Source organism: Macadamia integrifolia, chromosome 8 (assembly GCF_013358625.1).
Source record: "Macadamia integrifolia cultivar HAES 741 chromosome 8, SCU_Mint_v3, whole genome shotgun sequence".
Taxonomy (NCBI): Eukaryota; Viridiplantae; Streptophyta; class Magnoliopsida; order Proteales; family Proteaceae; genus Macadamia; species Macadamia integrifolia.
This window is the reverse complement of record NC_056564.1, coordinates 31180781-31252869: the sequence shown is the minus strand read 5'-3', so window position 1 is coordinate 31252869 and position 72089 is coordinate 31180781. Positions and strand designations below refer to the sequence as shown.

Here is a 72089-nt window from a genome sequence, read left to right as displayed (position 1 = left end):
GAGTAAAACTAGTATATATCCCTTTGAGACAGAATTAGGAATTTTACACCTACCCTAGTTGAAAAGGAATCATTCTTATTTAGGAGACAAATACATAAAATCTTGATGGGGCCATCTACTCAAAGGAATTCTTAATGTAGCATTCTCAACAAGAGGAGGAAAAAAAATAATAATAATAATAATAATAATAATAATATTATTAAATTATAATTCCATTCACCATTATGGATGAGTTCAGATACCTTCGGTTATAATGCATTAGAAGTTAACAACATGATAACACAAAAGCCATCAAGTATGAAATCCATGAGTCATGCTAAATAGAAATATTAATTTTATCTTCTATATCCTCTAACACACAACTTGCTTTAAAATAGGCAAAATCGTAACCAAATGAGTCAAGTAAAACATTTTTTGTTGGAAATATTGAGCTTTTAAAACTTTTTTCCCATGGAGCAAAAGAATTAGTGAGAAGGTGTCAAGTGAACTTTAACAAAGCCTCATTATAAATAATAGTGCTATAAAAACACATATTTCCTAAGGATTTAAGACGGCAAAAATATGTCCAAGATACTAAAGATCAACATTTGTTTGGTCTTATCAACACCTTTAATTCCGCAACACCAGGTTAATTGTTAGAATCTAATAGATTACATACTTTATTGGGAAATAAAAAAGCAAGACATGCATGCACAATAGGTATGAATGGAGTACAAATTAGACTTAATTAAAACTAATCTATCAGAACAAAAGAAGACTTCCACCTACCTAGGTTAGCTTTAACTATCTGAACAACCTTATTCCAAGTATTAGATTTATTTCATTAAAAAATTTAAATGTACTTAAATAAACAACTCCTTCACTAATGGCCTTAACCCCTAAGTTGTGATGCACCATACTTCTAACTTCCATGGGTGCAGATTTATTAAACAAGACACCATGTACACTTATTAAAATTAATTTACTAACCTAACAAATCTTGGAACAAGTTAAAAATAGTATACAAAGCAGATATATCATTCTTGATGGCTCTACAAAATATAAAAATATCATCAGCAAAGAGAAGGAAATGGGCATTATTTCCCATTTTAAGCCCTTTATAGAAATTTATATCACTAAAAACATTTAACTATAGAGATAAAAATCCTTCATATATAGGAATAATAAATAAATAAAGACTAAAGGGACAGCCCTACCTACTATCTCCAGATGGTTCAATGAAATCAAAACAGCTACCTTTTAATATTATCGAAGTTATACACAAAGACATATGATATCATACCATTTATTTTTGTACTAAAAAAAAAAAAAGGCTCTTAAAACATCGCCATTCAATTTTTTCATAAGTTGTAGAATTGTCAAACTACCAATGGGGTTGGTAGCCTAGTGGTGAAAATGCCATCAATCATCATCGCTCGAGTTAGTTGGTTGTGGGTTCGAGTTTTGGCATGTTTACTATCGTCCATTGGAACATCATCGCTCGAGTTTGACTTGGGGGCTATGATCGTTACCATGGAACACCCTTTTTTCTTTACCCAAAAAAAAAAGAATTGTCAAGCTACAAACCTAATCAGCTACGTTCACCCTCATAATGATTTAAGTAATGAAAAAATTTTATGTGCTAATAATAACATTATCAGTAATTTATCTATCCTTAATAAAAGTTGCTTGAAAATGAAAGATAATTCTATTGAGACGAGGTTTAAGCCCATCAATTAACAATTTTGCATTCATTTTATAAATCAGAATACAAAGACTAATGGGTTAATAATTATCAATATTTATGGACTTCTCTTTCTTAGGGACTAGTGCTAACAAAGTATGATTAAAAAGATAAACTTGTCTATGGAAAATATTCATTCATCTAGAAGGCAGCGAATATCTGAAGTATTGGGAGTCCATACATATACATTTTCTGCTCGTAATTTAGGGTTGCAAATTTTTAAAAGTGAAGATTTAAAAAGGATCATTTACTTCCTCTTATGGATAAAATTGAAAAAAAGGATGACTGGTTGGAAAGGAAAACTTTTGTCTGTGATAGATAGGGTACAACTGGTGTAGTCTATGATTTATAATATTCTATTTAAGAATTTCTTGGAGTACTAGGGACTATTTTCTTTTATTAAAATGATAGAGAGATGGATAAGAAACTTTATACAGATAGGTAATATGGATACAACCAAAGCTATTATAGTTAACTAGCATCTTGTCTGCAAGCTTGAAGCTAGAGGTAGCATTGGGATTAGGAATCTTCGCAATGTGAAAAAGGTGCATCTCTATAAGCTGACTTGGCAGCTAAAGCATCAATAGTCAAGAATGAGTAATTTATTTAAAACCATGTTTATTGGAAGGGATGGCTCGTGCAAGAAGGGCTATAGATGTTCTTTTATCTGCCTTGTGTAAGAAGGATGCGAGACTTTATCTCCAAGAAGGAAAAATGGGTAGTGAGAAATGGCAAGAATATAAATTTTTTGAAGGACTGATAATTGGTTTTTTTTTTTTTTTTTTGGGAGGGGGGGGTGTGGGGGGTTGGGGGAGTTTCAATTGAAGAAAAGATAATTAGAGTTTTTTCTTTGATTGTTCTAACCATGATTCTGATTTTGTCACAGATTTCAAGTGAAATTCAGGATAAAATCTATCTTCATATATGTAATGCAGTGGGGTCCATTAATATCTCATATTCTAAGCAGAAGATAAATGTGCTTGAAAATTAAATCCATCAAGTTTTCTTGGCCTCAGGTCTCTTGAAATGACATCAAAACTTGCAATCCTAACCTTCCCTGTGCATCTGTTATTTGGGAGAAATTTTTTTCACCAAGGCAGTCAATTTTTGGATAGAGATGGATTCTTGCAAGTAACCTCTTGCATGTAAACCTTTCAACCATAACCATGCACGCATAAGAACCATGCCAGCTTATCTAGATAAATATCAATTTGACAGTTGAGCCTCGAGAATCACGCCTTCCTCTCCATTGATGTGTTTGGTAGGTTTATTTATTTATTATTTGTGGTTACCCTGAATGGTTGGTAGGTATTCAAACTATAGAATTTGAAGCACAGTTAGCTTATCACGTTCAAAAAAAAAAAATTTCTAACTCTTGCCCAGAAAAGATTGGGAAAATGTTAGAAATTTTTTCTAGACAAATTGGTAAGCTGTCGAATCCTCAATCCAACCCATTTCACCCTGTTTGGATACATTTTTAAGTTGACTTTAGTTGAGAGTTAAAATCATGAATCAGTGCTTCAAAGGCATATTTTTCTGGAATTTTTAGTTAATTTTGGTGATTCTTGGCACAATAATTGAATTGGAGATTCTTGAATTTGAGATCATAATTTTGCAATGTTTAGAATTCTATGACGGGAAAAGGACATTACACATTTGTATTCATATATTCTCTCTCTTTTGTACACTTTTCTCCATCTTTAACATGATATTTATTAAGTTGATGTGGGTGATGCAATTGCATGTGGGTCGCTTGTAAATCCCCTGCTAAAATTCCGGAAGTTGGGTCCCATTTGAAATGGAGTGTGAAATCACTTGATGGTGACTTAAAAACTCTAGTACACGCATTCTAGGAGTCAGGGTCAAAAGATATCATATATGGGTGTTTTTTTTACTCTATTGACTAAAATGTTCATGCAAGGTTTATATATCTCTCGTATGCATGTTCTAGAGGATTCATTGTCTATTGCTCAATGGACACCTCACATTGGGCCAGCGGATTAGGCGTTCCGACATGGCATTATGAGCCCCTTAACCAAGATTTATTTATAATAAAGATAGGGAAAAGAATGCTATTCCTGTTCTCTACGCCCTTTTCTTAGCAAGGGTCCCTTGAAATGACCCCCTGCACCGCCTGTGCCTGTGTGTGCTTTTTGATGGATATCCATCTGCTATTTCTCCATTGGAAAGCATAAGGAACATGATCAACTACCATTCTTTCTCCCATTAAAGATGCAGAGTGGCATAAATTTCAATGGTGTAAGAAAGAACTCTACTTGATACCTCAACTTTAGTATAGCCTATTAATTAAGGTAGTTGCCACAATTGACGTGATTACTCCTACATGTTGGCTGATTAATCATCCTTAACTCACCTTGATGAGTATCGTAACAATTCTGATACTAATCCCAATCCACTGATACCCAACAACTTAAACCATGATTTATATCATTACACCACATTTATTCTCGCCTCTTTTGTTTTGAATCATATCGGATCATTGAAAAGGCATGTAACTAGTAAAACCAATACCAACCTATGGTAAGAAATCGTCCCAAGCTTTCTGTGCAACTTGCAAAATGGAATGGACAAAACAAAGTGAGCACTCTCTTTGGAAACAGTAATTCAAGAACAATAAAAAAGTATTGATCCCTTTAAGGGCTTTACCTGAGTATTTATAGTTGTAGCAAGACGATCATGGAGAGTCCCAACTTGGTAGCAGTCCTAGAGCTGGTGGGAGTCCAGATATGGTAGGAGCCCAAGTGTGGTAAGAGTTATATTTGGAATTTGTGTAGATAAGGAGTATCCTGATCTGTGAGGGATTTTCCTTCCTTTAGGGATGATTGAGAGTCCTTTTTTATGATCTTTCCTGTTTAAGAACAGGAAAGATCCACACCTTGCCTAGCGATTACATATTTGACTAGGAGTGAATCTGCTTGCTGTGAATGAATTGTCACACTTATGCAGGATTCTCCGAGCCCCTACGATTAGCTCCGGAGCTCAATCAGGGCTCTCCGAGCATCCATGAACAACCTAGTAGCTCGGTAAGGGCACCTCGAGCGTCCAAGAGTAGCTCGACTATTCCGTTGTGCAAATGAGTAGCTTGGTTACTCAGTTGTTGCTGAGCTATGAAGGTAATCTGATGAGGGCCATTCTTTGGGCGGGCCCTGGTTCATCTGCCTGTCTCCTGGGACTGGTTTGATCCTGATCTACCTCGTCTACCCTGATTCCATGTGTCATGCTAGTATTGGCAAACATACTTTTACCCTCACACAACCCAAATTACAAAGTACAAAGAACGTAGATGTAGCATTTAATTAGAAAGACTGTTAGTTGTTCACGAGTTATGATTCCATGATTCTATTAGTGTACTAAACCTAATCGGTTTGCAATAGAGAAAGCTATTTATTAAAGATCTAATCTTCAGATGTGGAGTTGGATTGTATTAATTTCTTGAGAATTGAATGTCTATTATTGCAAATCCACGTTGGCGTTTTTATGTTCACACTTCAAGAACATGAGGTTGTGTTGCTTAAGAGCTTACCATAATGTGATCACAAAGAGCCATTAAGGAAATAATCTTTGAAATGGAAGTTGATATACAAAGTACAAAGAATGTCTATTATTGCAAATCCATGTTGGCGTTTTTATGTTCACACTTTCAAGAACGGTTGCCCTAGTTGTTCACTTTTTTTGAATTTGGAACGAAACCAAAATGGTGGAACAAGGTTTTTTTCGTTCCATCATTTTACGTATTGAGCTTCTTTTTTTTTTTTTTCACTCCAAAAAACCAAAAAATACCAAGTTGACACCAAACTAACTAATTTGGAACCTGACCAAATCCCACATGTAGACACCCAATCTTATCACCTGCCCCCGGCAATGATGATTCATAGGATATGAATGAGATCTATGCTATCTTTCAGAAGAGGACTTGGCATTCCCGAAAATGGCCTAGATCCAAACCCCAATCCAAAACCCTTGCTTAGTCCAAAACCCTAATCTGTCCCGAAACCTTAATTTAGCTGGATCTTTGCATGTTCTTGTGGCACCCAATATTAGCATGCTATATATTAATGAATTGATCCAAGTACTATTTAATGATGTGAGAATGACACGAAAATAGCTATCGAAAAATTCCCCAATTTTTGAAAGGACAAGAGCCCTTTCTCACAAACCTAATTTTTTCATGAGCTGAAAATGAGCTCAACACCCACACCATTGGATAGTATTCAGAAAAACGATTCTATGGATATATGGTGCGCCAAATCAAACTACCAGATCTCCAATAACTAATCCCAAAATGGAAATCCCAATTACGACAACCTAAACCAAGAAATAACCAAATTGTCCCTAGATCTAGCGGGCCTGCCAAGTGCAAAATTACCATTTTGCCCTTCCATTGGTGAGGGGCAGCCAAATGGGAATATTCCCTATTGGCAGTGTCACACCCCGTTCACACAGAACCGGACAGGTGACATGGTTAACTCCGGTTAACCCAAACCTGCCAGGATCATCTGATACAGTATCCAACAACAGCATACACGCAACTAAGAAAATGTTCAACAGTTCAACGGAAGACTTAATTTACCTGTAAATATCCCCATTATACTTGATACCCAAATTGTAGTACATAGTTAAGTACATGTGGGCCCGCAGGCATGATATTTACACAAAAAGATTAAAATTTACATATCAAGTACACAAAAAGGATCATCAAAAAAATCAAAGAGTAAAGCTTAGCTCGGTGTCAAAACTGCGGTCCCGCAGCACAACCCTCGCACGAGCAATCCGTGCCGTGCTTTAATTCCTCGGGGACCCACCAATCCTCCTCGGGGAATTCCACTGTGGGCCCTGACCCATGATCCTCAGGCTGGGGACCTGCAAAATCGTCTAAAAGAGGTACACACGTGGGATGAGCTCACTAGCTCAGTAAGTGAAAAGGAGGACCACACAACAGTCCACACAATAATCACAACCATATGCACTATATGCTATGCAATTCATTTTTAATCACATCCACCTAAACAACATTACTAAGTCTTAGGTTTAGTGCTACTATAACCATAGTACCCGTATACTCCGGGTACGAGCCGCGAACTCCATCCCGCGATACGCCTATAGGCCCGTCGGAGAAGGCCCACCGTGAGTACTCAGAAAAGTAAAACATGTCGACCACCGGCTCTCAGCAAAAAAGTAAATGACAAAAAATAAAGGTGCTGACTCTAGCAATTTAAAAGCAGTACAATTGGCCCTCTTGAATATACCACCGGGGTTGTCGACTATCCTAATGACCAGCCGGGTGTATATCTAACCGCCACAGTGACCCGACAACCGCGACCACTGCTTCCCCCCAAATGGTAACCCAACACCTCAACCCCTGTTAGGAAGGGTCATAGCACGGGAAGATGATAATCCTACACCGCATGCTCCTATATGACATAGTACAATTGCATAGTGCCTCCGCGTCCCATTCCACGGGCCACCAATGCACTCGTTTCCAAGCCGACGATGGCATCTAATCTATTAATGCATTATGCACAATGATGTCATCATTCATCATATAATCACATCATCATTTGACATTGAGAAAATAAACACAACAAATAAGTCATAATAATATGAGGATGGCTAAGTTACACAAAGTTTGCATAATGACATGACTAGTCTAAATACAATTAAATGAATACCAAACAAGCCTTAAAATAAGGTCAAACGTCCTCTCTCCACTTACCTGTAGTATACAAAGACTCACGCCCGGTACGGGTGAGATCCGGTGCGAGAAACGTAAGTTTTGGTGAACCTATCATAAGTGAATGGGATTAATATTTCACCACTTTGGGGTCAAACTAACAAGATTTGATGACAAAATCATGTTTAGAATCCTAAAAGAAGGTCGCACGTCCGTTTTGGGTCCATTCGGACATAGAAATCACGTTGGGAGTCAACCCACCGGTTATGATCGGCGGGTAGGTCGGCCCACCGATAGGGCCCGTCGATTGGCCCCGAGGCCCTGTCCTCTCAGGTGGGTACCCTCAGGCAGGCCATTTGGCCCACCGGTCTTAGCCCACTGGTCTTGGCGGGAAAATGCCATTTTTCCCCAAAACCTTCCCCAACCTTTAGGGAATCAAATGGGGCTTTTCTAAGCCATTCTCCACACATTCAAGGTCTCATAAAATGGTTCTAACTTAGATCTAGGTTAGATTTAGGGAATAGAAGCCATCTTCAACACATAAATCATCTAATAAACCTTAAATTCATCATCTCAAGGGGGATTTACAAGACCTCAAGAAACACTATCCAAATCAAGGGTTTTACTTGGGTATGGTGAAAGTTTAGGGAATATAGCCTTCGCTCACCTCTAAACGTAGATCTCACGTTGGGGATCACTCTTCCGGCGTCAGAATGGGAAGATCAAGCCTTGGCGTCGCTTAAATCCATTCCTTCTTCCTCTTCCTCCCCTTTCTTCTTCTCCGTTCTCTTTTCTCCCTCCTTTTTCTCTCTCCTCTTTACTCTTTTCACCAACCACCTGAATGGCATAAATAAGAAAATGGAAAACTCATAAATGCTATTTATACTTTCTAAACCAACTAAGGAACCACATGGGTGGGTCACTCAGGTGGGCGGATGCGCCCACCTGTGACCGCCCACCTGAGGGCCAAAAATTGGCCAACAAGTGGGATTTTTATGGAATTCGACTCTCGACACGAATCTCACTCTCAGCATAAGGTATATTATACGTATGCGCTTTAGGATATGGCTACATACCTGCTTTATCCGTACATGACTTTATGATATGTGCATGTACACGGCTTGGGTACACCTGTCTCCTTTGGCACTGACTCGGACTTGTCCAGCCAACCGGTGTTCAAAGTTACCCTTGTCATCATGGTCCATAAGGAACCCGCTTTAACCCTCTCCGGTTCGGATCCTGCATGGTTAAACCGGGTCAACCCTGTAATTAGACCGGGTTTAAAAAGTAGCGTATTACATTTACCCCCCTTTTTGAAAATTTTGTCCTCAAAATTGGCATACCTGGTTGTTCGAAAAGATGAGGGTACTTGGTTTGGATTTCATCCTCTTTCTCTCAAGATGCTTCTTCAAGTGAATGATTAGCCCATTGCACCTTTACGAAGGAAATGGAGCGGTTGCGAAGGGTTTTCACCTTTCAGTCCAAGATTTCAGCTGGCTGCTCGGTATAGGTCATATCCGCTTCTAGATATTCTAGTTCCACGGGTAAAACATGAGATGGATCATGAACGTATCGCTTCAGTATGGATACATGAAATACGTTATGAACATTCCCGAGTGAAGGTGGCAGAGCAAGCATGTAGGCTACTGAGCCAACCCGAGCTAAGATCTTAAATGGGCCAATGTATCTCGGGCTCAACTTCCCTTTTCTATGAAATCTTTGCAACCCTTTAGTAGGAGAGATCTTGAGAAATACCTTTTCTCCTGCTTGAAACTCAATGTCTTTCCTGTGGTTGTCTGCATAGCTCTTTTGACGTGACTGAGTTGCTTTAATCCTTTCTCGAATAACATCAACCTTGTCACAAGTCATCTTTATCATTTCAGATCCTAACATTCGGCGTTCACCTACCTCATTCCAATACAGAGGAGTCCTGCACTTCTTACCATATAATGCCTCATACGGAGCCATCCCAATTGTAGCTTAGTAACTGTTGTTATAGGCAAACTCCATAAGGGGTATATATTCTTCCCAACTACCACACATTTCCATTGCACATGCCCTAAGCATGTCTTCTAATATTTGTATGGTTTGCTCCGACTGACCATCAGTCTGTGGGTGGAAAGCAGTACTCAAATTCAATTGTGATCTCAAGGTATGTTGGAAGCTTTTCCAAAATCTGGAAGTGAACCTTGGGTCCTTATATGATACAATGCTCACTGGCACTCCATGCAAGCGCACTATGTTATCCATATAAAGTTGTGCTAATTTGGCCATAGAGAACTTGGTCTTGATGGGAATGAAATGACCAGTCTTAGTAAGCCGATCAATGATCACCCATATCGCATCCATTCCCTTAGGTGTGCATGGTAATCCAGTGAAAAAGTCCATTGTAATCCTGTCCCACTTCCAGTCTGGTACTGGGAGTGGCTGAAGAGTACTATAAGGTCGATGCCTCTCAGCTTTTACTTTTCGGCATGTAAGACAAGTCGCCACATACAGGGCTATCGTGATTCTTATGCTTGGCCACCAGTAATTTTATTTAAGGTCTTTATACATCTTTGTACTTCCCGGGTGGAGTGAGTACTCAGAGCTGTGTGCTTCCCGCACTATCTTTTCTTGTATATCCAAATCATTGGGCACACACAATCTGCCTCGAAACAGTAATGCCCCATCGCTAGCTAAAACAAAATCGAGGTTGTTCATTGTTTGATCTTGAACCTTAACTCTGATCTGTTGCAATTCAGGATCCAAAGGTTGTTTCATTATCACCTCTTGCCTAATAGATGGATGCACCTGTAGAGCCGCCAGGGATACAGTCAACCATTTAAGGTTTTCTAGTTGATGTTCAAACTCTAAAGTTACTCCTTCATATAAGAGGGTTTCATCAATTAGTGTCGCCTCTTGTACGAGGGGTGGGCTGACTGCTAAGTGTGAGAGTGATACAGTCTGTGCCTTCTGACTCAACGCATCTGCCACTATATTAGCCTTGCCAGGATGATATTGAATGTCGTAGTCATAATCCTTCATGAGCTCAAGCCATCTCCTCTGCCTCATGTTCAAATCTTTCTGGGTGAAAAAGTACTTAAGGCTTTTGTGATCACTGTATATCTCGCACTTCTCCCCATGCAAAAATGACTGCGGCTAATTCCAAGTCATGAGTGGGGTAGTTCTTCTCATATTCCTTCAGTTATCGGGATGCATACGCTATCACCTTGCCGCGTTGCATGAGGACACAACCCAGACCAACCTTAGAAGCGTCAGTGTAGACTGTCATTCCACTTGTGCCTTCAGGAATGGTCAACACAGAGGCCGACACCAAACTCTCCTTCAATTCCTGGAAACTCTTCTCACACTCCTCTACCCATTCAAATTTCACACCTTTTTTTGTTAACTTGGTCATTGGTGCTGAGATCCGAGCAAAATTCTCAATGAAGTGCCTGTAGTATCCAGCCAAACCCAAGAAACTTCTAATTTCAGTAACGTTCTTAGGGCTTTCCCACTCTACTACTGCTTTCACCTTGTCAGGATCCACCTCGATTCTAGCCTTAGACTCTACGTGTCCCAAAATTCCAACTTGCTCAAGCCAAAATTCACATTTACTGTATTTGGCAAATAATTGTTGTTCCCTCAACCTCTGTAACACCATCCTCAAGTGTTGAGTGTGCTCCTTTTCTGTCTTAGAGTAGACCAAGATGTCATCAATAAAAATAATCACCCATTTATCGAGGAGATCATGGAATACTCAATTCATTAAATCCATGAATGCTGCCGGTGCATTGGTCAACCCAAAAGATAACACCAGGAACTCATAGTGACCATACCGAGTCCTGAATGTTGTCTTGGGTATGTCGCTGCTCTTTATCTTGAGCTGATAATAGCCTGATCTAAGGTCTATCTTTGAAAATACCCTTGCACCCTGCAGTTGGTTAAACAAATCATCAATGCGTGGCAATGGGCACCGATTCTTAATGGTTAGCTTATTTAATTCCCAGTAATCAATGCACATACGCAAGCTGCCATCCTTCTTCTTGACAAACAATACTGGGGCACCCCAAGGTGAAACACTTGGGCGAATAAACCCCTTCTCCAACAATTCTTGCAACTGCATCTGCAACTCCTTCAGTTCGGCTGGTGCCATCTGGTATGGGGTTTTAGACACTGGAGCTGCTCCAGGAACCAAGTCTATGGCAAACTCCAACTCTCTATCAGGCGATAAATGCATCAGATCATCTGGAAAGACGTCGGAAAACTCTTTAACCACCTTTACCTCTTCTAGAGGTGTAACCCTTACATCAACATCAAATATCAATGCTAAGTAGCCCTGACATCCACTCTCCAACAACTATACTGCTTGAAGGACGGAGACGAGGACCTTTCTCGCTTGTTTCATTTTATCTGCTCGGTAAACCAATTCTTTTCCTTCATCATCTGTCACCCTGATTAATTTTTCAGCACACATCACATTAGCCCGATGGGTCGATAACCAATCCATGCCCAGTATAACGTCAAAATTCTGCATATTGAACTTATGAGTTGTGCATCCAATTTCTTCCCACTGATTTCCACTGGGCACAGTCCATACACCTCCTTCAACTGTGTAACTTTACCAGTAGGCATACTAACAATCATCCCATGATTTAGGGTCCTGGGTGGCATACCAAGTTTCTCAACAAATCTCTTAGATACGAATGAATGTGTAGCTCCTGAATCGAATAAGACATAGGCTAGTATGCCCGATATAGATAGGACACCTAGTGTAACAATGCATATAATTTCAGCAGGTCATCAATAGATAACATAAGGAATTTCTTAAATTTAGAATGTACCTGCTACCACCTTCGTGCTGGCCTCAGCTTCCTCAGCTGATAGGGCATACATCCTTCCCTGTCGTTGATTCCCCCAAGTTAAGGGAGGTCGGTACGCAGAGGGCTGACTGGAGGGCAAGGCTGGTCTGACCCGATAGTCCTTAGCATAGTGCCCATAGGAATGACAGTTAAAGCAACGAATCTGTGATGTCGAAACTGGGGTGGGGCCCCTCTGCACTTGACCCGCTCTAGATGGAGGTCGGGGCAGCCTTGGGCCTGTAGGCACCATACTAGTGTTTGGGCAAAAAGATGTAGAGCCTGAACCACCAGCTGGTCGAGGAGGGTATGTAGGCCCAGAACTATAAGACCCACGGTACGCCTTGGAGGAGTTGCCCATGTCTGAAAATGGATTTGACCTCTTCCATAACCCTGGTGTGAGGGGCTATTCTCCCTTCTGCTTATCTTCCATGGTCTTGGCCTTCTGCACAATCTGGCCATAGTCTGTCAAATCTAAGACCTCAAGTACAGACCCAATGGACGCCTTTAGGCCCTTCAAAAATCTCGCAGCCTTTTCTTCAGCTGTCCGCATATGCCTAGGGGCAAAATGGAACAAGCTCTCAAACTGCTACTGATACTCAAGGATAGTCTTACTCCCTTGAGTTAAGGCCATAAATTCCATCTCCTTACGGTCCCTAAAGCTATGTGGGTAATGATTGGCCAAGAACAATTCCATGAACTGTTCCTAGGTGGGTTCCGGATGTGCGACCAACAATATGGGCTTGAAGGCTTGCCACCAAGAGTTGGCCTCCTTCTTGAGTTGCAACCCCGCACAAATAAGTTTCTGTGCTTCAGTGCACTCAATCACCTCAAATATCTTCTCCAGCTCTTGGATCCACTAGTCCGGCTCCAGAGGATCACTCCCCACCTTAGAGAATACAGGTGGCAAGTTCCTCTTGAATGACTCCACTACCTTTGACGTATTATTCGTCGGTGGGTAATTGGGAAGATTCAACTCCTCTACTTACAAATAAGTCTATTCCTCATTTTCTTCTCAGAGCGTGTACTTTGGGGGTAGAACTCATGTGTAGTCTTCAATCTCGATTCTTTTCTGTGTTTCTTTCCATAGAACAGTGATTTCATATGAATGTGATGTTTTCTTCGTGATTTATTTCTAGTTTTAGGATTTACTTCTCAATTTTTGAGAGAAAACCCCAACCGTGCCCTAGTTTTCTCAAATTTGGGGCTTTCTTCAATCTCTACTCTTTTCTTCCCAACTAACAACTCAAATGCAATGCCTTATGTTTGATTTGTACTTGGCAGGTTGTAGAGATCATGGAAAGTCAGGTATGCTTGAAATCCCATCCCTTCCCATGAAAATCCATCTCTTTGTGTTGGGTTTCTTTGATTCTCTTTCTATCCCTTCATTACTTGTGGATTCCATTCACCTTAATATCATAATAGTAGATGTTTTTGCATATTCTAGATTGTAGAATGATGGCATTTCATCCATGAACAAGTAAGACCTTGCACATTGAGAATTGGGGTTTTTCTATCATTCCTTACTTGCCATGCTTAATATGCCTTCTGTCACATTTCTGTTTTGCCATGCTTTCTGTTTTGTCACTTACCATGCATTCCATCCATAGACTTTCTATCATTCCTCGCTTGTCACATTTTTTATTTGCAAGACTTGGGTTTTGGGGCTTCCTTTTATTGCTCACCCATCTATTTATTCCCTTTGTTATTCCTTTTTCCTTACTCACCGTTCTTTCCTCTTTTCTTGCCAGGATGTCTTCTCTCAAGGGCAAGGAACCCGCATCCTCTTCTACTCGGCTTAAGACCACCGCTTCCAAACAGAAGAATGCGGGGAATAGTTCTCCAGCCCCTGGCACAGGGCGACTCGGACCTGCCCCTATTGATCCTTCTGACTATGATGAGGAACTCTTCCGCTGTTCAGAGGCAGCAACCAACTGGCAGTCCTTCCTGAAAAGGTCTGTGATGGTGGAGAAGACCGTGGTAGTCGGCGATTTCCACAAGGTTCAGCTTTAGGAGAGGTTCGCCGCACTGGGTTGGCAGTCTATCCTCCACATAGACCGTCCGTGCTACGAGCAGCTGGTTTATAGATTCTACTGCAACTTGGAGGTGTCTTACCAATATGGAGAGTATGCGATAACCAGCATGGTGAAGGAGGTGGACATTCAGTTGCCTGTGGATACCCTGGCTAGCATCTTAGACATCTCCTCAGCTGGGCAGCATTTCTATAGTCCTCCCAGGAGTAAGCCCATGGGCCCATTCTTGAGTTTGGAGACACAGGACCACATCTATGAGACCATCTATGACAGCAGGGAGCATCCGGATTCCGAGACATCATTTTACCCAGAGGTTTGTGTGTTTGCCCATTTAGTCCAGTTCAACTTGCTCCCCAGAGGAGGTCACCGGAACCAGGTGGGCTTCATGGCAGCCTTCTTAGCCTTCTGCATTTATACGACCTTAAAGGGAGGTTCCGAGCACTTGTGCTTGCCTTACGTCATCCTCAAGACGATGGAGCACCATACCTCACACCCCGAGGACGGAGGGTTCCCATATGGTAGGATCTTCACTAGGATCTTTGAGTTTTTTGGGGTGGACTTGAGTGGTGAGGAGGGGAAGACTCCAGCAGACAAGTTCGACAGGGGAAACCTACTGAGGATGGGTCTCCACACACTCATGGATGTACCTTAGAGAGCAGGGGCTCAGAGAGGCAGGGATAGGAGGACTGCCTATAGGGAGGATGTTCCCATGGAGGAGGAGACTAGTGAGGAGGATGAGGACTACGTTCCTCCGTGTGAGGAGGATTTTATGGACGAGGATATCCTCGAGGAGGAGCCTCTTGAGTCGAGAGGTGCTGACCCTGGCTTCACAAGGGCTGTAGGCCCACAGCATAGGGCCCCACCACCTGAGAGCGATACCTTTGATTTTGAGGGCATGATGACTACCATGAGGGCCCTGAAGGAAGGGCAAGATCAGCAGCTAAGAAGACTAGATGAGAGTGCTTCCAAAGAGGAAAGCATCCTAGAGAGGCAGGCTACCTTAGACAGTTCCTTCCTCAGATTGGGCCAGGACTTGGATACAACGGCCAATGCCATTTCAGTAGATTTTTCCCAACTTCGGAGGGATGTACAGCTGGTGAACTCGAGATTTGACTACTATGACCATCGATTCAACATTAACTCTAGACCTCAGGTGAACGGAGTAGTAGTATTGGACGATGACGATGATCTTTGAGGACTTAGCTCGCCCGTTGTCACCAGCTTCTCATTTGTTTCTATATTGTTGATTATGTATTTCTTTCTTTTCTCATTCCTTGTACTTTATCTGTAATTGGACTTATTTGTGGGGTGTTATATTTTGTTGGTGGTTTGTGGCGAATTTGTATGTTTGATAACTTGTGTAGTTTAGTTGTGGTGTCATTTTTTAAGTATGATCATTGATATATATATATATATGTTGTTTATCAAATGTTTGTGTGAAAAATTTTTGGAAATCTCGTTTTGTGCCGTTATGCTGCCGAAATTTCGTTAAATTTGTACTCGATGGGTTATGACATCAATTAAATAATCCTTCATTTTCTCTCATGCATGTCATGAATGCAATAACTAACTACAACCATTATTACTCATTTCTTTCTTTAGCTTTTAACTCTTTAAAGTTTTTACATTTACCCAATCCCATTTCTTATTATAGATTCTATGGGGTCTAAATGGTATGCTATGAGTGAATAGAGCATCACGCTCTGATACCACCATTGTCACACCCCGTTCACACAAAACTGGACCGGTGATAGGGTTAACTCCAGCTAACCCAAACCTGCGAGGATCATCTGATATAGCATCCAACCACAGCATACACACAACTAAGAAAATATTCAACAGTTCACCAGAAGACTTAATTTACCTGTAAATATTCCCATTATACTTGATACCCAAATTATAGTACATAGTTAAGTACATGTAGGCCCCACAGGCATGATATGTACACAAAAAGATTAAAATTTACATATCAAGTACACAAAAGGGATCATCAAAAAAATCAAAGAGTAAAGCTTAGCTCGGTGTCAAAACTACGGTCCCGCAGCACAGCCCTCACACGAGCAATCCGTGCCATGCTCTAATTCCTCGGGGACCCACCAATCCTCCTCGGGGAATTCCACTGTGGGGCTCGACCCATGATCCTCACGCTAATGACCTACAAAATCGTCTAAAAGAGGTGCACACGTGAGATGAGCTCACTAGCTCAGTAAGTGAAAAGGAGGACCACACAACAGTCCACACAACAATTACAACCATATGCACTATATGCTATGTAATTCATTTTTAATCACATCCACCTAAACAACATTACTAAGTCTTGGGTTTAGTGCTACCATAACCATAGTTCCCGTATACTCCGGGTACGAGCCGTGAACTCCATCCCACGATACGCCCATAGGGCCGTCGGAGAAGGCCCACTGTGAGTACTCGAAAAAGTAAAGTATGCTGACCACCGACTCTCAACATAAAAGTAAATGACAGAAAATAAAGGTGCTGACTCCAGCAATGTGAAAGCAATACGATTGGCCCTCTTAAATAAACCACCGGGGTTACCGACTGTCCTAATGACCAGCCGGGTGTATGTCTAACCGCCATAGTGACCCGACAACCGCGACCACTGCTTCCCCCCAAATGGTAACCCAACACCTCAACCCTTGTTAGGAAGGGTCGTAGCACGGGAAGATGATAATCCTACACCGCATGCTCCTATATGACATAGTACGATTGCATAGTGCCTCCGCGTCCCATTCCATGGGCCACCAATGCACTCGTTTCCAAGCCGACTATGGCATCTAATCTATTAATGCATTATGCACAATGATGTAATCATTCATCATATAATCACATCATCATTTGACATTGAGAAAATAAACACAACACACAAGTCATAATAATATGAGGATGGCTAAGTTACACAAAGGTTGCATGATGACATGACTAGTCTAAATACAATTAAATGAATACCAAACAAGCCTTAAAATAAGGTCAAACGTCCTCTCTCCACTTACCTATAGTGTACAAAGACTCACGCCCGGTAAGGGTGAGATCCGGTGCGAGAAGCGTAAGTTTTGGTGAACCTATCATAAGTGAATGGGGTTAGTATTTCACCACTTTTGGGTCAAACTAACAAGATTTGATGACAAAATCATGTTTAGAATCCTAAAAGAAGATCGCACGTCCGTTTTGGGTCCATTCGGACGTAGAAATCACGTTGGGAGTCTCTCGGGTGGGTCGGACAGCCCACCTGTCATGACCCACCAGTCATGACCGGTGGGTAGGTCAACCCACCGGTCATGACAGGCGAGCAGGTCGGCCCACCGATAGGGCCCGACGATTGGCCCCGAGGCCCTGTCCTCTCAAGTGGGTACCCTCAGGTAGGCCATTTGGTCCACCGGTCTTGGCGGGAAAATGTCATTTTTCCCCAAAACCTTCCCCAACTTTGGGGAATCAAATGGGGCTTTTCTAAACCATTCTCCACACATTCAAGGTCTCATAAGATGGTTCTAACCTAGATCTAGGTTAAATTTAGGGAATGGAAGCCATCTTACCTCCTTTGCTCAAGAACTCTTTCAAAAACTCTAAAATCACTTCAAATCACCAATGCTCCTCCAACCGTGGAAACACTTCTTCAAATCCTTCAAAAATCAACACATAAACCATCTAATAAACCTTAAATTCATCATCTCAAGGGGGATTTACAAGACCTCAAGAAACACTATCCAAATCAAGGGTTTTACTTGGGTATGGTGAAAGTTTAGGGAATATAGCCTTCGCTCACCTCTAAACGCAGATCTCGCGTTGGGGATCACTCTTCTGGCGTCGGAATGGGAAGATCAAGCCTTGGCGTCGCTTAAATCCATTCCTTCTTTCTCTTCCTCCCCTTTCTTCTTCTCCGTTCTCTTTTCTCCCTCCTTTTCTCTCTCCTCTTTACTCTTTTCACCAACCACCCGAATGGCATAAATAAGAAAATGGAAAACTCATAAATGCTATTTATACTTTCTAAACCAACTAAGGAACCACATGGGTGGGTCACTTAGGTGGGCGGATGCGCCCACCTGTGACCGCCCACCTGAGGGCCAAAAATTGGCCAACAAGTGGGATTTTGATGGAATTTGACTCTCGACACGAATCTCACTTTCAGCATAAGGTATATTATACGTATGCGCTTTAGGATACGGCTATATACCTGCTTTATCCGTACATGGCTTTATGATATGTGCATATACACGGCTTGGGTACACCTGTCTCCTCTGGCACTGACTCTGACTTGTCCGGCCAACCGGTGTTCAAAGTTACCCTTGCCATCATGGTCCATAAGGAACCCGCCTTAACCCTCTCCGATTCGGATCCTGCATGGTTAAACCGGGTCAACCATGTAATTAGATTGGGTTTAAAAAGTAGGGTATCACAGGCAGGCCTACCAAAAGAATATGTTTTTTGGCGGACCTACCAGATTTCACATTTTTAGGCTGGAATCCCTATAAATAGGGGCACTATTCCTCATCCCAAGGCATATCAGATTCCCTTACACATACTAGTCCACTCTTTGGCTACACACCTTCTATACACCCCTATTTTTATGTGGAGTTCCCTCTAAAGATTTTGGAGATTCTTAGCTCAAATCAAAAGGAAACATCCTTGCTTCCCTTGACTCGAAGTTCTGTCAAAATTACCGAAATTCTTGTTGCCACGATTTTGCATACTGAAATCCCAAAAATCTTAAAAACTCTAAAAAAATTTCAAAACCCTTAGAAAGTATAAGGAACCCTCAAAATGCTTCTTTAAAGACCCGGATTCTTTAGATTCTTTAACATTCTACTGCTTTGATATGCGTCTCAAAGATCTACCAAAACTCTAAAATTTTGAAAAATTAGAAAATATATATATATATATGTATATATATATCCTAGCCTCTAGGAAACCCTAAGAAGCCTTTCCTTGGCATTGAGATTTTAGGAAAATCTAACAAAGGGGGTCGTCCCCCCATTAACCTGAAACAAGGGTTAAGCTAAGGTATAATCTCTCAACTCAAGTAGGCATAATGTATATCTTTATGTATATGCAATAGTATAAATCATAGAGTTGAAATAATTTAGCCATGCATGCGGTATAAGATTAATCTAGTAGAATGTTCATTTTTTAAGCATCAAATAGGAATATTAGTTAAATTAGGTGGAGAAGGTTGTCTAACACCTTCCCATCTCCATAACCTGACACTTACCCTTATCTCTGGAGTAGACCAATTTTTGAGCTATTTCTTTATGAATCGGGTTCACCTATCGAGTCCTAAGCCCTAACCCTAGGTGGCGACTCCAAATGTCATATTTCCCAACCATAATTTTTACTACTGTGAATATATCTTTTCGAAACCACCAACAAAAAAAAGCCTCCGTGAAATAGACACCCACATATCTCCGAGCAGGGATGCGGTGGTGCGGAGCCCGTGGATGAGAAAAGGGCCATTCGATACATCAACCTATAGAATCCCGAGAGTTATCCTTACTCCACCTTGGTTTTAAAAATTGGTACTTGTACCAAACCTTTTCGGTATTAGTTCAATTCCGGTTCCTATCTAGTTTTGAAATTCGGTTCTTACACGGTTCAGTTCTAGTTCATATATTCCATTTATACTATATATCTAGTATAATATAATATTATACTATAATATAGTACTATTATATAAGAAAATCTGTAGGCCCACCCCCTGAGGTATGCCACTATTATAAAACCATCTCTTGCATTATTGAAATTACACTTACCTCCAATGTCTTCAATCTCTATTAACTGTGAATTAGCTAAATTGGCATTCTTACCCTTTTACCTAAAACATATATTACCCAACCCAAACTACCCTAACCCTTCTACCATGGAGACCAAAGGACCACCGAGCGTTCTTCTTCCCTGCTATCGAGCTCCTTATCTACTAGCGAGCTACTGCCCTCCGGCCATCTGAGGATGCATCAAAATCTAGCTAAGGTAAAATTTATGGTTAAATTTTCTTCCCATTAACACTGAGCTTCTTCCCATTTTCAGCTAAGGTAAGATTTATAAAGAAATTTTCTTCCCATTGACACCAAGCTACTTACCATTCTGACAAAGGTAGGATTTTTGGTTATTCCCATTGACTCCAAGCTTCTTCCTATCCCTGAACCTACAAGCTTCTTCCCTTTTTTCACATATGGTTCTTCCTTTAGTCTTTTGGAGCCTCAGGTGCCATTTCCTTCACCTATACTTCACCGGTTGTTCGAGATTTGTGATTTAATAGCTCAATATGTATTGCACACCTTCAGTTTTTTGTGATGTAATATATTCATTTGATTAAAACTTCCAATTGCTATAATTGTTGGTTTGAGTGGTAGTAGAAGGATGGTACTCTATCCTCTTTGCTCTATTAGGGTCTCTGTCCTCTTGGCTCTATTAGGGTGTTTTTTACATTGTGGTATGTGAGTGTTCATATGTGTATGATATGTACTTGGGGTGTAAACTCTACTGTTTTTAGTATCCCCAGGGTGGATCAATTACTTTCAACCTTTACTTTGATTTAGAAAATATTTTTTGGTATTTATAATGAGAGGTTGAATCCACTTATTTGTTGAATCTTACAAAGTTTAGATTTCAAACATAAATGTACATATGACTTCTAGTGTGTTTGATTGTGCCAATGTGAAGGGCATGGTCACAATTGTTCAATTTTCACATTAAAGTCAGGATCACACATAGAAGATAGTTTTTCAAATATCTAAGGAACTATCCATTCTTCATGTGAATTGATCAACATAGGATTTGTGACTGTTGAAAAGGATACTGTATGATCAAAACCATGAAGTTAGATAGGCACAAACTATGGTCGGCTTTTTGGTGTTGCCCACACTCAACTGATATCACTCTATCACTTTTTGTATATACCTTTTTTCCCTTAAATTCTTATTCAAATGTGACAATTATCCTTATTTTCCTACAGGTTGACAACCATACTTATTGAATGTTTAAATGGATACTAGAGGCAAGCACAAGTTATATTAGCCATCGAACTCCACCTCCATCACGATGTTTAGAAACCTTAATATTTAGTCCTCATTCCCCATCATCAGACTATATCAAAGGATATTTGAACAGAACAATTAAAGAATTGGAGGAGTATATGAGGATATTGAGAGATGTTTTTTATGCAGTCAAAAGCTAAACTTAAACAAAAGAATATATTGAACTTTACTAGGAAAGTGGGTCATTTTGTAATAGTTATTGGGGTTTTGGAATACTTTATAATGATATTATATGAATTTTTCTACCTATATGATAGTACCTGAACTATATGGAAATTATTTTTTTACAGCATACAGTGTTCCTAATTTTGACGACATATATTTGGACAACATGATCAATAGCACAACGTGTGACACCCAAGAATACGGTAAGTACCTAACCCACTTGGGAGATCGGTGAGATGTCCCCACCAAAAATACAACAAATACCAGGAGGTTTGGGAGATCAGTGAGGGTGTGCAAACTTTAGTCCCACATCGCTTAAGGAGAGATTAATGAGTTAATTAGTAACCTCTAGCCTCCTTAACAAAGCACAACACGTTTTACAGCATTGAGGCACATAGGCCAAAGAATACAATATTATGCAAGGTTAATGGGGCTAAGGCGTTACACAACGTATCTTAAACATCATCCATACCAAATAAAATTGAAAGCCAAATCAACCACAACAAACTTAATCCATAGTCAAACCATCCATAATACCATAACACTAAACTCATCAAGTGACATTGTTCTCCAAATACATTACGACACAAAAACTCTCATAAAAAAGAAATTTTTAATAAGAAAAATCCATTGCCTTTTTTTTTAACTTCATAGCCTCTCTTTTATGTCGCTTGTGTTGTTGTCATCTTTGCTTTTCTCTTGGTTTGTAAACTATCAACTAGAGCTACTAATACACTATGTGATTTAGTCCTCTGAAAGATACTGATACCACACTGGATGCCGACTTCACTTTGTTTTCCCCACACAAGCAATAAGAACAAAATATAAATAAATTGATTGATATAAAATAAAGTGAATGGCAGATGAAAATATAAAGGGTTTGGAGAGTAAAAGCAATGTTGCTAACCTTCACATCAGCTATTTTCTTTGATGATGTTGTCCTTTCCATTTTAAATGGACCTCTCTAGCAAGTTCTCCTGTTATGACTAATCTTCTTGCGTATCTTACATTTTACAATCAAATCTTTCTAAAAAAATTTCTAGATCTACCACACTAACCTCCCTTCTCTTGTTCTTGTTGGGTCTGTCTAGTTATCTTTTCAAAGGTGGAGGTTCCACTACACCTATATGATTAGTTTCTATCTACTCTGACAGATTAGGCAACAAATATATCAAGTTCTCATATGTCCCCAAATATTTATTTGGATTGTAAAAATTATCACAATTTCAAGTCTTCCCCTTTTATATGCAATACAACATACTAAATGCTTACGTGGTATCACAGTTGCCTCCCACACTTGACATCCACAAATTCTTATATTCATATTCCCTATAAACCTTGATATACCATAATTAATTTCAAACTCATTTTCGTAGGTAAAGATGGACACACATGATTTCAAATTCTTATATTTTATTTATAAGAACAACCTAGCCCAAACCTTTTCTACAATCTCTATATTAAGCTTACCTCAGTTGATCATCAAGTGTAAGTGACCCTACTCTTTTCATTTTGTAATCTTTGAGGCTAAAATTTGGATTGTAAATTCTTTTATTTCCTTCCTAAAATGATCCTCATCATTATAAAAATCATACCATCTGTCGACTTCACCTTACCTTTATCATCAACCATCATTTTTATCCTATATGCTTGTAGTATATGATACTCATTAGAATGGTAATACGAAGTCATCATCTTATATATCATCTTCATCTTCTTTGTCTTATCTTGACTCATCCCTATCTCCTTCATTAACACCTCTTTTACTATCACTCCTATCATTTTCTTGAAACCCATTATCACTATCCATTTTTCAATCCTCATCATCACGATTCAGATCAAATGTTAATACTACTAGAATATATAGCCATCACATCATTAGTACTGCCACCAAGTGCATTGGCATTGTTCCTATAGTTAGCCTTAACAAACAAATTGTACCACTATCATCCCACTTAAACTTGTACTGCACCTAGTCAAAGTGGGCGCGCACCTAGTCAAAGTGGATGCACACCTACTACTAGCATTTGCATTTTCAAAACCTCTAAAATTTTCATCGACATTACTTTGTATTTGCATTCTAACTATATTAATACCTGAAGCACCGCTCCTCCCTAATTGTCTTTTTTGACAGCCTACTTATGCCACTATCAAGTACAATAATGGATGCATTAAAAATAGTAGGAACTATATTTTATTTCTCTTCCTTCTACTTGGAATGTCTCTACCAATCACTCTAATTGGGTAATCATTAATAGTGTAGTTGGGAGTACAATACTCTGATGATCTTCACTTGTTCAAAAATACAGAACACTTGCATCAGAGATTCATCTTTCATATGTCCATCAAATCATTATCATTAGGCAGTATAGCTTAACAAGAAAATTTTAGAGACTTCACATCTGGAATATGGCTCAGTATTATACTGTATATGTCACATAATATGTCAAAATATTTATACATGTCCTTATCAATAATCTTATGAACTACCTTCCCATCATAATGGTAATACATGGTATATAGATCCATCCTACAATTGTTAACACATAGGGAAAGAAAAAGTAACAAAAGCAACATGTTTATTCTCAAACAAACAGTTGTTAAGGTGTCATAATACTAATCAGTCGCGATAAGTCTACTAAAGACATTTATCCTTAAACCCAACATGATCAGTTTTGATAAGCCTATACTAACGATATGATCCATTTGGATAAGTCTCTACTAAAGACTTGTTTGTGGTCAAGAATGCCAATGGTCTAGAACTTTAGTAGAGCATTCCATATATAAAACCATTTAGTCCTACTTGGAAGCATTATGAACTAATCGAGCTTGTTACTGTAGATTGATGTACTCTTAATATCTTTAGATTTTTTTATTATAAAATTTTTTCTCTTGACCACTTTCATTGTAATAGTACCACCTTGTTTATATGAAAATTTTAGAATAGCAATACAAGAATTGTCAATGTTTTTACCAAATATCTGTGTTATTCTCTGTTGACTATCATGTTTCTTCTACATTAAGAATTGATGTGAATGCTCAATGTAATTAAGTTAAAACAAATAATGGTTAATCGGGTAAGTTATCTCATGCTCAGAAGAAAAGGCTTTATAATCTTAAATGATGTATCTACTACTTTTATCCTTTGATTCTTTCCTTTTCATGCTCATACCAAAAGATGAAATTGGAATGGATAAGAAGATGATATATGGGATTGTTTACAATTTATATCAACTTTGTCACCAATGGTTTGGTTGAGGTTCTTCTGAGCAAAGGTTTAAGATGGACCAATAGATCAAATCTATTCGAAATGTGTAACACTATAAAATGGTCTACGAGAGACTTTTAGCAAACATAGGTGCACCTAATGAAGACTTAAATCTTCGTCGATAGTTGTTGGAGAGAGGTATAGTTGTATTACAGCTCGAAGAAGTTAGGGTTGTGGCATTGGTTTTTCGATTTGGGGAAGCAAAAGGAAAAAGAAAGAGAAAAGAGTGATAATATCTAGTTGAACTAAGGGCATACTTGATAGTTTACGTTTTATGAGGGTATTTTGGTATTTAATAAAATATTAGTCAGTTAACGTCATACCTTATTAGATATTCCCTAAAGAACACATACGACAATAGAAATAAGCGTAATTGCCAGTAATACAGGGATGAATTTGTTATAGTAGCATACTTCAGAGGGTAGGCCTGTAAATTTGTTTATTATAAAATTTATTATTAATATTAATAATATATTTAAAAGACTAAATAATTAGAATCGTGTAGACAAATTGACATAAGACCAATGATACTTAGGAATGGACATAAGGGAAACAATTGGATGAGATGAGGAAGAACTCCAAGGGTGAAAGCCATTGTAATTGAAGAGAAAAATGTTTGAGAAGAAAGAAATAACGGCAGAAGATCACTGAAAACGTAAAAAACTGATACCATAAATTTATTTTGGGTAAGAAAACTGACACCATAAATAATATAGAAATTATGTAGGTAAATTCCCCTTAATGTGTGATTCATTATTTTATTATATATAAAATATTTAAAAATGATTCTAAGATAGCTATCCAGATTTGACACAGGTAAAAAGAAATGCACACAAAGAAAAATTAATAAAAATTTAGACTTTTGACTTGGTTGAATTTTTTGGATCAGAATTTTCTTATGGGAATCAAGCGACTTAAGTCTAAGGTTTATCAAAAATAGATATTATTTGTAGGGAAAAACAAGTATGAAAAGCAATTTGACCCCTACACCCAAGCATAAAGGCAATGAAATGATCCTTCACTCCTCAAAAAATATTGAAATCTTATTTCTGTCGTCACACACTATCATAGGCTCTCGCATGACCACATTGCCTTTTAGGAATCCTCTCCCTTATTTTTATTGAGGGAGAGAGATCACTATGGTGTCAAAGTGCAGTTTCCACACATTGATGGGGGAAACTAATCATCCACTAAGAGAGTAGTTTAATGAAGAGATAGGGTGTGAGATCCATAGGTGGGATGTGATAGGCATATATATATAGGAATCTACAGATTGACATCCTAGCGATCTTTTCCTTTTTTTTTTTTTAATATATTATTTGTAATAAAAGTTTGAAGGATTCATGTGGTATTCAAAAATTTCTTCCTCAAATATTCTTTTTATAAAAAGAGATTGATCAATAAAAAAATGCTTCATTTATTTTAAAGGACACTGGTTATTTGGCTGAAAACAGTTAAGCCGGATTGAGTGAATCTATTTACTAACACATGGCTATAGCTTGATGACATGCAATTTTTTTGTGGAAATTTTAAAATATGTCACCCTAAATTGTTTAATAAGTTTCGGCCAAAAGAAAAAATAGTTGATGTGAAACTTAAAGTTTTCAAAAAATGGTTAAAAAATTTGTTCTGAAAATAAATTGCTTAAGTAGGCTGCGTTTGGTAACGTTCTAAAAAAACGCTTTTGGATTTTTTTCGATTTATAGAAATGAAAAAAATGGAATAAAAAGTTTTATGCATTTATGGTGTGTTTCGTTTTTTTTTTTTTTTTTTTCCTTTTCATTTTAACAAAAAGTGAAAAAAAAAATGAAAAAACAAGAATTTACGGAACGACAAAAGGTAGTTCTGTTGTTCCAGTTTCGTTCAAAAAAAAAAATGACATTTTGACACAGAAACTGAAATTTCCATTTTTGACACGAATTGTTGTACCAAACGCAGCCTAAGCATCATGAAAATTTCATGTGATTTGTCTAGAGGGCAATCTATGCATACAATAGTTGGAAATCTGCCAAACCATGTTTTGTTACATGGATCACTTAAGGGTGTCAAATGGCCGGATTGGTTTAGTTTTTGTTGGTTTTTATTGATTTCATCATATATCGGTTCAGTCCTCTTTTGGACTTATAAAGAATTCGATTTACCGAAGTTCAAACCGAAATCGAAATTTTGTCGGTTTGGTTGGTTTTGGTCTACTGCTATAGATTTCTTTTAATGATCCCTTATCGGTCTAGTGATTCTAGTCTCAGCTTTTCATATATGATAAGTAAAAAAATTGAAAAAAAAAATAATAAATAAATAACATGAAATTAATTATTTTTATCCTCGTCTCCCCCTCTCCCTCTCCCAATGAAAATAAATTTAGAGGAAAAGAGTGTTCCTTGGTTGAACGGCCACTGTGCCAGCATGGGAGTCAATGAGGGGTGCACATGGACATCAATAGGGCTTGGTTTTGTGTGTTTCATAGGGGTGAGGGCATTATTTTGCATCCTCTATCTCTAAACACAGGGGCCATGCGACTAGGGAGCGCTCTTTTCCCTTAAACTAATAAGGGAAAAAGAACGCTACTCATTTAACATTCCCCACGCTTAGACACACTTACTATTTTGAGGAGCTGTGAAAAGATGCTCTCGCCCCCGTCCACTGAAAATAGGGGTTGTATCTGGGCATGGGAAAGAAATAATATCTGTTATTTCATGACTAGACTTATGGGTTACAAACAACTCCCAACAAACTAACTTCCAAATAGACTCTTCCTTGGAGTTTCAAAACACTAGTTCAATTTGCTATACCAATGACTGAAATTTTCCTGTTTGCAAACCCTTAAGTCATATGAAAATTGCAAGTCTCTACCATCCAAGTCTTTCATTTTGAATAGCATTACATGCATTTTTTTTTTTTAAACCATTATGCACATGTTTGGGGTTGTTTTTTTATGCTTCGATTATTTTTCATACTGAACTTCTCCACCACATGTGAAGATCTTAGCTAGAAATGGATTGAATAAGCTTCTTGTGCTTGAAATGAGTTATGTATTTGCTTCTGGTGGCACTATAAGTATTGTGCAAGAAGCTATTCCAAATTTGCCTTGCATGGAAAAAGTTTTGCTTACTAAACCTCATTAAAGGCCTTGTTTGGCTGCCTTGTCGATTTTTATATATAGATTGAAGGTGTGGTTATTCTTATACTTAACACAAATGAGGAACACCAAGTTATGCCACTTGTCTAATTTGATTCCCTATCTCAACTATGAGCTACCATCTTCGGCTAAAAGTTTTTTGTTGGCACAATGTATACACGTCACCTAATCAGAATATATATTTTTAACAACAACAATAACTCAACCTTGTCCCAACTATATTGGTCGGCGACATGGATTTGTGTAAAGCCAAAAAGAGAAGTAAAAGTGAGAGTAAAAAAAAAAAAGGTAAAAATTGAGGGACACAATATGTAACGCCCTGGCCCCATTAATTTTGTACAATATTGCCCTCTTTGGCCCATAGACCTCAAAGCTTTAAAACACATTGTACCATATTAAGAAGATTATTAACTAGTTCAGTAATCTCTCATTAGGTGATGTGGGACTAAAGTTTGTACACCCTCACCAATCTCCTAAACCCCTTAGTACTTGTCATTTTTTTAGTGGGGACACATCACCGATTTCCCAAGCGGATTTGGTACTTACCGTATTCTTAGGTGTCAACTTTCTCCCTTTCGAAATAGTGCCCCTGCTGTGGCTTCACACACTATCGGGGTCTGCTCGGATACCATTTATAATGCCCTAGTCCTAATAACCTTGCACAATATTGTCCTCTTTGGCTCATGAGTTTCAAGGCTTTAAAATGCATTGTAACATGTTAAGGAGGCTAGAGGTTATTAACTAGCTCAATAATCTCTCCTTAGGCGATATGGGACTAAGTTTGCACACCCTCATTGATCTCTCAAACCCCCTAATACTTGTGATATTCTTAGTGGGGACACCTCACCAATCTCTCAGGTAGGTTTGGTACTTGCCGTATTCTTGAGTGTCACACAATAATAACAATTCAAAAAAATCTCACTCATATGTGGTCGGCTACATGGGTCCTTGCTCTCCAATAAGCTCTATTTGAGATGAGACCGAAGACAAGTGATGAGCACATTTATGTGTGAACTTTTATGTAGTAAAACATGTATTTTACATATTTAGAATTGAGTTATCTTGGGTTTTACTCTCTTTTTACAGATTTTGTATTTTAAAGGCCTTAAGTGTTATCGGGCGTTATGTCTCTCCAATAACAACTACCTAATGTAGTTGGTGAGCTATGGTGTACAAAATTCCCTTACTTACCAGAAGGTCTCAAGGTTTGTGCGCAAGATTTGAAGAGAGGGAGAAAAAGAAGAGAAAAATAAATAAATAAAAGAAAAGAAAACAAGCAAAAAAAATTATAGAAAAATTCTCCAATTTTATTTCTCTCTTCTCTCTCCTCCACCTTAGCACTTTAGGTCTTAAAAGATCTCACCTACCAATTGTGGATTTTCCTCTTTTAGGAAAGATAAAGTTGTTACCCTACCTCCCCATTTCTTATAAATACAACTCATGTAAGAGGAGGGGAGACACTTCATTCTTCTTCTAGGCTTTTTTTTAGTTGCTCTCTCTCTCTCCCTCTCACTCTCTTTAGTTTTAGTTTTTCTTTGTTTTTGCTTTAATCACTTTTGTAATAGTTTTTTATTTCAATTAATGCAAGCATTTTTTTATTTTTATTCAGCCTTTTATGTTTATGATTTATGCAATTGACTTGTAATTTTTAAGTTATAGTTCTAGGCTTAGATCTAGGTGACAGGATCACGAGCCGTGGAGCATCTCTTTTTCAAGTTCAATTTTTTTTTTCAAGATTTGTTTTCTCCAGGCCTAGAAATTTCAGATTTGGTTCATTCTAAATCTGGTTTTTAAGGTTGATAGTATCTCAAATCACCCAAGCTTTCAAGTTCAAGCATTGATTCAGGTAGGTAGGTTTATTCAATAGTCTTCTCTCCCCCCTCTCATTCCCTCTTCTGACTACCATTTCTTTTTTAATTTAGGATTTTAATTTCAGTCGTTACATTATTGCTTTCTCTTTCCCCCAAGGTTCATGGCTAGTGTATGTGTTGGCTTTGCCCCTCCTATATGTGTTGGCTTTTCCCCTCCTAGTCATAGAATCATCATTTTATTATTTTTATTTTAATTGCCTTCATTTCTCTAAAGCCAAGTAGAGTAATCCTCGTAAGAGTGACTCTCTAGTTAAGTAGGGAAGCTCATATTATGATACATCCCTCGAGTTAAGTAAATAAACCTACTTGTGAGCTTCTCTCTAGTTTTATCCCATTTCTTTTACTTTATTTTTATTTCAATATTTTTTTCCTTTATTGCTTTTTAATTGAGTGGATTATTTATTTTCAGTTATTTATTTATTTAATTTTAATTGCGTGGCTTGCGTATTTAAATTCATAGATGACGAATGGTTAGGACGTTATTTTAGATATATATATTTAGGACGGTAATTAGAATTAGATCACAATCATTTATTGGTTTACTTTCGCATTATTGAAAGAAGCCAAAAATAAAGTGGTTGTTCTCCCTATATTCGACCCGTAACCACACTGATCTGTACGTTTGCGGTTAACAAGTCCTAAATTATGTATGCCCTTCCTCACCACTTCTTCCATGGTCATTTTAGGTTTACCCTTAGATCTTTTAGTTCCTTCAATTTGAATGAAATCATTCATCTGCGTACTGGAGCATCTAAAGGCATCTGTCAAATATAGCCATGCCACCTCAAATGAATTTTCGTAACTTATCATGTATCAGAACTACTCCAAAATAAACTCTAATATGATCATTCCTTAATTTACCTTTTCTAGCTTTACTACTCATCTATCCCAACATCCTCTTCTTTATTATACTGATGTTATTTACATGATACTTCTTAATTGCCTAACATTCTACACAATATATCAAAGCCAATCATATGATTGTCTAATAAAAGAGTACATCGATCACACACCTCTTTAATTCATCCATCCTATTTTAATTATTTGTGAAACACCATTCTCTATATCACCTTCTTTATTTATAATTGAACATAGATATTTGAAATAACCATTTTGCATAACATCTCTCTCATCAATTTTTACCACCTCATTATTCATCATCATTTAACTAAAGCTATACACCATATACTCTGTCTTCATTCTAATTATCTTAAAAAAAATTATTTCAAGGTTGATCTACATAACTCCAACTTGACGTTGATATCTGCTTTTGTCTCATCCACCAAAATAGTTTCATCAGTAAAAAATATATACCAAAAACCTCATTTTGAATGTTTTTGGTTAATTCATTAATAATAGGCGTAAACAAATTGAAGTTTAATGTAACGCCCTAGCCTCATTAACTTTGCACAATATTGTCCTCTTTGACCAATTGATTTCAAGGTTTTAAAATACGTTGTGCCATGTTAAGGAGGCTAGAGGTTATTAACTAGCCTAATAATCTCTCCCTAGGCGATGTGGGACTAAAGTTTGCACATCCTCACTGATCTTCAAAATCCCATAGTATTTGTCGTATTCTTGGTGGGGACACTTTACTGATCTCCCAGGCGGGTCTAGTACTTGTCGTATTCTTGGGTGTCACATTTAAAATTGAACCTTGTTGCAACCCATTTTGGGAATTCAATTCCTTGACCCCCAACAATTATTACACTAGTCATCACACCACCATGCAACATATCTTTAATTATGCAAATATATTCTCTTGAAAATTTCTCTTGTCTAGTATTTGTCAGATTAATTCTCTAGGATTTACCAAAATAAAAAGATTAACTCTCTAAAGATTTTTTCATAAACTTTTTTAAGTCAATAAAGATCGAATGGAGATCCTTTTTGCAATCTCTAAATCTTTTCATAAATCTTTAAGTAAATGGTTTATATTTTTGGATCTTTTTAGCATAAAATCAAATCAGATCTCTGTAATGAAAGTTTTTTTCTCAAGTGGGTTTTAATAACCTTCTCCCATAATTCTATAATATAACTCATTAGTTTATGCCTCCATAGTTATTGCAGCTTTGAATATCACTTTTATTTTGGTAAATCAAAACCAGAATGCTTTTCCTTAATCCATCTGACATTTTCCTTCTGCTTATTATCTCATTAAACAACTTAGTTAGCTAAAATAAACTAAAGATTCCAAAGCTCTTCTACACTTCTATTGGGACCTCATCTGAGCCTCGTGCCTAACCTACTTTCATCCTCTTTAAAACTTCTTTTACTTCAAACACTTGCATCACGGGATTCACAAAATATTGAGGTTGAGAAGATGAGATGACACATATATGTTAAATAAATTATGAATTAATTTAGATGTTTAAGCATGGGTAAAAGACTAAAGTTGCATTTGATATACATAGGCAATTCATAGAATTTGTAGGTGCATGCTAGCATATTTAAAAAATTGAAGTGTATCTTGATCCAACCCATGTTGATCAACTAAGAAGGGTAAGTATTAAAACCCACAAAAATCTCGGACAAAAGAAGCAATACAATAGTCAATTTTCCTATCACAAGATTTATTTCAAAAAACTTTAAGAAAAAAGAAAAGGATTTTTTACAACAAAAAAAAGAGAGAGTTCCTAGCATACATAAAGTCCTCTTGAAGAGTTCCTATTATACGTACAGTCCCCTCTCTGTCTCTCTCTCTCTCAACAAAAATGAATCCCAAATCAAGGTTGAGGGTTAATGGTGGTCCACTTTGCAATCAAGTGGGCAGACCTATTGGAGTCCATGGAAATATTACAAGCAACGATACAGTGGGAGCTTCCTCATTCACTACTACTTGAGAATTGATAGGTTGCTACTTTACGTATTAAAGATACAAAACAAAATCTCATTCATTAAATGATCTTCAATTGGGCCATAAAAGCCATTTAACATGAAATATGTGTACCATTCTTAATTATTTTTATAACTTGTAAAAGGTCAATTTACACTTTTAGAGACTAAATGATTCTCTCATATATTCATATGGGGAGAGGCTCTGTCCACAGTCGTGTTTTCGATCATTGAATGGGTGCGACTGTATATATACCATATATAAAGTAGTTGTATGAGGTGGAACTCATAATTAGATAAAAGATAGAAGATGCATGTGAGTTCATATGTTGTAGAGGCTATAAAACTATATTTAGATTCATTTGAGGAGAGAGATTCTATTTTGTTGTTTTCTTGACTTCCATAAGATGGGTTAGTGCCAAGAAAAGTACATTATCTAGTGGTTGCTTCTAGAAGAAGGGCAGCCTCTCAATCCGAATCACAATAAGCATGTGATGTGAGTGGACTTGAGGAGAAGAAAATATACCAATGCATGGAGATGACTTGATCTAATAAAGAACAATTTTTTTTTTTTAATTTTATGAAAATGAAAAAATTCATTCAAAAAGTAAGGTAACTTAAAACATCAATGTTAGAGTTAGAGTGGGTAATGCGAAATTGTTTGTTCATAGCCATAGAGGCTATTTTACGCATCAATAGAACCAATTTGTTCCTAAACTGAGACAAAAATGTGGTATGAATAATAAATCATATATACATAAAAAAAGAAGAAGAGGAATAACTTTCTAGTGAATAATGAATTGGTGCTATCGTCATAAAGTAAGTTTTCTACCCCCTCTAAGTCACTCCAAATCTATCCCACTCTCCACCTTCCCGCTTGTTTCTTGTTTTATCCTATAGAGAAGGCCTCAAGCATTAATTTAAATAGTTTTTCCTGTCATCATATAATTGACATATAATGAGACACATTTTCCTTTATAAATAATACAAGTAACCCAACTAGAAATATTGTTAGTGGGGTTAGTAGCACACACACAAATAAATATAGATGAGATTAAGACATGAATAATGGGTGTAACAAATGGAGTAGTGTGGGTTGGGGTTACCTTTTGATGTCTAAGTTGACATGAATGGATAGTCCAATGCTCCACAGGCTATAGATTAGAATAGGCGTTAGCTTTTAGCCTATGCAAAAATGACACTGTTTCTATGTGTCCATATGGAATAGAAAGTTATCATAAAATTACTAGAAAAAATTACAAAGATCAGTATTAGATATTGTATTTGAATTAAATAAATATATAATAAGAGAGTTAAAAGAAGAAACAGATAAATATTATGTTTTAAGCTCCAATGGACTAGCATCCCAAATTCTCTTGATAAGTAGGAGTGGAAGATATGCCATATAGATTCCTACTAGTTGTGGCATAATCCACATGTTGGGGTCAATATCCACCCATTTATCCAATATATCTTTTGTGGTAATTCCTCAATGAGCTACTCTCCTAAAAAAGAGCTTAAATTCTGGGTGTAACTAGATTTTCAAAAGAACCGTCATAGTTGAGAGCATAGAGACAAACAAGTACACCTATTTGAGAACCCAATTAGGTTAGAAGATGAACTAGATTTTAAAAGTTTCACATCCATCCTAATGACAAGAACCACTTTTTTTTTAGATGTGACAACACCATCTATCATCGTTTAAGGAAATTGGAATTTGCCAGTGGTAGGGGGAATAATGGTGATAATAGACCAGCATTCCATACATTTTTCATAATGAAATCACAAACCCACCATGAAGAATAGGGATTTTAACAAGGGACAATGAATCTTGGTAAAGTAAAACTAGGAACGGAAGGAATCCAAGGATTTGTCCAAAATTTTGTATTTGTTTCATTCCCAAATTTTCAAGAAAACCATTTTCTTTATGGTTGGGAGAATACATACACGTCGTTCTAGGTAACTGGACTTTTTTTTTTTTTTATTAACCAAGGTGTCCAGGCCAGCTTATGCGCACCTTGACTGATCCTCAGGGAGACTAGCACAGCAACCTAACTTCTTTTCTTTGAGGTATCCGAATTGAACCTATTAGGGAAGTATTTATGCTTTAAGGTTTGACCCAATAGAGAATTGCCTTCAGAAATGAGGTACCATCCAAGCTTTTGTAGGAATACTTTGTTATAAGTTTTAGACTCTCGCAGTCCAATTCTTCTTTGTAATCTAGGAGAGATATATACTTTATGCCATCAAATAAGGTAGGACTTCTAGTTTGGTCTTTGTCTTAATTCCAGAAATGCAAGTAGATGGAGTTTAATTTCTTGCAGGCGACTTTACAGAAAGCAAAACAGGACATTAGCTAAGAGGGTATGGAGGATAGGGTAGATTGGACAAGTACTATTGGCCCTACAAAAGGCAAAATGTTATATTTTCAGAGAGCTAGTTTCTTAACTGCTCTCTTGACAATATGATTAAAACCATTTCTTCTGGTTCTATGACGAAACATATTATGGTAAAATATGCTATCACTAGGGGTGTGTCACCTAAGTGGGGCATCGTGAGCAGCCCCAGATGGCTTCGGTACAAGTCCAAATAGTCCCGTCCCAATCGAACTACATTCTTGGACGGTAGCTTCTATCTAGGTTGGGTGTAACTTGGGCGATAAAGCGGATCAATTACCGAGTGACTGGTCAACACCAACATAGGGCGGGCAGCTGTACCATATCTAAACAATTGGTAGCTCGAGGCAATACAAGAACCATGATCGCACGATAGACCTGAGGCCATACCTTTAACCAAGCAGCAAGTCATACTCGCCATTGGTGCTCGGGGTAAGTCGGTTGGCAACTGAGTCCCCAAAATTAGGTCGTTCGGATGAATCGATCGGCAATTGAACCACCCGATTCAGGACGTTCAGCATATGAGGCTCATGGGTTTCCTTACGGGATACACCCTCTTAAGGGACATTCCTAGTCCAATACGTGTTTACAAGCAAGGAGCAAACTTGCACTAATTAGGAAAGGACTATGGGGATATCAAATCCTCCATAGAAGGAATGATATCTTATGGTATCTCCCAGGATATGCGGGATACGTGTAGCTCCTATAATCAATACGTTCTCTTGATTCATTCTCCTAATATAACTCTTGCTATATACAGACTTTTGCTTGTGCTAAGAAGCTTGCCAGATTGGGACTTTCTTCGTTCCACCATTCCTCAACTATAACTATCCAGGTAAGCCATCCTTTCAGGGGATCGAGACATTTCTATTCTAATTGGAATTTCTATTTGCAAAAATATTTGACTTAGGTATCAGAGAGTTCTCTATCGGAATAGTCCAATGCTCACTCTCTTGTGTTTTATCATCTATGCAAATTTCATAGATTGCCTAAGACAATATTTTACCCCAACAAAATACATGTCAAATGACCCAGTTGCCTCTTGCTGATGAGGTTCTTGAGTCGTAAGTGCGTAACAACGTAACAGCATAACCATAAATTGGCTAAGATGGTGATAAAGGCTCGGAAGCTATGTTAGAAGCCATCAAAGCCATCACTGATCAGGTGGAGATTCGCCAAAAGGCCCAAAATCATCCTAAACAGTTCAGATATATCTTGCGAGGATTCAAAGTATTCAACAAGGCAAAGGAAGAACAGCTCAGCGCTTCCAGCTCAGCCATCACAACGACTACGTAGGATGTTGATATTATCGTACGACGAGGGACCCTCATGAAATCCTTGTGACTCGCGAGCATCATAAATCAACTAATTAATACAAACAATATTAAAACCAAATCTCAATTTCCTAGATATAGATGATAGATACATATCCCCGTCTATAAAATCTCTTGCGATGATACACACTTATTACTGTCCATAAATTCCCAAATGCTCTCCAGTCTCAACAAAATCAATCAATGCCTCAATGGTATGCATACACGTGTCCAATTTTGATTCGGATGCCTTGCTTAGAGAGAAAGGAAGGTCGAGCCGAGAGAGAGAGAGAGAGAGAGAGAGAGAGAGTCTATGACGTCTGATCAGACACTGGAAGTCCGAACACACGTGTGATCCACATGCTCTCCCTAAGAAAAAAAGGAATTTAAGGAAATTAGAGGTAATTTTTTGGAAAAAAAAAAGAGGTTTAACAGCAAGGAATCGGGGCCCCAAAAATCAAATCAAAACCCCACAAAAAGCAAAGAAACCAAAAATCAGGAATTTTAATTCACATTTCCTCAGTTAGCTGTAGAGAGAGAAAAAGAAGAGAGAGAGAGAGGGCTATTGTTGTTTGTGTTAGTAACGCGATATCGGTGATGGATTCTCCGGACCCTCTAGAGATTGGGAGTCAGATCCGTTACAATACCTTGGAGGGACTCTTCTGAATCTTGTGGGCGAATTTTTAACGCCATACGCCCACAACAATTCACAATTTCATTTCGGTTCTGCATATCTTCTTCTGATTCTTCATCTACCCATATTTTACACCTTTTGTTCTCGCATGGGTTGAATTCCTTGGACGACACAGAGAATTTTTGATTGCCCTAAGTTGTTGCTGAAGGTGGTGAAGCTTCGGCTAATTGTATCTGTTCGATTGGTTGGTTTTGATAATTGATCTTTTTTGGCAATGACGAAGCTCAGGGAACGGAACCTTAGAGAGCTCTACGGTGTCACTGATTTGCTTACGCAGCCGGAGGCATGTAAAGATGTTTACTTCGTTTGTTTTTTTTTTCCCCTGTCCAATTAGGGTTTCAGGATTGCTGTTTGAATTGGATTGGATGATCGTGTTTTGGGTTTCGAATTTTTATTTTTATGGGAGTTTACGGTTTGATGGTTTTCAATCTATGGGGGGAGTTGGGGTTTTGTGGTTTGTTCACGTAGGATATTTTTTGATAGGGTTTAGTTTTATTGGAGTGTTAGGGTTTTCTATGATGGAAGAAGTCGGCTTTGTTGAGTTTCAATTGAGTTTTTATGAATTTTTATTTTATAATTTTGATTAACCATTAATTGCGGTTATCGGTTTAGGTGGATTGTTTTGGACGGTGGTTCTTGTACTCGTTTAATTTCCCTGTACTCTGTGCCTATGTCTCACTGGGAAATATTTGAATTTATCTTGGTTTTGCTAGTTGGCATTTTTGTGCAAAGTGGCAGTCCTCAAGACTCGAACATTGGCATTTGCCCTGGCAGCCCAAACCTTTTCTTTCATTGCTCTAGGCAATGGCCCAAGTGTTTATGATCTGCTATTTTGGTATTTTCTTGTTAGAGGTAATTTATGTTGAATTTAACCTCCTTTTTAGATCACACCAGTCCTGAAAGGGAGTTTCCGTATACAAGGACCTGTCGATGAGGGTGATCTTAGCATTCAGACGCATACGGTGAGATATCATTGGCTACAGGGTAATTTCATGTTCAGTTTTTTCATCTGTTGATTTTTGCTTCATTATTTTTTTTGTCTACATCTGGAGAATTCTCCCGCAACACATTTTGCTTCAAGTTTGGTTACTTCAATATTGTGTAATGTAAAAGTTATTTGAGCTTCTGAAAGTAGAGTAGTTAGTTGAGGATTCTTATCTTTTAAGTTTAAGATTATCCATCATAATTATGTTTTCTATGGGTTATTCAAGTCTACAAGGCTCAAGCTATTGATTATCTGGGGAGCTGCATATTGGATGGAATTAATAAGTTTATTTTGGGAAATATTTTAATTTTCTCTTTACTTTTGTGACATTGGAAATATTTTAATTTTCTCTTTGCTGAAGTTCATTGGTTTACTTTGTTTTATAATTCTTAGGCTCTTTTGGTATCTTTGTGAGTCTGCTGTCGTTATTTGTTTAGCTTGTTTTGTATGCGAGTGCTTGCTTTTCCTGAATATTTGTACGCAACATTTCTTCATGTTGAAGATGTAGGGTGTATGTATTGTAGTTTCAGAAGTTTGTCATGCTAAAACATTGTTGGCTTATCCGTGAGTTTTAGGTAAGCCACTCATCTCCTCATGTGTTCTAATGCATTGAGGACTTAAAAATGAAACGATTCCCCTACAACCGGGAAGAGACAACCACCATCATAATGAACTAAAATCTAGTCTGACTTGAGTTCAAGGGTTCAACAGTTTGTGAAGTCCGTGATTTGGATTTTCCACATGACAAGAGGAACATTATATAATTGTATGTGCACGTGTGGGTTAGTGCATTTTTTCTGTTTTCTTTGGTATCATATTCTACATGCTTGAAGGATTATATTCTTTTTTGACGTTCCTTGTTTTGATTTGAACATCTTTTTATTGATATGGTTCACTTAGTTTTGAGGGGACAGAATATCCTTGTTAATTTTGTTAATTCCATTGAAAATCAGACCAAGTTATGCATTGTTGGGTACATAGTTGTCACAGTGTCTAGGCAACCTAAGGCGTTGGAGGGGGCCTGGGTGCAGCACCAACAAGTAATGCGGATCCGGATTCCGAAAACCAGAATCGGATCGCTTAAGGCCCACTTAATTAACAAATGGCACAAATTTTGTAACCAAATATCAAAAGGGAATGTCAGTTCTGTAAATAAGTTGGAGCTTCTAATAAGAAATGGTAGGATTATAATTTACTAAAACTTTAGATCATAAAAGAAAGAAGGGAAAGTGGACTGTAACGTGAGTGGACAAGAGGTAGAGTTGGAGTGAAAATAGAATAAAAGAAAGTGGAGAATATAACAAAAAGAGATGTATTTCTGGAATTTAATAAAATAAGAACATAAACCCACTTTTATGAGGTTGTCTTCAACCTCATGACAGCCAAGGGAGTCACGTTGGACACCAAAAGGAGAAATCGAGCTTCAGCTCTTGGAATCTCTTTGAACAGCTCTTAATCTCCAAATCTGTCGTAGCCTAGGCCTGCTGAGTTGATCCAAAAATTACAGTTCAAGAGATCCGGCAGAGCTGGATTGCAGGTTTCTGAAACGTGGGATTAGCGACAGTGACAGGTCCAGCCATGAATGGGAGGTCGATATTCTCAGTGAGAGGGATTTCAGCCACCAAAACCCTAGAATTTCTGATCACGCAGGTTAGTACATCCTTCGTTCAAAGTTTCAGAATTAATGGTTGGCTTTCGAGAGGGGTTTGATCCAACTGAAGGGCTGTTGGGTTAGTCCAGAACAGAGCATACAAGTGAAAGAAAAGAAGGGAAGATGAGAGAGAGAGAGAGAGAGAGAGGACCATGCACAGCAGCCATGGCTTCAAGCAAAAACTTCATTCAATTCTCAAAAATTAAGTTCCATCGTTGGTTACAATAGCACTATTTAAAGACAAAGCATAAACCTAGTTTCCTATTTTGAAATTGAATAAACTTGCACCTAAATTTAAAGATAGAAACAAAATCTCAATCAAATAAAAATAAAAATCAACTCTAATTCAGCTCAATTGTTTCTAATTCTAGAAAAAAGAAATAAATAAAGGAATTAAATCAATTGGCCAACTGCATCAACTCTCCTGGTCTTAAAAAACTCGACTTTGTCGAGTTAGGCCGTGCTCCCAAGATATCCTTATAAGTCGCTCGTCGATGTGGTGGCACGTATCTCGAAGCAGATAATGGGAATGCAACTCCAAGAGAAGGTAGAGTAGGCTGACATGGCACGGGAGCAGGAAACTGTTGCTGACATGGCATGTCTGATAACGCATGTGGCATCATTAAGTATGTACGACCTCCTTGCTTCACCTTGATGGTGTTTTGTGCACCATCGTAGAGAATACCGGCATTTGTTGCCAAGGTCGCCCTATAAGAATGTCGAAGTGCACTAACTGGGGGACTAAGCAAGACACATGGTATTGTAACGGCCCAAAATGTAGATGTATTCGAACAATTGTATTGGCCTCTTCTTGAGTTGTGGGTCCAAAACCTTACACGTGAATCTTCTTGAAGAGTTGCTTCTGTGGAAGGTTGTGTGCTCAAACAAATTCATTAGAGATGAAGTTTGCTTCTGCCTCGGTATCAACAAATGTATGAGTATCAAATAATCAGAGCCGTGTAGAAGAGTACCCTTTTGTCTGAAGAGAGGAGCCTTGTCAACTAGTTTGTTTGAAAAGGATGTAAGACTAGCGGAATGAGCTTCAACATCATCATCGTTATTGTAAATAGCATTGGCATTGAAGGGATAAGGATGTAAATTAGGCCCGACATCATCATTCTTCTCTGTTGGTTGTTTCTCTGCTACATTCACAGAGCGAGTCTTATGGGGCACTTGTTGGAGCACGAAGCTTTCTAACAAGTCTAAAATTACTTAAATCACAGTCGTAATGACAAAGTTTTGTTCCGGTCAAATTTATTTTAAAGTGAGCAATTGTTGTTAAAATCTCATGAATGAAAATAATCTTAGGGACATCAAAACAAATGATTATTGTACCACACTTTTTGTTTTTAACAATGTTTTAAAGAGTTATGAAATTTTCTGAATTGGAGAAAACCCAAGCATTTGGAAGTTGAAAATCGGCCTTACAAAAAAAAATCCAGTTTTGGTTCTTGGACCTGGAGGGTTGTCTTTTTATCATTTTGAATTTGATTTTACACTTTTTTTATTGGATTCAAATAGGGTGTATATGCTTATTTATGACTAATATCTTAAGTAAGGAGTAAATATTTTACATTTACTTAAATGATGTTTGACATAAATAAGTGCTGCATGTAGCACTAAGGTGGCAGTCGCCCAGACCCCAACTAGACCTCCTGGACACCGAGGTGGCACCTAGGCGACGCCCTGACAACTATGTTTGATTGAAAATCAATTGATCACGAGGGAGTGAAACCTATACTGGTCGTCTAGCTAGTTGAGTGATTAAAAGGATTAAAGTTGCCCCACTGCTTAGAATGGACCCTGCAATCAATTAGTGCATAATCAATTCATTTTCGGATGTTTCAATTTTCTCTTTCTCAAGTGTCTATTTACCTGCAGTACCACAGGCATCTTATTGTGGTACTGATTTAAAGGACTAAAACAGTACCAAACACAAGATTGAAATACAAAGAATAGATGACCGGATTTAGGAGAAATCAAATTAAACTAAATCAGATGGATAAATGGGGCTGAAACTCAAATCAAGTTCGGCAAACATGTAGGAAAATGGTTGCTGAAAATTAGAGATTGATCCAATGGTTGGATTAGAAGGTATGGGAGAATCCTAGTAGCAATAGGATAGGGGGTAAAACAGTAACTTAGCCGTTTGAAATAAAGACCAGGGAGGGAACAGAATTACATTCGATATTTAATTCTGATTACAGGGTATAATTATCAGCCAAAACAGATTAATTCTAACATAGAAATTGATTCAGTGAATAACTCAGTAAAACAGTAAAACATAAGAACAAGGGCAGCTTAGAGGTTTCATTGAATATACAGATCAACAAGTCTGATCTCTACCAAATTTGAATCGACTTCCTCTTTAGGGTTGAGGAACAACTGATAAAATTTTGGATAAATTCTAACAGCTGGATAGCGTAATTTCAAAAAGGTGTGTCGTACAAATTCCTGATAAAACAGATGAAAATTTCCAGCACTTGAACTTAATTGTTAATTGCAGAATTAGAAAATAGAATCAAGATATGCACTTATGCAGTATAAGAGTAGCAACACAAGAACATGAGCATTAGAACAATCTACCCGGGCTTCTCCAACTGCAAGGTTTTGATTGGAATCTCTGCAATCCCAGAGCTTCTCACTCCTCACTGTGTCTCACAGCATGCATACTTTCTCAGTAGCAAAAGGAAAGGCTCAAGACAAAATCTCATTAATCAAATTTGTGAACCAGGTTGTAGCCTCTTACAAGAAAACTTGAAAAACAGACTCAAAACACTAAAAATGAAAGGCCTAACCCAATTCTCAGCTAATATGGTGACATAACCTGACAAGGAAATTAAAATAATGAAAGAAACTGACTCAAAACAGGACTCTAACTATACTAATGAAGTAAATCTTGTTTCCTACTTTCTACCCATTTCTTAGGCCTGTTAAAGTGGCCTATTACAAAGAAAACCCGTGGGATCAAATGCCCACACCTAAATAACCCAGCCAAAGGCCTATTTCCAATAAAATAAGCTTTTTAGGTTACTTATCTGCATCACATCCTCTACATGTTACATATACCGTTGTTGAAAAATATGAAAAGGCAACCCTATAGACACAATGTTTGGACTGATGTCTGTTCTTCCATAAAAGAAGCATCCAACTCCTTACTTGATGTTTGCTTTTCTTTCATCCTATTGGGTTCTCTTTGAGAAAAGCACCAGAATGCAAGTTCGACTCAAATGAATTACCCTTTGCAGTTCACAGTTGGCCAGATGAATCCTTTTTTTATAGTAATAATTAGTTATTCCCCCTTCATCTTTTACAACCGCCAACTAGCACTGTATCTTTTATTGGACTTTGTTGCACCTGATCAAACCCATTGGTGCACTCATTGGCCTTTGTTGCACCCATAGTTGTCACGGTGTCTAAGAGAACCAAAGAGGTGGAGAGGACCTGGACGTCAAGGAGACACCAAGGTGCCCAGGAGATGCCTTGACAACTATGGTTGCACCCAATCAGAATTTTCAGTTTACTTTGATATTTCCAATCCAATTTTCTGTTTCATTATGCTGTTGGAAATTATCTCTTAATATATCTGTACTGTTGCTATGAGTTTCATTTTCTGTTTTTACGGTGGTTGTAGTTGTGCAGTTTAGAGCTATTGCATTTACAACATGACAATTTTTTTGTGTTTTCATTATTGCCTGAACATTGACTCTTTTTCTCCCAAGGGATCATCTCAAGCTGAAAAAAGATTTGGTAGACATTCTCCGAGTGAGAATGTTCAAATGAAGGTGGAATCAGGGACATGTAATGTGTGCTCAGCTCCTTGCTCATCATGCATGCATTTTAACCGAGCTGTCTCATTCATGGCATCAAAAACTGAGGATGAATTTTCTGATGAAACATTTCGGGGGAAGGCAAATAGTCGGTGTTCCTTTAATGATGCTGCTGTACTTACTCCTAAGAGCAGAGCATGCAATGATCAGCAACCTACAGCCAGCGAAACCAGTAACTTACTCAGTACCAGTTCAAGTCATGATTCATTTTCTGAAAATGCTCAAAGTAAAATTTTGAGAACATTTGAGACATCTGAAGATGTCAAGATGCTCCCGAAGCACTACTCAGCTGGAATGAATGGTCAAGATCTGCCTATTCCAAAAACTATTTCTGGCCAGAGAGCTGTAATTTCAGCAAGCAGTCATATTGCATCTAATTTGGATAGGAGAACCTTTTCAAATCAAGATCAGGAGCAGAAAGGTTCTGACTGCCATGGCGACAACATTTCATGTGTTAGTGGAGCTAATGATGCAGATCTCCCAAATGTTGATCATAATGTGGACATGGAGAGGAAGAATGTATCATGTTGTTCAGCTTCAGTTTGTAGCTACCCTCTAGGAATAATAGAGAAGAAAGTTAATGTTCACAATGCTTCAGGTTCTCTCTCTGATTTTCCTTGTGAAATGGAGGAGAGCCACAATGACTCGAGACCAGGTATGCTCTCTAAAGAATCTGTACCAAAAAAGAGTCATGCCATTACAGCTACTCTGGTTTTTCCTCATAAGATAGATTCATCAGAGGTTCCTTCCTCAAAAGATGTCTATGCTAGCAATAGCTCACCCAAAGTACAAACTTTATATTCTTCATATGCAGATGCCAAGGATCTAGAAGAGAACTCTGTTTCTCACTTTCGACGAGAACCTTCTGAATGTTCGATGGAACATATGGAATCGTCATTGGATAGAGTGGTAATAAATGATGGTGTTGCTGGCCAGAAAAATACTGCATGTAACTCTGGTGACATTCCTTTGAAATTGGAAAATAGCAAACCTAGCCTTGTCAGAAGTGCTTCTTCCGTTTCATTGAAGGTTTATCCATGCTTGGAAGCTGAAGTAGCCATCCCAGAAAATGAAGCTTTGAAATGCTTAGAAAAAAATGAACCAGTTGAGACATCCAGTGTATCAGTTGGGGTAGCTGATACACAGGACCCTCCAGTGCAATCCCAGCCCATTGATGAGAGCGATGGATCGGATATTCTGGAGGATGATGTAAGCACTGATTTTTCTTTGTTTTGAATGTTTCCCCCATTAACACCTCTCTCTTTTTCTCCATTTTGTACATTGATGAAAAGCTTTTCACATGTGTTTCATGTGAAACATATGTCTTGGGATTTGTTGCACATAGATGTTATTTTGTTCAATTTCTTCGAGGCATAGTTGCTGACCTTGTGGTTTGGTGATTTATAATTGATTCACATTTTTCCCACTGATGTGTCATGTGCTTCTGTTTCTGAGGAAAAAATTCTTAGTTTGGTGCTCCAATTTTCTGACTTGGTTTTGATTTTCTAGTGTTCAATGCAAATTTTTTGCAATGCTTGTATTCAAGATTTCTCACTTTACTAATTATTCTTATATATGAAAGCAAAAGGAGTTTAACTCCTAATACAATTGGCCTAGTAAAGTCGGGTATGTAGAGTATGGATTGTACGAGGTTCTCACAAACAGTTTCATCATTTGTTACTATGGGATCTCTTTTGTTTCATAAAATTTAATGCTTACTTATTGCTGAAAGAGTGGGTGTTCAGAAGGATAAGGGCCATAACTGCCACATAACTAACTTAGGTGGCACCTAGGCAACAAGGGCCCCTCTACCGCCTCTCCAAAAAAAAAAAAAAGGGGGAATTATCACTCCCCTCCCCTGAACTTTGGGGACATATCAAGTTTTCCCAAAGTTCAGGGAGGGGAGTGATAATTCCTCTAATCATAATAAAACTGACTATTTCAGTTACTTGGAGTCAACAAGTCCCATACGAGTTTCAGGCCTGAAAAAGACCAAAAATACATCCGTGACCCAATAACCTCCAGACCCATGCTTTCCCCACCTTCATCCCTCTTCCTTTGGGTGAAGCTTCCTAAGTTTGTCTCTTCGTGTGGGGTTAAGTGAAGAAAATGGGTTAGTTATTATGTTAGGCATGTGTGCTGGACTGAGAGTCCAGTAAGAAGGCGGAGAAGAGAAAGTGGTGGTTAAGGAGATGTAGGATTAGACTTGAGGGGGGATATTGTTGGAATGATTGTATGTGGGTTAGAATGTTAGATTAATAGAATGAAAACTTCAGGTTGCCTAATTGGTTTGAGATGGAATATATATGTATGCACCTGTGAAAAATAATGAAGAACTATTTGTGATTCGGCAGAAGTTGAATATAACAACAAACTACATGGATCCTAGCAACTCATTTTTTCCTTCTTCACAATTCTTTTCGAGTCATTTGGTCAAATTCTATTCAGTATTCTATTATGGTCCACATAATTATTATTGGGCTTATGTATGTTTGGGTCAGGTTTTAGGTCCATTACATGTATTGGAGTAAAATTGTAATTGTGTGAGGATCAGGGCCCTAGGGTTTTCTATATATTATCTTTGTGCAGAAAACCAAGGTTGAAAATATCGGGTTTTGACCCTTGGGGGGAACCGAAGTTTCGATCAAAATCTGGGAAATTTTGAAGAAACCAGGGAAATTTTCCCATATTTGTGGAAACTTTGGTTTTGACCCCCAAAATGTTTTTTTTTTTTGGCTTGATTTTTTGTGTACGTCCTATTTAGACATTTCTAACCCATTCACATAATTAGTTTTATGAAAAAAAGACCTAAAGTCATACTTGTGGTGTTGACCAAAGTTTGCTAATGTATGTTAAGTCGTTGACTGAAACTATACTACATAAGTACATAGATAAGTTATTAACCAAAAAATGTGAAATACATGCTTAAAAGTTTAAAACAAACAAAACATAATGTAAATGATCCAATATAAATAATAATATCACATAATTGTGAGTTATCTCTCAAGTCTCAACAATCAATACTCAATACTCAAACACTCAACACTCAACACTCAACACTCAACACTCAACACTCAACACTCAACACTCAACACTCAACACTCAACACTCAACACTCAACACTCAACAATGAACAATCAAACACTAAACAATCAATTCCAAGTAGAGTGTCAAAGTATATTTTATAAATAAAATGATTTTTGGGGAAGATGGGATTTACCTTTTTGGTCCAAGATCCCTTCTTTAAGTAGATTTGCTATGAATGTGCAAGATCCAAACTTAGAATGAAGATTTGCTGGCACAAGGGCAGAATCTTGAGTGCTTTCCCAAGTTTCCCACTTCATAGAGAAGAAATATAGGCAGAGGGTCGAAATTTTGAAATAAGAAGGCTTGGTTTCCCATTTAAGAAGGTTTTACAAAGGCTGGTTCAACCCATAGAGTCGAAACCCATTGGTCCACTTAAAAATTCCCACATTGTAACATTCCCACATTTCGGTTGCAATGTGGGAATTTTGGTTGATACTGGTCAAAACTAGTGACTTTTAAAAATCACATGGTATTTGGTATCGGAGTCCTGAGATACAATGGAAATATAGGAACTTTCGACGGTATTGGTCGAAACCTTGAACCATGGGGAAAACCCTAGACACACGCAAAGGGGATCACTTTGTGAGGTGGAGGGTGTATATAGGCATTGGTGCCGAACAATGTTAAATTCCTCGGGTTGTGTGTATTTTTTTCTTGGTTTCTTCCTCGTGGTTGCGCATTGTTCTCCAACAAATGGTATTAGAGTGAGGTTTGGCAGATCATTGTAGGGTTTGCATGGAGATATGAGGAAAGGGCTGTCTGCAAGGAGCGTAAGAAGGGTTTTTCCTGTTGTAGAGTGCTGATCTGGTTTTTCTCTCTACAATAGTCTACATCCACAGAGTTGTTGGAGGAAAAAGAGAAGGAAAGAAGGAAAGAGGTGTGCAAGTTGAAGCACTGTACGATTCTGAAGTTTGATTGTGTTTGCATACTTGTGGGAGGAAAGCGAGAAGGGAAAGAAATTTCGATTCCCTACCTTTGAGAGGAAGGGGGAGGAGGAAAAAGGTGCAAACTGCAAAGAAAGGTTCATACGCTTTGAAGAGAGAAAATTGAAAAAAAAGGGGAAGAAGTGGTGGGTACAAAACCCACCTTAAAAAGGAGTTCGTACAAGGGTTTCTTATTTATTATTTATTTATTTATTTATTTTTGAAAAAAGGGGGGGTTTTTGAGCCAGTTCTGTACGAGTTTGGATTGTGTATGGAAAATTTGATTTTGTACAGAGGATGCGGTATAGAGTTTAGGTATTCTTAAGGTTTTTTGGTGTGTTCTAGACTCAGTGGAAGGGATAGATTGGGAAGATTCTACTTTATTGGTATGTATTGTACGGGTTCGTGCAAAGATCAACGGTAATTAGGGTCGTTGAGGTTGGTGGTGGTTATGGAGGGTGTAACTTGGGTAAATTCGATGGTGGTGTAGGGTTTAAACTTCTCCATTCAACGCTTCAATGGCCATAATGACTTCACCTTGTGACAACCATGGTTTAAGATTTCGCTCTCGCCCCCCATCTTGCTAATCCAAAAAAGAGAGATCTCGCCAAATCTTGCCGATATCATGTATTTTTTCGCGGTCGACTCGGTAGTTGGTCTCGGTGGTCATATGGTCTTTGTAGTTCCTGAAACTAGGTACTTACCCTATTTTAGGACTTCTAAACACAATGGAAACATCAGTTTTTGAAAAATCAAATTTAAAATGGTACTTTGATTTCGTACCCTATGTAAGTAGTCTTCGGCTCTTCGGACCCTAGGCTAGTATGCTCTATTCCAAATCCACATTCCACAACGAACATATGACACACCATAATCTTAAGAATTTAAAAGACATCATAGATAATTACTTAATTGATTAACAATTAACATTGATGATTGATGAGTCACATTAATATACATTTGAAAATTTGAAATGACATAAGATAGCCTACTGATTGTGTTTCGATGAAAAAATGGGTTTGAGAAGATTTTTTTTTTAAATAAAAAATGGTTCTTGAGAAGAAAAGTAACTCCAAATGTGGATGAGGAGGTAATATTCTCCTCTTTAAGCTTCAATGAGTGTAGGAATAGAGATCCTCAAGCAAAAGCACCAAAATTCTTGCCCCTTAGTGCTTTTTTCTTTAAAAAAGTAGAGAGAGAGAGAGGTGAGATCTTGGCGAGATCTAGCGAGATTTGGCAAGATTTTGGCGAGATTTAGTGAGATTTGGTGAGATCTCGGCGAGATTTAGTGAGATTTGGTGAGATCTCGGCGAGATCTTGTCGTTTTTCTATCTCGCCTGTGATCTCGTCTCGCTAATCTAAAAAAATGAGATCTTAGTGAGATCTCGCCGAGATCTCGAACCATGGTGACAACAACGAGTGAGGAGTATCCTTACGTGGGAGGGGACAATCAAAGCTCTTTAGAAGATATAGGAAAAGCTGGACAAGATGGTGGGTGAGTGGCAAGAGTTAAGGGATCTAGCGAACAACACGATTCAGTTATATCTTGGGAGTAATACTCTTTGTGAGGTCATGGGGTTGGTGGATCCATATAAGTTTGGGCAAAGCTAAAGAGTAGGAACAGACAAGGTTGTTGACAAATTGATAGTTTTTTAAGAAATAATTATATAGCCTTCTGTTGTCAGAGGGAGCAAAATTTGAGGTACACTAAATGAGTTTAATAGGATATTGATGGAGTTATTGGTTCTAAATGTTAAGATCAAAGAGGAGAACTAGGCAGTTCTCTTGTTAGCTTCACGACCTCCTTCATTTTATCACAATGGGACCATACTGTTTTGTAATGATACTCTCAAAGTTGATGAGGTTATTGTTGCATTGCTAATGAATGAGACAAAAAGGAAAAATAGCAGTGAGCGGGCGTCAGAGGAGGGTAGCGGTTTGGTTTTAGTTGGTGGTTGGTGTAGAGGCATATCAAATGAGATACAAGAGGAGTTCAGCAAGTACAAGGGTTGCTCCAAGTCAAAATGTCGCAGAATAATTTGCTATTATTGTGAGGAGGAATGTTATATAAAGGGGATTTATCCAAGCATAAGGAGCATACAACAAAGAAGGAAAAGCAGAATGAAGATAAATCATCTAATACTACTGTTGTGGAGGAGTCCTGGAGTGATGGAGATATCCTTCACACTACTTCATTGGTTACACAATTTTATATTGCATTTTAGGTTAAAAAGGGCGTATCCGGTGCATGAAGCTCCCAAACATGCGAAGTCCAGGGGGCGAGAACTACGCAGCCTTATCCCAAGAACATTGAGAGGTTGTTTCGATTGCTTGACCACCAGGTCGCAACATTCATACCTAAACGTTGGACCAAGCGTGCCTCTTTTAGATTTTGGTTCATAATTCATTTCTTGCGTTCAATTATGGATCAATTTTCTATATATCATGCATGTGATAGTGGTACTGTCAAATTGATAAATAATGCGGAAAACAAGATAGTCGAGATTGGGACCGTAGGGATTTGCATGTTTGATGTGATTGTGCAAAATTTGATTAGGGTGAGGCATGTGCTAGATCTCAGGAAGAATATGATTTCACTGGGAACATTGGATACAGGAGGGGTTTGAAATACTCATCTAAAGGTGAGTTCTCAAGGTTTCTAGAGGGGATATGATTTTGATGCAGGAACATATGACTGAATCTATACAGATTTGCAGGGAGTGCTAAACAAGGGAACTACTGTTGGAACTCAGGCAAGAGGTATATGTGGACAATAGAGATTGTAGATGGTTCAGGCGATGAACAAGTACAATTCTAGAAGAAGCGGGTGTATTTCACTTTGGATTTGGTGAGTGGCAGTGGTCTCTCGGAGCATAATGCAGTGGTAGGAGAGGTAGAGCCTCATCACATCGTTAGGTGATGGTCAGCTATACAGGACAACCCCGGTGGGGGTGTGGGCCATGCCGTTGGGTATGGCAGACAAGCAGAGACAATGGCAGTGGTTGCTGACTTGGCATCAACGCTGGTCTTCTTTAGGGTGGCTTGCAGAATCCAAGCCAAAGTGAAGTTTGTTGGGTTTTATGTCTTGTATTCTGTTATGGTCCACATAATTATTATATTGGGTTTGTATATGTTTGGCTTGGGTTTTGGGTCCATTACATGTACATGCGTAAAATTGTAATTGTGTGGGGATTAGGGTTTTAGGGTTTTGTATATATTGTGTTTGTAGGTGAAAACCCTAGACACAAGTAAAGGGGATCCCTTTGTGAGGTGGACAATAATGTATAGAGTTTTTCTTGCATAGTGAAAAATCCCTTGTTCTCTTGGGTGGATGTAGACATTCATGCTAAACCACGTTAAATTCTTCGGGTTGTGTGTGATTGTTTGTTTGGTTTTTTCTCTGTGGTTGCGCATTTAATGCAAGACTAGAGCTGTAACAATTACTGGACCCAATCTCACAGCAGGATAAAAGTAAATAGCTCAAAACCCCACCAAAAGTCAACAAGTCAACCCAAAAAAGCCAACTTTCTCAGATGAAGCTCAAAATGTAGGAATCAATTCCCCCCAAAACAAGTATTAACACCCTTCGAAAGGTGAGACAGAATGGTTGGGTAGCTTGAGAATAATTAGAACAATTTGAATCTAAGATGGAATTTCTAGAAAACAAAAACTGAAAAAAAAATTTAATTTGTAGGTTAGGTCCTTCCCAAATTGAGATTGAATCTCCCCCTAGGGTAGTTTTACTAATCCTTAAAATATTATATCAATCAGGTGGTTGTATTGAAGCATAATTATCAAGGCGGCAAGGAAACCAAGGTGTTCGGGGCACAACCTTGGCAATTATGCGGCCGCAATGTGTCGCCTCGGCAAACGAAGATTTTTAGTGTTTTTTTTTTTATATAACCGTTTTATTTGGCACATATAGCATATTAAAAATTATATAATTATACTTATATGCTAAATAAATATTAAATAATCATACCAATGCGAGATATTCATTAGAAAAACAAATCAATAAAGTGAATGAACTAAACCATCATTAAGCCACATCAAGTTATCAAAAAATCAAAGCCACATCAAGTCATCAAAAATCAACATTAAGTCACATCAAGTCATCAAGATCAACATTTAGATAAATGTTTTTGCATTCTAATAAGTTTGAGTGGTCAAATGATCTTATTTTTATATGAGATTTTTTTGTGTTAGGTATAGCACAAAACCAGGTTTCCAAAAAGTCTAAGATTACTTAAATCTGAGTTACAATGACAAAGTTATGTTCCGGTCATTTAAAGTGCCTGAATGCTATTAAAATTGTCTGAATGAAAATAATTTTATGTACATCAAAACAAAAGGTTACTTTACTAGACTATAGATTGTTAGCATTGTTTTACCATGATAAGATTTATGAAATTTTCAGAATTAAGGAAAAATCCTAACATTTGAAAGTTGAAAAGCGCCCCTACAACCAAAATCCAGTTTTTGTTCTTGGACTAAGGAGTCCTTTTGGAATTTGATTTTTAAACTATTTTTATTGGTCAAATAGGGGGTATTTGCTTATTTATGGATAATAGCTTAAGTAAATGAAACAACAAATATAAAAACATTTACTTAAATTACAAATAAGTGCCAAAACAGATGGTGATAGTCGCCTAGGCCCCAGGAAAATTGCCTGGACGCCAAGGCGGCACCTTGGTGATGCCTTGATAACTATGGATTGAAGTTAATTTGGAAAACTCAGATAAGGTGCCACCTTTATAACTATGGATTGAAGTTAATTTGGAAAACTCAGATCTGAAGTAGAACATAGGAAAGAAATTAGGAGAATTTAAGTTAAATCAAATCTGTGGATCAGATCAACAATTAACCTAGATACAAGGACTGTCTTAGGGAGGCGTTGAATGCCCCAAAAGATGGAAGGAATATGATGGACAGATTCTCTAAAGGAAATCTCGTTTTCAGCAAAAGAGGCTGAAAAGCATGTTTTCTGCGAAGTTTTTTTGAAAGGGATCTTGCTGTGATTTAAACCCTAGTATGAACAACATGTAACTATTCAAAGAGATGAAAATCCCTCACAATCACAGGTTAAATTGAATCCCTCCTCCAATGGGATCTTCTCCTCCGCCTCAGCTGGGTCTCTCATTAGACTCCCTTCCCCGGTCGCTCCTTGGCACAAGATAGTCTGGTTTAAGGGTCACATTCCCTGTCACAGCTTCACCCTTTGGAGATGCCTTACCAATTGTCTCCCCACTCAATCCTTCCTTATCCATCGTTGTATCTCAGCCAACCCTGCTTGCTGTCTCTGCCCCTCGGGGGTTGAAGACATCCCCTATCTCTTCTTCTTCTGCCCCTTCTCTGTCAGGATTTGGAAATTAGTGATGTCAAAATGCTGGCCGAATTCCAGACCTATCCTTCCCTTCGATAGAGAATGTATCTGGATCGACATGACTTTGGATTGACATGACTTTCCCTGGCCCTTCCATTTGTGATATAGTAGCTAAACTGACTTTTTGTGCTACCATCAACCACCTTTGGATGGAGCGTAATATTCGTAGATGGTCCCCCAAATCTAGGACTCCGGACAAGATTTGGAAAGCCATCTACTTAGATGTTACTTCCAAAGTCCAGAGCCTCCTTAGCCCCCTCTCCCGGCCTATTCCTATATCCCCCAAAAATTCCCACATCATCTCCTCTTGGAACCTGTAGGTGGCCCTATTCCATCATGTTCGTCCCCCCCCCTGGGCCCCCCCGCCCAAATAGCCCCTTTTGTCTCTTTTGAGCGTTTGTGTTTTTGCTCTTTGTTTTTGTTGTTCCCCATTGGGGCTTGCCTTTCCCTGTTGGCTTAGGCTTCCCCCCCACCCCCACCTTTCCCTCCCTGTATTTTCTTCTCCTCTTGGTAATGAATTATTTATTCATTCCAAAAAAAAAAAAAAAAAATTGAATTCCAGCAAGCACACAAAGAACAGATAACAATACTTACTTCAGAAGGAGAACACAGTAAGAGAAGAAAGAAAAGGATAACTATGGCTTCCCACCAAAAAGGTACAGAATATTAATGCCCTTCAAGGATATGTCACCACCTACTGAATCGTACGGCAACCATTGAAGAAGAATTCAAAGCTTTACTCATCTTTTAATCACTTTAGATGGCTCTTACGAGCTATCTAAAGTGAAAACTAATAACAGTCCTAATGTGAGTAGGAAAGTAAAATCCTATTGCTAACAGCCAAACAGCCAACACAACTTAAAAGGAGACATAATTCTTCAAGGAAAGATCCCATGCTCAGGTGAGAGTGTTCCACATTAACTAAACAATTTAAAATAAAAGACTAACTAAAATAATGAAGTAGGTTTCATTTTCCACCTTTTAGCTATATTTTAGGCACATTAAAATGATTCGTTACAATGAAAACATATGGGATCAAAGGCCCAACCCATAGATAACCCAACCCAAAGCCTTTTTAGGTTACTTATCTACATCAGCATTGTTCCCCAACACCATCAGTATACCATCCTTAGTATCTAAAGTGATAGTTCACTACACTCCCTCCCCCATTCCTAATCGTTATAATTCCTCTGCAACTTTTTTTGTTTTGTTCAGGTTTCAGAATGATATAGCGCAACTGCACTAGTCTCAGTGTCATTGTAGCTTTTAAATGGGATTTGCTCTATATTCCTTATTTCAAATATTTTTGTGAATCTGTTAAACTAATCTATGTTAATGACTTGTAGAATTTCTATTGGAAACTAATTTTAATCCACAAATAAAAGTTATTGACCAAATCCCCTTCTTGATGCAACAATGAATTTCACTGTGTTATAAAATTTCCTTTGGATGTCCCATGATTTCCTTCTTCCCATTCACCAAAAAAAAAAAAAAAAAAAAAAAAAGGGAAAAAAAAGGAAAAAAAGAGCTGTAAAACCTTCATTTGAATTGATATTGGTTTATTTGAAAGAGTGAGCATTTGTTTAGTGAGTATCTTATGTCAACTAAAAATTGAGTTATGTATTCTGTGAATCTTGTTGTGGTATGAGAGAAAAGTGAATCGGGTTCTCATTTCTTTCCTATGTTTGTCTTGTTTCTGTTCCCGAGCAGAAGTAGAAATAAGCCTTCTGGTGAATATTAACCATAGGAAAATTTTCATATGTTTTTTTCTTTTAGTAAACAATTTCATATGAATTTTGAATTAGTGAAAAGTGGTTTAGTCAACACCCATAAATCTAGTCAAAATTGATATAATGGATTATTGTAGACTGTAAAGCACCATGCTTGTAATATCAGAGTTTTACTTTTCAAACACTACATGGCAATGGACAACAAATAGAATTCGATGAGTTTGCTTTACATTGTTGATAACCTTGTTAGCAGAGGTTTGTTATATGCATGCTGATAAAGTAGATTTACTCATGTCTATCTGCAACTCCAAAAAGGGATATGGGGCAGCATTTGCTTAACATGATAGAATCTAATCTGACCATTGAAGTGTTTCTCCTGATAGAATGCCGTATTCAGTGGAAATTCAGTCATCACTTTTTTTGGGAGTGCATCCTCATTTATGGAATATATGCCTTCCTCTCTTCAGCTGTATTGGTTGAATAAGTTAGTGTGCTAATTATCTTTTGTGATCTGGAACAGGTAAAGGTTTGCGATATCTGTGGGGATGCCGGTCGTGAGGAAATGCTTGCTTTTTGTTGTAGGTGCAGTGATGGAGCTGAGCACACGTAAGCTTTATAGAACCTTTGACTTGTATTGGCATACATGATGGATTTATAGATCTGCTAAGTACATGCATGTTTCTATCTTTTTGGATGAAAATTTGACATTGTGTTTTCTTTGAGATAGTTATTGCATGCGAATAATGCTGGATAAAGTTCCAGAAGGTGATTGGCTGTGTGAAGAATGCAAGCTCAAGGAGGAAACTGAAAAACAAAACCTGGATAAATTGGAAACAGCATCTGGTACCTCAAAAGCATCGTGTTTGAATGGAAAAGATAATTCTGGAGGTGAAGGTATAGTCTGTTCAAAGCTTCTTTCAAACTCGGATGTCAAAGAATCAAAGTTGGATGTCAAAGATTCAGATACCGAGGGAACCAAAGTTGGTTCTTGTCACCTTGTCCCTGCTAAGCGTCAATCAGACAATATTGAAGTTGCTTCAGCTGCAAAAAGGCAGGTTTATGAAACAAGTGTTGGATCACCGACAACATCCAGCCCAGGAAGAAAAGCTGCACTGTCTCGCGACAGTTCATTCAAGAACCTGGATAAGGGAAAGGTTAAGCCATCCCAGCCAATCCCTTTCTCTGGGAACCACACCGCCAATAATTCTCAGGATACTGAAGACTCTCCTACAATTTCTTGTCATAACTTGCCAAGGATTCAATCGCGACTTCAGTCGCCTCGTGGTAAGCTTTTTATTTGTGAAGTCTTCAAAAATGGTGTACCAAGTTCATGAGGCTCCCGCCACTACGGGGTCTGGGTAGGGTCATAATGTACGTAGCCATACCCCTGTGCTTTGCTGAAACGCTGTTTCCTGACTTGAATCCGCGATGGAGCAACCTTAGCGTTGCACCAAGTTCCACCCTCTATTTGTAGAAGTCTTCATGAAACAGATTTCAAAGAAGCCTTTCATATCCATTACATTCCAATAAGCCTTTCATATCCATTACATTCCTTGTTGGAAACACATGCACTTTTTTGGCACTCAATAAGTCTGTAAATCTGTGGGTTTCTACAGGAACTCTGTTGAAGTCAAATTCATTCAGCACTTCAAGTGCGAAACCAAAAGTAAAATGGATGCAGGAAGATGTCTCTCCAAAGAAAAAACTGGCCAAAGAGGTATATGTGAATGACCCAAAAAAGCAGGGAATTGCGAAAGCAATAAGCAAATCTATGTCCTTCAAGACTACATTAACTGGCCGTTCAAATGCAACTGAAGCAAAAGTTAAGATGCTTCCTTCCAATTTCAACCGAACTGAGGATCTAAAAGGAATAAAACAAGCAAAAGAGCGGACTTTAGTCGAAAGGAAGAGTTCTTTTAAATTGGATCGCCCACTTGTCAGTTCAACAACTGCTCTTTCCAGTTTGTCTAATACAAAGGATGATCAAAAGACTACATCTCGTGCTGAAACTATGCCATCACTTTCCTCTGCCGCCAATTACCATGATCTGAAGGCTGTTCAACCTGATGGAAAATGGGATGCTTCTGTGAAGCCAATAAGTCTTCTTGGGAAAAGAGGACCAGAGTCTACAAATGCTATGGGTAGACTTTCCACTTCCTATTATATTTAACCGCAAAGAGCTATTCTTATTTTTTTTGTTAGTTTATTTTTTATACCATGTGTTCTAGTTCACTGTGATATTTGTTTCTTTTTCTTGGTCAGCTGGATTTGGTGAATGCAAGAGGCCAACCTCATCATCCAGTGCCCTTGGAGCTCTATCTTCTAATGGAAAGGGCACTTCTGTTGAACTAAAGCCAAGACAAGTTGTCCCCAAGGAGGAACCGATTTCAAGTTCTACCTGGAACACTTATAAATCTGGAAGCAAACCTGATGTAATTATGCAAGATGGCTTGCCTCAATCTCGGGAGTCTACAAACCAGGAAGGAAGAACTAGGGAGCCTCCCATCAGTCGCTCAAGGCCAGTTGGAGGTAAAAAAATACGATGTAACAAATGTAAAGAAATAACCCTTGGAGCACACTGTTGCCCCATTGGCAGTCCTCGGGACTCCGTTTTTGAAGCTTCTTCTCCAAGAAGTTCATGGGAGGTGATGGGTAAAAGTACTAAACTGAAGGAGGCAGTTGAAGCTTCTGTAATGAAAAAACCTGGACTATACAAAAAGAACAAATTGGGTGATCAATCTGATGAGTTATCCATGTCAAGTACTGACTTGAGCTGCGAAGTAGTTCCTAAGGACCAGTTATCAACTTCTTCAAGCTGCTTGAGGAATTTGAACTCTGGCAAAGGGACAAATGATGGGTGGGAGATTATTGGGAGCCCTGCTACCGACTCAATTGAGACCATTAGTGTCATCGATGTGAAGCAGCATGTTGCACCCCCAACGGAAGCGTTATGCATCTCCAAAGCAGCGGAACTGGATGCTGCTGCCACTTCGAATGGGAATAAAACGAAGACCTTCATGAGAGAATCCCATATTCTAGCTTCTCCAGGGGCTTCTCAATCACAGTTTTCAGCTATTCCAGAGCATGATTACATATGGCAGTATGATACTTTCTGTCTTACTGTTACATCATTTTTGTCAAATATATGGTATCCATCCTTCTTTGTGCTTTGCATATTTATAAATCTGATTGTGTGCTTCTGTCACTCTCCTGCAGGGGTAGTTTTGAGGTGCAGAGGAGTGGGATGCTTCCTGAACTCTGTGATGGGATTCAAGCACACTTGTCAACTCGAGCATCACCCAAAGTTCTTGAAGTAGTGAACAAGTTTCCTTCTAAAGTCCAGATGGAGGAGGTACCTCGTCTAAGTGCATGGCCATTACAATTTCAGGAGCTCCCTGCCACAGAAGATAACATTGCTCTTTACTTCTTTGCCAAAGATCTTGAGAGGTTAGTTCTGACTGTACTCTACTTGAATGTCTCGTTTGCATGTTTTCTTTTTCTTAAAGCTAGAGTCGTTATATTCCATGCTGATGCAGTTCTGTGATTTTTTTATTGTCTTTTGATACAGCTATGAAAGGAGCTACAAGAGCTTGTTGAATAATATGATTAAGAATGATTTAGCTTTCAAAGGAAACTTTAATAGCATTGAACTTCTGGTTTTCCCTTCATTCCAGCTACCGGAGAAATCTCAGCGTAAGGCATTAACATCAGAATCTTCTGCTCACATTGAACCATATATAATTTCTCCATGCATACTTGTCCTTACAACTCAGCATTGTTATAAAACACTGCCTTTTATTGAGTCTCTCTCTCTCTCTCTCTCTCTCTCTCTCTCTCTCTCAGTCCTACGTAGTATCTCATGAATCATGATAGATGATGAGCTTTTATCTTTACTAAAAAAATTGATGAAACTGGTCTTGGCAGGTTGGAACATGTTATTTTTCTTTTGGGGCGTTTTTAGGGGAAGGAGGGTCAATTACCTGGAACGCATACCTGTCTGTGAAAACAAGCTTTTGCAAGCCATTTCAGATGTTCCCTTGGATCAAGATTCATCTGGTCATGTGATGTCTGTATCTCAGATAAATTGTTCGTCTGGTCAAATGGATGAACATTTATCTTCATTCATTGGATCATCTGGTGCACAGCAAGCAGCCAAATCTACTGTCTCATCAGACTTACTATTTTCTGGAGGAGTGGATTTGAACTGCGAAGCAAAAGTATCTTCTCCTGATAGGGAATCTCTGGATTTTAAGTCAAATTTTGATGAGCATAATAGTGGTCTCAACGCCTCTCCCTTGTCAAGGGTTCTAACTGATGTCCAATGCACAGAACTGAAAAGCAATGGCTTGCCACTGGTAAAGCTTCATTTCTTGTGCTATCTATCTGATTGTCAATTTTCTTTTCAAGTTTGTTTACAACAATTGATTGTTTAATTTCTGTGTCTTACTCTTACCCATGTGTGGAGATACTATAGAACAAGCTAGCATCTTTGTCCTGGAGTTTATCATAATAAACTGTTTGTAACGTACTTCATGGAGTTGTGTAGAATTTTCTAGAGCAGTGCAGCATAATTAATGTCAATTTGTTTGCTTTGCATGTTTGCTCTTGTAATTGATGGACTCGGGATAAATGATGCTGGTGAATTTACAGTATCTGTAGGTAATGGGCCCAAATAGAATAATTAAGAGATTAAAAAAGAAAAGAGAAGGAGATGTAAGCTTGATCACCATGAACATAACTAAGGTTTAAGTATCAAACCACTTGGGGGAGAACCATTCCTGTAACCTTTCGATGCAAAATGTGTTGTTACAATAACCATACCACTTGTGCCCATGATTGACATTTTAGAAGACTTTATAACATGACTAAAATTGCATTTAGGATCATTTCTTGAATGCTTAACCCCTTTCCTAAATAAATAGTAGTACTAATCTAAATAATAAACCCAAAATAGCACTCACAATCTAATTAGACTTTTTTAAATAGAAATATAGAATTCCCATCTCTGATTGTTGTTACATGTTTAGAAAGGATATATATATATATATATATATTTTTTTTTTTTCTTAAAATTAGTTAATCAATTTATTGCAAAGAGAAGAAGAATATATACATACTAAGGCGGCCTTCTAAGAAGACTCAGGGCCACCACCCCAAGACCAAAAGAGCTGTAACCAACTAGGAATAAAAGGTAATACTAAAGCCAAAGAACATCAACTAAAAACACAAGGACAAAAGGCCCGGCCACTAGAGTCAGTTCAATGGAACATTACTCTTCTCAACTCACATAGGATGAACTCCCCATTTCTGAACCAAGTGGAGGTTCCTATTGGAATCCAACCACATCAGGATATCAGCTCTGCACTCTTCCTCAACGCCCACTTTGATATCTCTAAGAATGCAGGATAAGGTTTTCATCTTATTTCTGAATATTCAGAAGTTTCTCTCCCTCCAAATGTGGGCAATCGTCGTGCAAAACGCCAATTTTGCAATACTCCCAAATGAATCCATCCTTGAATGTCTTGCTAATCCACCTTGCTTCGAAGAGGATACCAGCCCCAAGTCTTCTAGAAGGAGAACACAAACTCAAAATATCTCTCCATATTTTTTAGTCGAGGAACATTAAAAAATTAAATGATCCTTATTCTCTACCCCTGCCCAACAGAAGGTGCAAAATGGGGCTGCCAACACCTTGCATTTTCTGAACTGATCCTTTGTAGGGAGACCATTCACTAAACACCAAGCAGTTATTGAAGGCCTAGGAATACAGTTGGGGAACCATATCGTCTCCGCCCAATCTACTTCTAGAGACACCATCTCACAATATTATGGCTGATTTTGTAGAGAATGATCCAGACGGGGATGCCGTCCACATGATAGAATCATCACCTGAAACAGTGTGTCTATGGATACCGCCAAGCTGCCCCAAACCAAACCAAGACCAAGATCTTATGAAGTGGGAGGTCCATGATTCCAATTACCATCAATCAGAATGGTCTGCACCAACGCTAACCTAGCAGATCATGCATCATATCTGATGCCGTCCCCATATCTGTGGAGGTGCACCTCTGCAGGGTGCCGAGGGTCAAGCCATAGAAAAGGAGAAACTCCATTCCCCATAATGTGGTGGATGAAAGGTTCCACATGATCTCGATAGTTCAACAAATTTCACCAAACAAATGAACAGTTTTGAATTGGATGAACAGTCCAAATGGAATCCATTTTCAGGTATCTATGTTTAGAAATTTGGTCATAGCTTCCAATATAGCTTGGAATTGCTAGTGTTTCAGTATCATTGGGAAGTTAATATGCTACAAAAGTGATGTAGATCGAGGTGCTAAGTCAAAGAACCAAATCTGGTTTAGTTTTGTCTTATCGAGCCAGCCCAAGCTGGCCCAATTTTGGTGCAATTCCGGTTCTCTACTTCAGCCATCAAACTGGACCAAGAATGGACTAATATGTGTTATTTTAAATGTCCAATGGGTTGTATGGAACTTGGGCTTTATATTTTTGGGTTTACTTTTGTAATGGGTCAATTCCCCAAAATTGGGGATTTAAGTCCTATATGGGATTAAATAGTTATTTTATGTTTCCTAGTCAATAAGGATATTATTTTTCTATATTTTGAGTATTCTAGAAGTCTAGTTATGTCCTTTATTTCTGCTGATCTGCAGTGAGCAAGTTATTACATATTAGGTAATTCGAGTCTTAGGTCAGAATTTTTGAGTGTGCAACTTCCAAATCAAATCTTTGAAAGTGGGCAGGATTTTGAGGGTTTGTTGAGGATTGTAGGACCACTTGATCCAAATTTGAGGATCATCCGATGCTTTCATCTCAAGTTCTTGAAAAATCACCAAAATTTTCCTTTTTCTGGGAACTAGTGTAAATCTTAACCCAGATGGAAGAATTTGTTCAGCTTTTGATGGTTGGTTCCCTCGTATAAGATCTCCATTCGATCCAAAATTTAGCTTCATCTGAAATGTGGTTTGTGAGTAATCGAAATCTCCTCTATTAAGCCCTATTTTCCAGATCTGAGTTTTCTATTGAATCTGAACTTGATTTGTGTGTTGGAGTTATCCTATTGGGACTAATTACCCTTTGGTAATTTAGTCTGACATCAACAACACCAAAAGGATGCTAAAAGGATGAGTTTGATCTTCCAAAGATAGACCCAAAAGACAGTGATGGAAATAACTACTCTAGGGTAATACAATACTCCCAAACACCATAAATTATTAGATGGTTTATCTTACCATAAGAATTCTTCTCTAGGGTGCTCCTGCATCAATGAAGCATCATATGTTTGTGAATAGATGCATAGCATAATTTAGCTCTACTATATTTGTGTGATATTTTTGTTAAAGATTCTTTTGATGCATTTGGAGCAGCAAATTTTCCTTTGTTTAATAATTGACTTTGGAAGCGATATTGTTCAAAATTATTTTATGTTCTTCCCTCCCAACTATCGAGAAGGTAGTCAGGACAAAGATTCATGCATATGTCTAATACACCAACGAGTTTGAATTGAACACTAAAGGTGATATTTGCATTTCGAGATTGGATCATCATTTCGTATTCTGACTCTGTTTCTGGTACTTGGACATTCTATCCTCCTACAGGTCCCGGTATCCTGCAGCAACTTGAGTCCCTTTCTTTGTTTCAATTAATGGCAATTGTAAAATTACTTTTTTTAATTTTCAAAATGTATAATATCTGTTTGAAATTGGAGTATCCTTATCTGTATCTGATTATTTTTCGAACGGATTTGGGTAGTTTCCAGTAACCCATTTTTTTAATATGGATTCCCCTAAACGGATATGAACACAAATTGAATACAGATTTTTGACTATCCATTTACTTCCCTAATTGTAAAGTTAGATTCACGACATAGAAGTACAATAGATTTATGATTTATGTTTGTTTTTTTCCCAAAATGTGAAAAGGAAAAATGCGAATACCTTCACTTCATTCTGCATGCAAAATCTGGTGCTTATGCGAGGGGCCATTATGTAAAGTTGTTGAAGTAAATTTGTCTTCTTTGTGGACAAGCCAAAGTTTCTTACTGCTTAGGAATTGTCATTCATATGCTTTAAGTAATTGGTTAATGTTTTTCTGATGCAGAAATATCTTGGTTGGAATAGTCTATAGTATTGTGGCACCAAAACTCTTTTTGGAAGCCATGCTCTTTGTTGTTGATTAAATGTGGGTATAGCTATGAAGTATAAAATTCATCTGGTAGCCTGTACAATATTTTTTAATGTGTACTTGTTTTTTCTGTAGGTAGAACAGATAGATTTAGAAAGCAAACCAGATGGAGGGCTTCAACCAACTGTACAGGTGAATAGACAGAATGGTTCCTTCATTAAAGGTAAAATGGTGTCTACAGGCCTTGCACAGTGCGGCAGTTCGATTGACGGACAAGATACTCTGTCTCTGTCGAAGACGCTTCCCGTTGATACATCTCATACTCTAGGTGTTGTAGTGAGGAACACGGGCAATGAAAAAATCCAGGAAAGAATAAATGACCACAGCCGAGATCAAGTGACAGTTCAGAATAAAGTCAAGGATGAGAGAATGGTGGACTTGATGCTTCCCGTTGATACATCTCATGCTCTAGGTGTTGGAGTGAGGAACACAGGCAATGAAAAAATCCAGGAAAGAATAAATGACTGCAACAGAGATCAAGTGACAGTTCAGAATAAAGTCAAAGATGAGAGAATGGTGGACTTGAGTACTGCTTGCGTGGAAATCACAGCGAATGGCCCAGTGGAGAAAGAATGCAGCAGTTGGTGGGAGTTCTTCAACAGGAAATGTCTGCACCCAGAATTCTCTCATATGGTCTCACGAGCTTCTGGTGAAACTTCAACTGCCAGAAGTCGACCAATGCCATGGAAAGAAAAGGAGTGTGTATTAGTTGACGGAGAAAGTGAAACTAAGCAAGCAACCCCATGGGAAGAAAAGATGGCAAGTGTATTAGTTGAAGGAGAAAGTGAAAAGAAGGTGAAGCATTGTTTCAGTGAAGCATTTGTTTGTAGCAGTTCCAAGGGTCAAAGTTCATCAAGTGCTAGTTCTGCGGCCCATATACATAGGCTTCCCGGTTTCCCTGTCAAGGAGCAGAGATACGATGGAGCCCATGAAGATGTGATGATCCCTGAGAACTTGAGAGCCATTGAAAGGCATTTCTTTCCCATGGATTTTGGTCCTGTGAGGGACGACAGACTTGGGAGCACCTCTGTACCATGGAAAGCTCCATCATCAGGCGATGATCTTGAGTTGGAATTCCCTAATCTTGAGCTTGCTTTAGGACCCAAACAGGGAAGACTTGCTCTTTTTGGGCAGACAATCAGTGAGGCAAATAACAATGACAAGTGTCTAGAATCACTGACGAAAAGGAAGGATAATGTTGATAATTGTGACAGTGCAGCTTCTCTTGCACTCTCTCTTGCCTTTCCTATCTCTGAAAAGGAGCATATTCTGAGGCCTGTTTCGAGGACGGAGCAGATTTTGCCTGAAAGGCACCAAGTGAACACTTCGCTGCTGCTGTTTCGTAGCTCCTCAGATACATAGAGATTGTGGTGCATACAAACTGTAAATTACTGCCTGTGGATGCTCCCCCAGTGTATACCAATGATCATCAAGGTCCAAGGATGATCTTCTATGGGTTCAATCAGTGAACCCACTCATCTGTTCATAGCCTCACAAAATCCTTTTGTAATTTTTTTTTTCCTGCCTTTTCTTATTTCCCTTATTTTGGTTCTTCATTTACTTTTAGTTTCGAGTGTGATAGTTACGGCTGTTTGTATATAAAGAGAATGAAAGCCGCCAAGTCTCTAAACGACATGTGGGGCATTGCAAAGGATGTCTGTAAGTTGAGATTCCTCTCTCTCGGTCATTCCTTTTTCTGCCCGCAGTTTTCAATAGTTTATAAACTTTCTCCAGATATTGAACTGCTTTTCACGGTAGGGTTTGAGCAAGGAGTCGTCTATTATGAGAGCCCATTTGGATTGGAGGGGTTGTGTGCTCAGCTTTCCAGGTAGCTGTATCATGCCTAACGCCTCTTGCTTATGGTACGATACATGTACGCTGTAGTGAAGACTGACAATGTAGCCAATGAAACGCATCTTGTGAGAAATTCAGTATTATTAAGGCTTCAAAGTGCAAACTAGGTTGGTAAGTAAAAGGCAGGATCAGAATGTGTAGGATGGATGCTCTGTGATCAGTTTTTATTGGAAGATCATGGCACCTAGGTACCTGTCCAAACCATTTAGAGACACTTTCAACTTGTCAATTATGAATGATACCTACAAAATGAAAACACCTGAGATGTAATATAAGAAAGAAATATTGTTACTCAGCACTGGGAGTGAGCTTACTGAGCACTCACAGCCCATGGACAATGATAATCAGATACCTATATAGCCTGAACAGATTTTCTTCTACGTGTTCTCTCGCCTGTGAAGGGATATTTGTCATGGTTTGCCCTTGCTCTGAGGTAATGAATGGTTGTAACGCTAGCTAGCTAAACTGGTCTTCCATAAACCTTGGAACCACCTAATCCCACTAAGCGTCCAAACCAACAGCAACTACCTTGATGGTAGGGAGTTGCTCATTGTTGGTATAAGGGTTCTAGCTTCATTCTTGATTTACGGCAAAACAATCCTTCCTGAACTGGATCAGAGAGACCTTTCTGGTGTGCATCGCATCCTCGATATTCTCCATAAAGAATACAGGCATTTTAAGGTTTCCTACAACACAAAAGAAATGGTCATTCAATGAACTCATGACCTTGTGTGTTCAGGAGGATAAGAGGTTGAGGAATGAGTAAGGGTCATCTTATTTTCTTTAAATGGTGTTGTCGACAGTTACTCTGTATAGTGGTGGTTGCATACTGTTTATGGTTCTGCCTGACGTTTTTGGTTATCCCCTTTTAAGTCAACGATAAATCAAGAACGACCCTCACTACTTGAGCTAGTGGAAGACAACCTCCTTGACCAAACACCCTATCCCTAGATTTATATCTACCATCCGCGTGCCACTTAGATCCACTACTTAATCATGAAATGGCGACATCCATAATCGTTTCCTAAATCAACCAATGCTAACAAACCTAAATTTGGTTAGTTTTTAGACAATTATTAAACCTAAAGGTAACCGTGGTTGGGTTAAACAATTATGATCAGGCTAGTTGTTATGAGACAGCTAACTCAGCTCAAACGGTGATCAGTCCACCAATAGCTTACAAGTCCACATCATCAAGGAAAGGGACCTATGGCCTAATAGGGGAGCTCATCAACCAAGATATAAGGGGGACTCGGCAAAATCAGGGTAAGCAACTTAGAATACTTAGCGTTCATTCAAGAGTTCCCTTCTCCTCTTACAAATATACTGAATTAAGCATAGAAGTATCATTCCTGGAGACCACCTCCGGGCTAGTTTTTTTATTTGTGACTTGCAGGTACCTACTAAGCAGGAATCGATAGTAACATATGGAATTTTTAAAGAAGAAAGTTTCTGACACACCTCGCACCCACTACTAGGATACCAGTGGTGTGAATAAGGCGCTTATCCATCTTACATCTCTACCAAGATCTTTGATAATAGTACCTTAACCATCACAATCACACAACACCGAACCAAAGAAATAATTACAGCGGAATCAGAGTATAATATAGTGGAATCATAAATTAAGCGAGGATAACATCTAATGTTAGTATATTACATAACAAGAGTTATTCTGTTCACATCTATTCATGACATAGATATAGTAACTCCAAAAAGAATACCACCCAATAGTACAGTATCAAAATGATAGTAGAACACCACCCGACTCATGGTGCCGCATATGCATAGGTGCCGCATATGCATAGGTGCCGCATATGCATAGGTGTCATAGGCATAGTTAGGGTCATACTCCTCAACCTGTGGTGTCCACCAGTCACCAGCTCCGTACTCGGGCATGGAGGAAGAAGCGTCACTACCTGTCAGCACTACCGCACTTGCATCATCATTAAAACGCAACATATACGTGGGGTGAGCTCCAACTAGCTCAGTGAGGGGTGGGGTTCATGCAAGCATACACACATAGTCCATGATGTAGATGGTGCAAACATAAACACATAGTCCATTATGTGAATGATGCAATTCATTTTATATTAAACTACCTTATATACAACTAAGTCGGGTTCAGACTACTATGGCATATTATGGTTGTATCCCTGGTCCTGGAATTTGCACATCGATTACCCAGTGATACAAACACTAATCGTGATTAGGAGCTTGTTGGTCCTAGACTACGACCATCGGACACGCATTAAACCCCTAAAAAACTCCTCTTGGCAGTCATGGCACCAGAATTACCTTTGGCAACGTCGGACTAGTTTTTACCTCCGACAATAATCACATTGTACCGTGAAAGTGGCATTCCAAAAGAGTTCATCGAACATAGCATAGTTGAATTATCCAACACTTTACCCCCTGTTGGCAAGGGAACGTAGCATATGGAATGTAACCTAACCATAATATATTACATACCTTGCATAATGATACAGGTAGTATGGAATACGATAGCGGAAACAACCATTGGCCACATTGCATCCATGTCCAAGCCTATTTAGCGTAAATGCAGTTAAGTATGGTATACAAAATACCGAAATTACCATGAGTCACAAAGTACATCCACAATTATAACTAATTTTAATGCACACCTAATGCATGATACAATCATTCGCATGGCGATCATGGTACCGAAACCACCTTAGCCACACTGGACCGTCACACATTTCACAACATATATACAATTCCAAACTTCACATACATTGTACAATTCAAATATGTCATAGCATGTTATACAATTTCAAAAATCATTTAAGCAGTTGGAATATCTACATGAGATTAGTAAATCATGGTTAAAGTTCTACAATATCAAACACTCCAAAAAATAAGTCAAACCACCACTCACCTCGGTTGTAGGTCAAACGGATGAAATTCCAAGTTGTAAACCTGATACCAAACCATATTAGGCCTCATCGTTCTATGCTTATCTCTGTCCCAGGTACAAGGGTAAATGAGAGTCAACGAGTGTCGAAAACACCGGAGGGGGACCCACAAGTCTACCCCAGAAGTTACAAGTACAGTCAATTTTGACAATAGTGGATATGTCACCAAAAACAAGACTTGAGTCACCGAAAATAGGTCTATTGTTTCTGGTGGCCTGGGTAGAGGCTCATTAAGAGCTCTTGGTTCACTAGAAACACTCCACCAGATTCACCCTATGTGTTTCTAGTGGTAAATCTAGAAATGTGCCACCATTTCGGGGGTTTGCCAGCCCGGGCTGATTGTCAAGATTTGTTTTGTGGAGGTTGTAGGGGGTCTTTCTACCTTTCATTTAAGCAGAAGAAATCAAATTTCCACCGAGCCATTTGGGAGATACAATGACCGAATTATTGAAACCCTAACTCCCTATTGTTGTTTTATGGTTGTCCTTGTTGGCAACTCGGCCACGTGGCGATGATGATGTGGCCAGTTTGGGTGACATGGATGAAAATGATGACATGACAGTGTTTAGTATCATCGATGAGATAACAGAACTACTTGGTATGTATGGAATGGTATGACACATCCTTAGTATGTGGTGTGGGTTTCTGGGTCAAAACTGGCAAAATTGACCTATTTATGATTGAGGATATTTTTGGTAATGAAAATAACATTTTTGGAAGATCATTTCTTCATAAAAAATATAGATTGTAATTTATCTAGTCCATTGCATTTAATTTTGTTGCATTTCGATACCGTATGAAGAAGTTACGACTTTTGTGGCAGTCGAGGGTAGTTTCGGCATTGAAGATGAATTTTTTAAAGAAAGTGTTCTCCATGTAACAATACGAAAAAAATTCAATCTTTCTAACGGTTTGGATTTCATCGCGTTCCGATTTCGTATGAGAAAGATACGTCATTAGAAATGTCTAGGGGCATTTTAGTCTTTTTATATGAATGAGTAAGATGATTGAGTCTTCTGTAAAGTCATAGAGCGTCCAGCTACGGTTCCAACGCACTTCATTTTATCTCAATCGAATATCGTATGAAAAAGTTATAAGTGTTTCCGTAAAGCCGGTTCGAAAATCCAAACCGAAAATCCATCAGTTGCTCTTAGTGTTGGGTGGATTTTTCGGAATTTATTTTTGAAATTTGAAGGGCTTTTGTGTAATTTCAAGATTCTGAAGGTCTGAGTTGCAAGGCGTCTTTAAGCACTAAAATATATGGAGGTAGGGGCTTGATTGTAATAAAGAGGAGTAAAGGGAAGTGAAATGGATGGTCCAGATTCGATCACGTAGGCTTGATGCCCATCCAAAGGTTGCTGAGATTTTGCACTGACATGGACGAGATAGATGCTTGCGTGGAGGATTTGATTGGTTAGGTGCATAATCCTTGATGCACTGGCACTACACCTTATCAAGGTATGTTGTGGTGTTTCGCGCATGCATAGAAGGTATAAAAAAAAAGATTCCGATCTTAAGGATCTCATGAGATCTGATTAAAGCCATCATGGAGGATTCGGATCCAACGGTCGATAAACCTTTTACATTTGTGAGTGGGAGACAAGCTCCCTTAAAATTTAGAAATGCAACCAATCAAAGATCGACAACAAAAAGCGCATGCTGACCGCTGACGTCAGCATCACGTCATTAGTTGACTATCTTATTCAAATCTTGTGATTGAGATTTACTATCCACTGTTTTAATCGGACGGTCTAGATTAAGAGATTCTCCTTGATGAGATCTACTGCCAGATTTGCGCCCCTGTTGCAAGCACCGCCAGTGTAGCCTACGCCGCTCTTACGAAGATTCTATTTCAGGCTATCTCATTGCTCCAACTTCAAATGGTCATATCTCCCTCATTTTAACTTGGATTTGGGTGAACCAAGTTGCAACTTCTTTGGTTTTTTCAATCCCTACACCATGGAAATAAGAAAAATGAGTTTTGAGTGAAAGAAGGCTATGATTTTGGTAAGAGAAGCTTTCCCCTCTTTATTGGTCCTTGAATGAACATGAATACTTGATGATTAATGTTCTTAGGCCATTAAAGGAGGTAAAAGAGGTGGTTGAGGCGTGTTAATGATACATTAACTCAAAGCCAAGGAGGAAGAGAAGAAAGCAAGGATGTGTTTGCTTTGAAGAGCAAGAAGCCAAGGAGAGAGAATATGTAAGCACCGAACTTGTCAATACAAGTTTCCAGTCATCCCAGGCAACCGATTGTGAGATTCTCTAACCTTTGATTTACATTATATGCATATATGTATGTTAGGGTTAGTTATGGATGAATGTATACATACTAGGTTAGTTGTGGATAAATTGTAAGCATGCTAGCTAGTTGTGGATGTATATGCTAGGCAGAGCTTGACTGTAGGGCATTGATATAAGCCCAATTTAATTGTATTCTTTATTGAGTGCTTAGTGGGTGCTCTCGTGTAGTGGGTGCTACAAATTGTATCAGCACTGCGAGTGCCATCTCAACTTCGACTTGAGAAAATTGGGTGTGGATGCTCCCGATTATGGGTGCAGTCAAAAGTAGTGTATTGAGTAGGTACGAAGCCTGTACAGGCACTACTCTGGGGATGTAGGTAAATTGTCAAACTTCGCAAAAATCCTGTGTTGTGGGTGTTTGTGGTTTGCATTTTATATTAAAGTGCGTAGAATGTAGAATGGGTGTGCACACTTAGAAGTGCCTATGAGAGGCTGAGTGTGCATACGACTGTGTGTAAACAAGGACAGGTATATCAGGTTTTTCTTGACCAGATATCAGACAGGTTTCTGGGGATCAAAATTGGACTCACTGATTCACCCTCCTTCTCAGTGACTGCCGGGTTATAACAATTGGTATCAGAGCCGATACTCAGTGACAGTTTGATCAACAACTGAGTGATCCAAAGGCAGTGGCAGTGACAGTATGGCAAGTGAAGGCTATTCAGGACATGCACCAAAGTTTGATGGATTTGATTTTATCTTGTGGAAGAGGAGAATGCAGTCGTACCTTGGTTCACTAGGTTATGGTGTTTGAGTATCAGTTTTGATTGGGTACAAGGAACCTGAAGGAGGTCCAGTTGACAATGAAGCTAAGGAGGCTTATTATTACAATTAAAAGGCTGTGAATGCAATATTCTCAGCATTGGATAAGAGTGTAATGGCTAAGGTAATGGATTATGACTCAGCCAAGGATGTCTGGGGAAGATTGAAGAGCATTTATGAAGGAGATGAAAAGATAAGGAAAGCAAAGCTTCAGACCTTCAGAGGCCAGTTTGAAAGTCTACTAATGCAAGAGGGAGAGAATATTGACACCTATATGACCAGGGTAAATGAAGTAGTCAACTCTATTAGGGGTCTGGGAACTAATCTAGAGGATTCTGTTGTTTGTCAAAAAATCTTGAGATCTTTATTGCCCAAGTATGACTCCAAGGTGTCAACTATTGAAGAGGTAAAGGATCTAGATACTATCACTCTTGATCAAGTGCATGATACTTTCACAGCTCTTGAAATGAGATGGAAAAAGGGCAAGTCCACTGACAAGCTGCTTTCAAGGCAATAAAAATTTTGAAAATCAAGGAGAAGAAGAAGCAGTCTATGGAGGATACTGATGAGAGTGAAGATGAAGTTACAGCTCCTTTCACCAGAAAGTTGAAAAGGGGAACAGGAAAATATAAGGACAAGTTGCCTTTCAAATGCTTCAATTGTGGAAGGGTTGGACATTTTGCAGCCAAATGTCCTAACCAAGGAAAAATAGAAAGTAGTGAAGATGAAAGTGAAAAGAAAATTCATTTCAAGGGAAAGAAGAAATTCTTCTCAAACAGATACAAGAAAGGCAAGGACAAGAAGAAAAATTTGGTTTCTAAAAAATGCAGTGACACATCTGATGAAGAGTCTGAAGAATCATCTAATGATGAAGATGATGAGGCTATGTTCATGGTCTCAATAGATATGGAAGAAAACAAAGAAGATTCTTCTAGTAAGGAAGATTTTACAGAAGAAGGAGAGGAAGATGAAAAATCACATCTAGAGGCTGAACTCACAGTTGCCCATAGAGAGCTTAAAAGAGAAATGAAGAAAGTGAAAAAGGTCACTCAAAACCTTAAGGCCCAAGAACAAATAGTTCTTGAGTTCTTTAGTTTATTTTCTAGTTTATGCTTAGTTTTCTTCTCTCTCTCTCCCTCTCTCACTTTCTTTACTTTTAGTTCTTCTTTATTTTTGCTTTAATCACTTTTATAATAGTTGTTTATTTCAATTAATGCAGGCACTCTTTTATTCTTATTCAACCTTTTATGTTTATGATTTATGCAATTGAGTTGTAATTTTTAAAGTTATAGTTCTAGGCTTAGATCTAGGTGATAAGATCATGAGCCGTGGAGTAATTTTTTTTTTTCAAGTTCAAATTTTTTTTTTAAGATTTGTTTTCTCTAATACTAGAAATTTTAAATTTGGTTTATTCCAGATCTGGTTTTTA

At 38.3% G+C, this 72089-nt stretch overlaps 1 protein-coding gene across 4 annotated transcripts; it reads left to right on the top strand.

The window, feature by feature from the left end:
• The first annotated feature begins 36808 nt into the window (after positions 1-36808).
• LOC122087095 lies at positions 36809-64539 on the top strand. 4 transcript variants are annotated; one of them, XM_042656085.1, is made up of 12 exons: positions 36810-37293; positions 37895-37972; positions 43369-44131; positions 44291-44685; positions 55120-55205; positions 55327-55883; positions 56216-56740; positions 56862-57699; positions 57816-58046; positions 58168-58292; positions 58524-58954; positions 62880-64539. In XM_042656085.1, exons 1-12 carry the CDS (start codon positions 37225-37227, stop codon positions 64164-64166), a joined length of 5385 nt encoding a protein of 1794 aa, XP_042512019.1. In that variant the 5' UTR covers positions 36810-37224; the 3' UTR covers positions 64167-64539. The 4 variants fall into 4 exon arrangements, with proteins under 4 accessions (XP_042512018.1, XP_042512019.1, XP_042512021.1 ...); XM_042656084.1 differs by having other exon boundaries at positions 36809-37293; positions 43369-44685; XM_042656087.1 differs by having other exon boundaries at positions 36810-37297; positions 43369-44685.
• The last annotated feature ends 7550 nt before the right edge of the window (positions 64540-72089 follow it).

Coding starts and splice junctions, on each gene's coding strand:
- LOC122087095 (XM_042656084.1), top strand. CDS start 37,225: ATGACGAAGCTCAGGGAACGGAACCTTAGAGAGCTCTACGGTGTCACT. Junction 37,294..37,894: donor ATTTGCTTACGCAGCCGGAG/GCATGTAAAGAT, acceptor CCTCCTTTTTAG/ATCACACCAGTCCTGAAAGG. Junction 58,293..58,523: donor GCTACCGGAGAAATCTCAGC/GTAAGGCATTAA, acceptor TGGTCTTGGCAG/GTTGGAACATGTTATTTTTC.